This window comes from Nothoprocta perdicaria, unplaced genomic scaffold, assembly GCF_003342845.1.
Source record: "Nothoprocta perdicaria isolate Ctin4 unplaced genomic scaffold, notPer1 scaffold_40, whole genome shotgun sequence".
NCBI lineage: Eukaryota > Metazoa > Chordata > Aves > Tinamiformes > Tinamidae > Nothoprocta > Nothoprocta perdicaria.
In genome coordinates this window covers 3,151,872-3,223,960 of record NW_020455644.1, presented here as the reverse complement: position 1 = coordinate 3,223,960, position 72,089 = coordinate 3,151,872, and the positions used below count along the sequence as shown (strand labels likewise).

Sequence of the window (72,089 nt, the reverse complement as noted above, 5' to 3'; positions counted from 1 at the left end):
CGGGGCGTTTGCCAACGGGACGGGGCTCTTAGAGCTCTGTGCTCCTAAATTCCGAGTGTTGTTCAGCTTTGGGTCTTCATCCAGCGTTAAGGACGCGTTTTTGTGCTGGCAGCAGTAGCGCCTTGTTCCTCCTTGGTGCTTTTTCATCGTTACGTTTCATACCGTTTTGCAAGATCAGTGTCATTATTCCCTTAAATAGAGAGGCAAACAAATAAATACTGCTAATAACGTATTTTGATTCTTCCCCATCTGCCTGAGGGTGAGGGTAAATTGACTGAAGCTCCTCTTGTAGTTAAGCAGTTGCCGTTGCTGTTTGTGTGTCAAGATTGTTTTCCTGGTTTTTCAAACATCTCTGGGGTCTCAGTGCTTCCTGTGATGGGCTATTTTCAGTCTCTGTTGCGAAAAAGAATGTTTTCAAAGCAATAACTGTTGTCCTCAGGCAATTTTTAAATGGGACACAAGAGAGTGTAAAGCTCTAATCAACGATATGCTGCAGATATTTGGTACTACGTGATGTTGTGTGTGGAGTTTGAAGGGGCTCCTCACCTGGTCTTACCTGGTTCTTTAGCATCCTGAGGAACAAAGTGCAGCTACGAAGAGCTGCATCATGAGCCTGGGGAAGGGAGCCAAGGGCCCCTGGCCATGCACAGAACTGTCTCTGTAGACCTAAAGATCTTGAAAATTACCCTTGTTTGCTGCTGTTGTTAGTTTTCTTGTTTTATTTTTGGTTTTAGTCCCATAATGCTGAGGATGGAGGAACCTTTACAGTGTGAGATAGAATTGCTAGGAATTTGATCCGCACAGTAGAGAGATTGCTCTCAAAGGTAGTAGAGCATTGGTCTGTTTCCCCTTTGACCGATTTATTGCTTGTCAGTAACACAAAGTAGTCCAGCCGGTTTTGCTAGTAAGCCATTTGGTGCCACCAGGACCACAAAGTAGTTGTCTTCAGAGCAGATTTGCTTTGAGTGCATTCCAGAGGTGTTTTTTAGTAGCCTGCACTGTGGGGTCTCTGTGGGGAGTAACTCTGTGTGCCAGGTCTTACAAGGAAGTTTTAATATTTCTTGTTTGACTTCCGTCCTACGTAGGTGTTCTTCACTTGCTGGAGCACGAGGAGGAGTATGTTTTCACGCTGCCGAGTGCCTATGCTCGCTCCATCCTCACCATCCCCTGGGTGGAGCTCGGAGGCAAGGTCAGCATCAACTGCGCCAGGAGCGGCTACTCGGCCACGGTCACCTTCCACACCAAGCCCTTCTACGGAGGAAAGGTCCACAGGTAGGGGGATTCCTGCCCGCTTCCTGCTGGCCGCCCCCTGGATTTTCATTAGGGAGATTCACCTGGACACCTGTTTAATTCTTCTATTAGACTACTCTCTTGGCAGAAATCTGGATTTCTTTTCCTGTAGGTGTCTGAAGTGACACCCAACGCTTCCACTTTAGAGCACAATTTACTGCAGTTATTGTTTAACTTAATGAGATACATTTCTCTCGTTGAGCTAGGGTGAATGCGTTCGTGCAGGCTTTCTCGCTTACAGAAATTGCTGTGAACTATTTAAATGACTTCCCCTTTTTATGGCTCATATGCTAGTGCACAGTGCAGGGTCGGAAGAGAGTGTGTGTAGGAAAGGCAATAGTCCAGCTGCACCAGTGGCTGCTTCTGTGGGAGCTTTGTGGATGAACTGGTGGTCAAGTGGAGCTAAGAAGCATAAGTGCTGCTACTCCTAGTATTAGCCCAGTACTGGGCACTATTTTGCACTGAAATTCCAGATAAAAATATTATTTACATGCCTCTCTAGAATAATGTGAAGAGGAGCAGTGTAAGACAGTTTCCTGACTTTATTAATGCTCAAATTGATGACTCCCAGTTACAGGCATTCCCAGACCTACATACATACCCTTGTTCTGCTGGGAGTTATAGCAGTTTCCGTGACATGGGTTCACTTACCTCTTGAAATGGTGTTTTGTAAGGTTATATCTGCTTTGCTGCAGTAGATCTAATTATTCTATATGCAAGTCAACCATATTAATGGTACTTGTGTTCAGGAAAATATATCATCATAAACAGTTTTGACAGAGATTTTCCTGAAAGACACAGATTAGTAGTTGGCACCCATCAAAGAGAGTGCAAATTTGCTGTCTTTAAGTTGCAATATGTTGTTAAAATACACATGCATGCACATCCACAAACATAAGCAGAGCTTTCTTACGTGAATCATTCTTTTTAGCGGTGCTAAAATCTGCTTGAAATATGATTTTGTAGATGTAGAAAGCTACTTGTAGGCTTAGTTGCAATAGCCTTTCTCAATGCTGTTAATAAATGGTACCAATTATTTTTTTTTCTTCCTCTTCTCTTAGGGTGACAGCTGAGGTGAAGCATAATCCCACTAACACCATCGTGTGCAAGGCCCAGGGAGAATGGAATGGCACGCTGGAATTCACTTACAGCAACGGAGAAACCAAAGTGATTGACACTACCAAGCTACCTGTTATCAGGAAAAAAATTAGACCAATAGCCAAACAAGGCCCGCTGGAATCAAGGTGAGCACAGAGGCGTTGCAGTATTTTCTTCTGAACTTCAGGTGAGAACAGAATAGTGAAGCAAAGTGCAGTTAAAAAGGGCACGGTTCAAAAAAGCCTTTCTTGTAGTGTGTTGATGCAGGCATAAGTAGCTGAAGCTGCATGTGTTGGTTCTTCCGTACATCAATTAGGTTATAATGATGTATGTTTTAATTTTGTGGAGGAGAGATGTGTATATTAATTTTAATAAGCATTTGAAAAAGCTAACGCAGTGTTCTGCCTACTCTTTTGAGTGGTCCTTTGTGAGACCATTGTGGCCACTCTTGGCCACCTTTATGTATCCTTTACATGCTTAGGGCTCACATCCAGGATAAGCTCTTCCATCACTTTTTCTATCGATAAGAGGTGAGAGTCCCTGGCCTGGAGTTTCCCGAGTTCTCCTTGGTCTTTGTGAACCCTGGAATGGCATCACCCTTCTTCCAGCCCTCAGGAACCTTTCCTTATCCCCAGTCATCTTTTGAAGATGACTGAGCGGGGCTTAGCAGTGATGTCTACCAGCTCTGTCTGCACTCGTGGGTGCAGCCCATCAGGGCCCATGGGTCTGCAGATGTCAAATCGGTCTAAATGATCTCTAATCTGGTCTTCCTCCACCAAGGAGGAAAGTCTGCGTTTGTCCAGGTTTTCCTCCCAGCTCTTCCTGGTCTGGGATTCCTGAGGACTGGTCTTAGCAGTAAAGACCAGGGCAAAGACGACGTTGAGTCTGCCTTCTGTGTCGTTCATTCTCCACCAGGCCCCTTGCCCTATTCTGTAGCAGGGCCACGTTCTCCCTAGGCTTCCTTTTGTCTCTGATGAATTTAAAGAAACCCTTCTTGCTCTTCTTGACATCCCTTGCCAGGTTCAACTCTAAATGGATCTTGGCCTTCCTCATCCCATTCCTGCATACTTGGGTAGTGTCTCTATGTTCCTGCCAGGTATTCCTGCTATATTCCTACTTCTGCCTTCTGTATACTTCCTTCTTCTGTTTGAGTTTTGCCTGAAGTTTCTTGTTCATTTTCACATGTTTCCTGTCCTCTTTTCCTAATTTCTTGCTCAGTGGGATGTACCGTTCTTGAGTCTGGAAGACGCTTGAATATTATCCAGTTCTCCTTCTAGAGCCCTATCCCATGGGGTTCCTCTGAGCAGGTCCCTGAAGTGGCCCAAGTTTGCTCTCCTGAAGCCCAGGATTGTGATTCCGCATCCTCCTTGCAGGATCCACCATCTCATGGTCACTGCAGCGAAGGCTGCGCCTAACCTTTCCATCTCCAAGAGGCCCTTCCTTGTCTGCTGGTATGTGGTCCAGCAACAGCCTCTCTCCATCGGCTGTTCTATCAGCTGGGCCACATCCTGAGGGCTCTGCAGGAACCTCCAGGTCTGTTTGTGCCTGGTCGTGCCCCCTTTCCCAGTCATCCTGGGGTGGTAGAAGTCTCCAAGCTTCTCTGTCCTGCGTGTGTCCATGTGCAGGCACTTTGGGCCCTCCAGAGGGGCGCTGGGGCCAGGAGAGGTGTCCCCTTAGCCTTGTCTCGTAGGCTCTGAATCAGCTCTGTGCCATTGCTGGAGATGCCCCCACTTGAGCCCTGTTTCGCTGACTGCAGGGGCTCCTCTAACGCTCTGCGTCCCGGGACCTGCCTAGCTTGAAGTCCTCCTCAACGGGGCCGTCCTCCTCAACGGGGCCGTCCTCCTCAACGGGGCCGTCCTCCTCAACGGGGCCGTCCTCCTCAACGGGGCCGTCCTCCTCAACGGGGCCGTCCTCCTCAACGGGGCCGTCCTCCTCAAKGGGGCCGTCCTCCTCAACGGGGCCGTCCTCCTCAACGGGGCCGTCCTCCTCAATGGGGCCGGCAGCCTGTGGGCACAGACACACGTGCCCCATCCAGTGAGGTGGATCCCATCTCTCCCAATCAGGCAAATCCAAAAGCACGAGCTCCATCTGCTAATCTAGAAATATGTTTTCTTAACAGATGTGTCTTGAATCATCGTGCAGGGTCAGATGTTGTTTTGCACTCTAAATTTTCTACTTATTACTTATTTCTACTTACTTATATACTCTCCACTTCCATTTGCTACTTGTTTATCACAAACTCATTTTCCCCCTAGTTTCGTGTTAGTAAGCAAGTTATAAATACCCAGTGTTTCTGCAGGATATGCAGTTTATCAGCTTATAAACAGAAACTCATTTAAATGTCCCTGCAAAGATGTTCAAGGCAAGCTCAGCTTCTCGTGAGGGTTTTTCTGGGCAGAGTTGTCACTAGGATAGTATGGTATGAAAAAGCATTGCCTCTGAGTAGGGCCAGTTATGTGGAGAAAGAAAACTGGTTATAAACTGGTAATTAGTGCTAAGTGGGAACATACAGCGTGGATCCAAAGGGCTTAGGATCTCAGGCTTAGGTCAGTGCATCCCCTGCCCAGCTGGTAAAGCTGGTGGGGACCGTGGTGCCCAGGGTTAATGCACCCTGGCCTCTGCCTAACGTTGCCCTGTAATGTGGAAGTGACCCGCTCATGTAGCGTGGGAATGGGAAAATGGGAACGGGATGATGGAAACCAAATGGACCTGTTCCCGCTAAACAGGTTGTGAAAACTTGGGGACATCAGAGAGAGGTGCTGGGAAAGTTAGCTTGGGAGCAGAATACTGGGAGCGGAGCAAGTGTGAAAATCGGGTGAAAATGCCCCTCGCTGGGGCATCTGCTGCAGCCACGGGGTTTGTTACCCTCCTGAGACTCACTTGCGCCCTCCTTGGTGTCTCAGGCGCCTCTGGCAGCACGTGACCAATTCCCTGAAGGAAGGCAACATCGATGCAGCCACGGAGCACAAGCACCGCCTGGAAGAGCGGCAGCGAGCCGAGGAGAGGCAACGCGCCGCGCTCCCGGCGCCCTGGAAGCCAAAGTATTTCACCAAAGAGGTACTCGTGTTATCCTCCTGGGAGCCAGCAGCACCCTGTGCCCGCCGGGCAAACGGGTTGGCTTCTGATTTTTGCTGGGGCTCCTGTTATTCCAGATCCCGGGGTTTTTCCTTCATTTTGTCTTGCTAGATTTCTGCTCTAGGGAAGGAGCAATGGGCTGCTCCTTGTGTGTTTTTGCAAACTTTTACACCTCCCTCTACACCTGCCTGATTTAACCTGAATTTTTAATGAATTGGTCTAGTGAGAGACACCTAAAGTTACATTTTTTTTACCTGGAAGTACACACCTTGATTTGTAAGTGCTCTCTACTCGCATCTCCTGCTAATCTTGATCTCGGCAGATTAAAGAGAATGTAATCTAGGGATATTTACCCAGTATACATGTAGAGATATTAAAAAGCTTTGGATTTCATCCACTTCAAGTGAAATTGATTTCACTTTAGTTAAGCTTTGCTCTCTCTAAGAGAGAAGAAGGAGAAATAAGTCTTAACTAGGGAGTTGCTGTGTGACCATATTGTGAAGTGACCCCTTTCATGTAGCTGTTTAAAACAGCAGTTCTCAGCCTTGCTTTTCTCTCCCTCTTCTTATTTTCCCTCCTGCCAAAATCAGTTATAAATGCATTAAGCACTGAATTTTCAGATGACAGCTACATGTTTTTCTTGTGTGTGTGTGTATGTATATGAATGTGCATATATCTTGTTTGTAAACTCTCCCTGATTTTCTTGCAGGGCGACGGCTGGCTGTACTTGAATCCTCTCTGGAAGACCCATTGATAAGAGAGAGCTGTTGTCTCGCAGCGTTTACCTTAAAGGCATTAAAATGGCACAGTATATAACTTTCAGAAGTCGCTGGATAGGTCCTGTTGCCAGAAGATAGAAATGGGAGGCTATACACTGCGAATGATGCATCTCAAAGTAACCACGAGCTCAAGTTTGTTCAGGAGCCATTTTGTGTGTATGTACAGACACACACACACACACACACACTCTTACATATATACACACGTATGTACACCCAGTGTGTATGTGTGTTTGCGTGTGTGCTATTTACACTATATGTAAGCAAAGTATAAACACTGACAGTGGTTTAAAGACCTTATTCTCTAAGTTTGAGGGCAAAAAACTCTCACTGGAATCGGGTAGGGTTCCCCGAGTCGCGTGCTTGCAGGATCAGGCCCTATGTTAGTATTTCAGAGTACTTTTTTATTAGTCCTGGTTAAGGTTTTCTATTTTCCACTTTTGCCAAACATGTTTTGCACTCGGACGCGACGCGTCGCTTCCTGCAGCCCTCCGGCCTCGCGGGGCCCGGAGCGGCTCCGTGGCCGGCGCCGCGCGCGGGACCCCGCGCTCCCCGGAGCCCCTCCTGCGCGGGACGTTCCTGTCCCACATCCCGGGTTTTTGGAGGCAAACGTCACCATTTCAGCTGCAATCGACCGCGCTGAGATGAGGCGGCTGTTACTGAAGCGAAGGGAAGGGCTGTGATCCGGCTTGGAAAGCGAGTGAGCCAGCGGCCCCGGAGCGGCGTCCTGCTCTGCGAGCCCAGCCGGGGACGCGCGGGAGTCGCGCTCTGCAACTCTCACTTGTTACAGCTCGGTTGTGGTTTTAGTTGGTGTTTGTTAAAAGGTGATTTTTTGGGGGGTGGGGGAAAAAAAGTGACAAAAAGAAACAAATCCAAGACGTGCTGACTTCTGCTCAGCGCCTCTTTTTACAGTGCCCCTTTTCAAATAACCACTCTGTTTCTAACATGCAGGAGCATGGATGCCTACCTTTCTGTAGTTCTGATTAATTTTGTGCCTTTCGCCTGCTTTCTTAACACAGGAGCTTACGCTTTGTAGCTGTTACTCGGATATACTTAGGCCGAAGCACTGCGTATGTCTGTTCTGGTGTCTTGCATCTTACAGTAGTGGGTTTTTGTTAGGTGTTAAAGCCCCCGGGCAGGCGGCTGGGAGGCTCTGTAGAGGTGCCTACCTAAGGAAACATCCCCCTGGTTGGTCACTCGGACGTGACACTCGATAGATCTTTTAAATTTTGACCTCCAGATCCTTATTAAATGAGCTGTGGTCTCCTCTTCCTCCTACATGCTCTTTTGTCTGTTTGTATATACTTTTTTCTTGCACATTGGAAAGATTAGTGTTCTTATTGACTTAAATCCTATTTTTTAAAGAAATGCGGACTGTCTGAGCTTGGTTTTCTAACTGACACTTCTTTTTTTTTTTAAGAAAAAGATTATTTTTAGTATAGTTAATGTTTTTCTGTGACAGCATAGAAATGATGCTCTTGCGGGAGGCACTGAACCACTCCCAAGCATCACCAGGAAATCTCATCCCCATTGCCTGCAAGAACTAGTTTGTAGCAGATCCCTTCTTGTAGAGCTGAGCCTGGTGAGCAGCTCGATCTGTTGGCACCAGTCCCTCTGTCTCCACAACGAACAGCAGAAAATGCAGATTCAGACACAAACACAGAGATGCTGTAGCTCCTCTTCTGGGGAGAAATGGGGAAAACGTCCTGCTTGTAACGTGCTGGAGATTCCTGCCTGCCGGGATGGCTGGCCGTGCGGGCCGAGGGCTTCCGCCGTGTGCTCGGAGCCTGGGAAGAGCCTGGCCCCTTCTGCCCAGAGCAACTTGGGCACGACGGCACAGAAAGGATCCCGTTGGAAAGACGCTATCATCAACAAGAGATTCCAGAACAAGACTCCCACGAAGCGCCACTTCATTCTTCCGTTGGTTATGGATTCCGTATGTTTTACAAGACTGAAAATGAAGTATTCATGAGCCTTACTCTGTAAGTTGTTCCAGTAGCTGTCTCGGACTTGCCAGTATGAATAATTTCCTTTTCAAGTAGCCAAAGCATTGTAATGTAAAAACCTACCTGTACCTTAGGTCTTTTTTTTTGTGTGTGCACACCTGTAGAGAGCCTCTGCAACTTCTTTTGTCTTTCTTTCTCTCTTTCTTCCTTTCTTCTTTTCTTCCTTCAAGTGGAAATGGGCAGAACACCAATCGAGCCCCTCTCGTTGACCCCCTGCCTCGCTCCCCGTCCTGCTCTGTGAGTGCAGCCTGGCCCCGCTCGTCAATAAAACACTGGTTCCCTTTCGCCGTGGCTGCCCTTCCTCTTTCCGCGGGTGCACGGCCGCTCTCCGTGTGTGCCCACGGCGGGACGGCGACGTGTGTGAGCCGCTTCCGGGGCTCTCCTGGAAGCGGCTCCCCAATGGAATCCTCTCGCTCCCCCTGTGGTTGTTGCCACATTCCGTATAGGTCAGGGTGAATTTGATCTGGCCGACAGCACATGGGGCAAATAGGGCTAGGTGGCCCGCGCCGTGCGTGGCCGGGGAGCCTCTGCTTTATTGTGACAGCCACAGAGCAAACTGGGCGCCCGCGTTCGCTTGGTGCTGAAGGAAACAGCTCCTGTAAAGCTCGTGTTTGCAGAGGTTCGTGCTTGGAGTTGGCGTTCAAGGTGCTGCCGAGCTGTTGCTGCAGCTGTTGGGGGCACAACAGGCGCCGCGGAGACCTCGCTGGTCCTGACCTGTGATTTCCAGGTTCCAGTGAACGCAGCTCTGGTTTGGTCTCAATGTTGGCAACTGCCTGCCTGGCTGCAGGTGTCGCGCCAGAGCGGCCCGTGGCGCTGCACAGGGCCCAGGAGGCCGCTCCCCCGCAGCGTCCCGTGCCTGGCTCCGGGCCTGGGGCACGTCTCGGCGGGCTGTGGCGCTCGCGGGCGCTCACCGCGCAGCTCAGCTCAGCTGAGCTCAGCTCAGCTCTGTGCACGGGGGAGGCCGGTGCCCGCCAGCGCCGCGGGCCCTGCCCGCCGGAGTCACTGCTCAGGCCAGGGCGCCGGGGCAGCGGGGCGCTGTGCTCCGGCGGCAGGGAGGACTAGAGCTCAACCAGCCCCGTGTCCCGGCTCTCGGCCCGGGTGCAGGCCAGCTCAGAAATAGCGCTCTCAACCTGGGCTTTAAAGGGAATTTGCCCCCTGGCCGCTGCGGCGGCGCGAGGGCTCCCCGCATGGCGCCAACGCGATGCCAAACGAGGGCACCCCGGGCCGGGTAAATCACACACAGCTCTAGCAGCAGCAGAGCAGTTTCCTGTTTTATTGATAACAAGACTGATATGTAGCGAGGGCTGCGTCACAAAGCTCTGTTCAAGAGTAAATACAGCACGATCTTCCCTTTGTTTTCCCCCCGCCCGCATTCTGGCCCTGCCTCCCCCACTGAGACGCTTTGCCCCGGGCTCAGCCCGGGCCGTGTGCTCTGCTTCCCCGGCGAGGGTTGCGCAGCACAAGGGGCGCCAATCCCGGATCCAGGCACGTGTGGGGCGGCAACTTCGCCCACAGCCCAGTGTGGGCTGGCTTGAGGAAGGGCCGTCCTCTGCAGTGCTGTGTGGGGCCGGGCCCTGCAGTGGGGCAGCCGGGCCTTGCAGCGGCGGCTCCGTCGCCCTCGGGTGCAGCGGAACAATCGGCTACGGCCGCAGCGCAGGGCCTGGAACGCGGGCAGACCGGGCAGGAACCTGCTCCGGGCACCTCTGCTCCGGCCAGGGCTGCTGCTGCTTCCTTTTCCCGTTCTAGGGGCCGACTGGACTGGAAAGCAACTTCTCCTCTCTCCACAACAGCTTCCACGTTCCTCTGGGATAGCGCATTTCAGAGGGCTCAGGCAAGGCGCAGGCAACCACAGCTGACTTCGGAAGTCCTTCTCTCAGCATTAGCTCGGCCTTAGAGCAAGTCCTTTTAAAAGAGCAGTTCAGTGAGGTAAGAGTCCCCTGTCCTGGCGCTGTTGCGAAGAACTCGTCAGCCAAGATGTAGGGAACCGATTCCCAGTGGTGCTGCGGGGGAGCAGGTGCTCCACGTGCCAGCGAAACACGGGCTGGAGCTGCTGCAGCCCCGGCCGGGGCAGAGGAAGAGCAGGAACCGCCGGCACCGGACACCTCAGCGCACGCGGAGCCTCCGTCACCTTCCACGGGAAGGACGGGGGGCCCGGCCGTGGCTCCGCGCAGCCGGCCCGGGCAGGGCCCGTGGAGCAGGAGCAGGGAGGCCGAATGACTCGCGTGAGCGACGGGCTCCTTGGGACCGTTCCCAGGCTGGCGGAGACAGAAGCAACGCGACACCCGTAACACAAAACTTGAATTAACTTTATTTTCCCCTACAGTCAACAACCGGTCCGCATTGAGCTTGAAAGCAACAACGTAAAACGGAATCTCCCGGTGGCGAGGGGCCAGAAATCCAGAGACGTTACCCTTGGGAAAAGGCTGCAGCTGGAGCGTTGGTCTGGATGAACCATTGGAGTCAAAAAAAAAAAAAAAAAAGAAAAAAAAAGAAAAAAAATCTACATCTTGGGAAAGAAGCAGTGACATCTCACAGAACATTGTAAATTTACATTTTCTTTGTGAAAGGTACATACTATTCTGCATTTTACATCAAATCACTGATGTAAGTTGTGTTCCTATAAAAAAAAGTTACAGCCTGTGCCAGGAAAACAAACTGCAAAACCCCTTTCTTCTGTTTTATTAAAAGAAGATTTTTCAAGTCTGTATATTTTTTTCCTATAGCTGGAAAATGAACACGTTCAGTCTCCATTTATATTTTAGTGCATTTAATCTGATGTTTTCACCATAAAAAAAAATATATATCAAAGACAGACAAAGCAAATAGCGCTGTGGCTGGAATTTCTTCAGTTGATTTAAGCATTCTTAAAGAAAAAAGGTAGAGAAGCAGATTTTCAGGAAAGTGTTTCTGCTCAGAGGAGAGGGAAGGGGCGAGGAGGTCCTCCTGCAAACCCTCCGCCTCTGACAGCCCCAGAAGGGGCTTTGCTGTCTTTAAACGCGGCTCTGGTGGCTGTTTCGGCAGCGCGGGGGTGCAGCTGGGCGCTGCCGCTCCCCCGGGATGCAGCAGCCGTGCCCGGTTCCGCCCTGGCATCCATCCATCCGCTGCTGCCATCCCGCAGGAGCCGCCGCGGCCGCAGCAGGTCCAGCTCTCCCGAGAGCTGCAGCTCTGCGCCTTTGCACGCCGAATCAACACCAGCCTGCAGCAAAACCCTTGCGTGAAGAAACCATTAAAAACAGTCATGGGAGCAAAGTACTTATTTTAAAAGTTTAATTTGAGAGATCTCTAGTTCCTCTTAATTGTTGAAAACAAGTCATTTTAAATGTCACCATTCCAGTTTACATATTGCTATTCAGCTAAACAGTATCTTCCAGCAAAGATTGACAAGTATGCATGTGCCAAGGACCAAATTACAGGGTTCTTTGGTGCAGTCAGTCCAAATTCTCAACCGATCTGAAGGATAATATGTACCAATAAAAATAAAAAACAAAAACCAAACTGCTGCTAGATTTGGACAGCAGCTCTGTCTTGCTTCACATTACAAATCTAAAACAGCTGTTCTCAATAAGCCAATATTTTTAATCAGACATTGCCTGAAAGTTTTGTACAATAATCTGGACCAATGATGGTTCTGTACCCTCATGTTGCTGTGAAACATGACTTGAGCTAAAGGCAAAGACTGGTTATCTCAAGGACAACTGCTTCGTATTAGCAATCAGAACAGTGTAATTAAACTGTCTTCCTGTTCGGTCTCTTGCCTTTCTTTAAAATTAGTTTATTCTTAATGTAGCCACGCTTCCTTTTGGAGGTCTAAAAAGAAAAACAGAATACAATGTATTAGTTAGCGATTTAGCCTTGACCCCGTTTTAATAACGTGCATTTCAAAGTCTGAGCTTTAGCTGGATTTAAGGAGCCTAGAGGGGGAGTCCTCACCTAGGGCCTCTCTCTTTAATGAACAGGTTTAGTTTGGGGGCTGTGGGTTGAAACCCACCCTTGGCTCTTGGAGCAGCCCCACGCAGCCCGTTTCGGGAGCCCGTGCTGGGGCCGCGTTCCCAGCCCGCCCCCAGGAACCGCAGCGTGCGCCGAGCCCAGCCCGGGCACAGCTGTGCCGGGAGGAGAGGCTTCCCGCGCTTTTACCCCCCTGCTGCTGAGCAGGGCCGGGGTATCTGCCCAGACCGCTTTGCCATTCCTCAAGCAAGGAAGGGGAGCGGATCCCAGCTCAGCCTTCCGTGCCCTGCCGCGAGGGCAGCAGCCCCGGCTGTTCCCTCCGCCCGGGCCCTGCGGAGGGTCGGTCCCGTTTTCCCGGTGCCTTCTCTCCGGCCCGGCCCTTCCGGCGGGAGCGAGGGCGCCGCTCCCCAGCGGCTCCCGCTGCGGTTGGACAGACACGGGGCCCCGCGCCGCTGCCAAATAACCAACGTTTTATACAGGCGGAGACGGGCGCGGGGGTATTCCACACCTCTGCGGCTTGGCAGGCTCACCCTGGAAAGGGAAGGGTGGCAGCGGCCGGGCCGGGCGACGGCGTGCAGCTCCTGCAGAGCCTGTGCACTGCAGAGGCCCCAGCTTCGACACGGGACCCACACTTAGCTGCTCTCTGAAGGGCAAGCAGGGCTTGTACATAGGGAGAGGGGTGACGGACCCAAACGGGCATTAACTCCTACCCTGTCTTCGGGCAGGGAGCTCGACACAGGCACCAAGTGCAGCCACTGCATTACCATTATCCATTATCATTAATAAAGATAAACCTTGCTTGTTACACTACTGATTGTAGGTATGTTGGCCACAGTCACGTTTACAATTTTTAAAAAAATTAAGCCTAGTTCCACTGGCAACTCCCAAATCCTTTACACCATGAACCTGATCAAGTCACATAAACCTGCGTCTTTACCCTGAGCAGTCCCCGCTAACATTCCTTTCTCTTACTTCTATGGAGCAATATAAATTAAATACGATTTAATACCAGCTCAGTTTATTAAGCATTTACTGCTGACACTGTTCCCTATTATTTTGTACTGTATATTTGTATGTACATGTTACAGAAGACAGGGCTGCTACGCTGCTGCCCCTCTGCCTTAGGGGGCACAAGCAGCACCCCCAGCTACATGTCCAAGGTGTGACGGTGACTTCAGACAGTAAGCAGCCAGACACCCGGTTCCGTCAACAAAAGGTTCATATTTAATTTATTTCATACAAAATTGCCATTATTAAACTTCTAGGCATCACTACTTTCAGACAGTCAGAAAGCAACTTCCACATGATTTTACTCGTGAGCCATAGTTACTGAAACATGAAGTGATGGGCTTCAGAGATTATACTTCCAGGTACATGAAGACTCAAGAATTGGAACAGCCAGTGACACACTCTTAGTTCCAGCTAGCATTCTCCCTAGTAATAATGATAATCATAATAAAAAAATCTAGCCTTTTGTCTTCACATGCTTGTTAAGTTAAGCAGACAGTAAATTAACGATTATTACCAGCAGGCAGGTCTGATATTGGACACTAACATGGACAGTATCCGTAACACTCTGGCTATTGGAAATACATAGTTCACCAGCTATGTGAATCACTATTAAAAATCAACCGCCACCTCTAGACCCCGTGCAGTTACTTCATTGGGAACCCACCTTCTTTGACAAATACTTCTGTTTCGGTACAATGTTGGTTACTCTGGGTTTGTGATCCAGTGTCTCTCTGTTGTCTAGTTGCTTCACCTTGTATATTCTAACGAGCCAGTGCTCTGAGGTAAAAGCTTCCTCCAAATGTTTAAATTTAATGTCCTTGTTGCCGATCTCAGCATTGCGCGTGCGGTCGAATCCTGGGGGTGTCCGAAAATCCAGCTGGGAAAGGAAGGTGGCAAAGGGTCAGCCTGGGAGCAGAGCGGCACGCGGACCACAGCAAGGGCTGCAGAGGCTGCTGCCGAGGCCACGGCCCCTGTTTGGTGCTAGAGAAGAGGCAGCGGGCGCCGGGGCTCTCCAGGGGGCCCAGCCAGCAGCCCCACGGCGGCCTGAACCTGCCTGCTCACCAGTGGGGCTGGCCCGGTGGCAGTGTGGGGCAGAGCAGCTGCCCTCGTGCCCTCCACGAGGGCTTGCGCTGAAGCACGCCGCACTTCCACTGCATCCCTAAGGTTGGAGGGACCTCCAGGGACCATCTAGTCCAACCCGCCTGCTCCAGCAGGGACACCCAGAGCGTTTCCATTTGCGTGCTGATACTACAGAAAACAAGCACAAGCTCCCACACAGCTTAGGTGTTTGTAACACGTGAGCAAGTGGCACCACGCAGTGAAACTGTGGGGCTTGCCTGAGGCCACGTGAAGGGCATGAAAAGCCAAGAGCAAGTCTGGGCTGGCAGCACCAGGGCTTTTATCTGCAGGAGATCAGGAGACCACGCTTGTCTCTTACCTCTCATTCTGTTAATATAAGCACTCAATAATTAGGAGATGGAAAACGCATCAAAATAGCACTTGTTTTCTGATATTTCAGCCAAGATTCAGTAGAGTTTTTAGCACTAACCTGCATCTCTCCAAAGCGGTAATAGGACATTTTGTACATGAGGCAGTTGAGGAGAGTTGGGGAACCTGCCTTGTCTACCCGGAACTCTCCCTGCGGGGTGAAGTAGTCACTTTCCTTTGGAAAAGCAAAGGAAGCAAAATGTCAATGGAAAGCCATTTCCCATTCCTTCCTCCACAAAACCCTCCACCCTTTATAAAGCATCTAAACTGACTTCTATAATCTAAAAGTAGATTCAACCTAGCCTGGGGATAATAAAATAAAAAACCAAGCTGTCTCATTAAAGGCAAAGCAAAACCACGTGCTCATAACCCGAACCCACTGGAACAATCTTCCTAAATCATTTTATTTTCCTGGTGTAAGTTTTGCCTTTTTTTTTTTTTTTTTGGTAAACAGTTACTGCAAAACTAATCTAAATAGGCATAAAAAACGTTAGCTTGGCATCTACCACAGTTATTCTTTAAAAAGGTGAGAAGCACTGTGTGGTGAATATACCAGGGTTATAATGTTTCTATAAAATTCAAGAGTGCACAGTGTCTAATGAAAAATTTCCTCCTTCATCTTCTGGCACAAGGTGAAACAAAATCACTCACAGGGGCTACTCCCTTAAGCCTGTGCTCAGTATCTAGAAGTTTTGGGAAGCCTCGAGCAAATATTACTACAGATTTCTGCAATCTCTGAAATATTTGAATAGCTTAAATGCTACTTAACTCAATATTCACACTTCAGCTTGCCTCCTACTTATTGCAGGGCCTGAAGAGCTCCAAAATGCAGCGATTTAAGCATTCTGAACATGCTTATTTTTATTTAAAAAAAGGAGGAGGGTGCAGGGTGAGACACACGAGCATTGCGGAAGATAAGGGTATCTTCTGTACTTTTAGTATCATGCAAAAAAGTGAAAAGTTTTGGCGGTTACTGACCTTTCAAAACCATAAATATTGAAAGAAACTGGGCTACAGGTCTCTGCACTCCTACTGTTCTAGGAAAACAACCCATAACACGTTTTTCAAATAAAACTGCAGTAGGTAGTACACATTTCCCTCCACTGTGATGAGTACCACCAAAAACGCAACCACGTAAGCAAAAGTTAAAATAAAATAAGATAAAATACGGAGGCAAACACAAGAAGAAATGCAGTCAGCCAGAGCCACTCCAGTGCCGGTGCCCACTCACCCGAATGTCTTTGGGATGCTCCCCCTCTGCTATTCTCACCATCCACAGGAACTTGTTGATGTCGTCGCCGGAGTAGCCAATGACCCCGCCAAAGATGATGAGCACGTAGTCCACGTCCAGGCTCCTCATGATCTCGTACGCCGCCGACTCGTTCGAGGACATGGCCTTTCCCACCTGTTTCGGAGCAAGAACACTGTCTCGCATCGGCAGCCTGCAGGGCTCAAGTCCAAAAGCACACCCTTGAGCAAGCAAAGCCCATACTTGAATTCCGGATAAGGAAAGCCCACGGTAGCTATTTAGAAAGGCAAAACCCCAACCTAAGCAGAAATATTTTCTCCTTTTTAAGACAGGCAATATTTGCTGAAGTGAGGTTTGGAGTGTAACACGTAGCCTTATGCTCAGCTTTTTGTGGCACCCAAGGTCTTCAGTGTGCCACATGAAGTACCTAATCGAGGGTTCAGACCCAGGCTAATGTTAAGGAACTATCTGAAATGTTAGTCATTGATTTTTTTCCTCCCCTGAGCTCGGTCCTTCACTAAGGAAGCGGCCATGTGCATTTCTCAGTAGCATGCAGGCATCCTCAGTGTTGAATTCGGGGCAAGTTCATGCAGAGAAAATGCCAGAACTGCATCATTTAATTAAAAATGGTCTCACACACATCCCCCCAAACAACCTTCTTGTGGTTTTGTTGCATCCTTGTACCCAAAACTACCTTGTATCCAAAACCTCTTTCATCCTGCCTATTTTCCTGAACAGGAGGAGGAATTCTGGCATCAGCTCAGTAATTTTGTTTCCTGTTGAGGCTCCTGCACTTAAATAACAACAACATATCTCTGTAGCAAAAGGGTGCAGTTACATTCATACTAGTTCTGTTAAGTCAGGAACTTAATTAGGAAATGCTAGACCTAAATTGCAGTCTGTCAGAAAAAGACTTCAATTTCTTGGCCATTATCCACAAAAAAAATGGGAAGGTCCTTAATGGGAAGCTACTCACTGGATTTCCATTTCGTTGCAGAAGGAAGTCACCTGGCAAGCATCTCAGGAGTGTGCCTCCTGTTCAAGCACTTTCTCTAAAATACATCTATTGCCTAGGCCTCTTCTTTACGGGATATTTGTTTAGAAATGGAAACCAGTTGGGCCAGCAGCGGTGCTGGAGACTTTCCTTATTAAGGCACCATTGCTGGTGACCGCTGCAAAGCAGGAGGCTGCTGTGCTCACGAGCTGCAGCTGCCTGCTCCCCATCCTCTTGGTTAAGCCCACGTTCCTCTCCTGCAGAGACCTGCTGGTTCGCATCACAGTAAGGTAAAGGGGAGCACACAGAGGGAGACTCAGACCTGGCAGATCTCTACAACCTCCCAACACTCACAGGGCAAGAACCACAACAGCAGAACGTCGCCTTCGACTCAGGCTCATGCTAGCACCAGGGGGCCATTTCCCAACCCTTCTTTGTGACTGGTGCTTCCTTCCTACCCTTACCATTTATTAATCCACTTAATTAAACCCTTAACATATATTAATCATGTACATATGACAGTTTTCCCCTAGAACACAGGTTTTCACAGGACTCTGTGCTCAAAGATTGGCTCCAATAACTGGTTGATTTTGAACAGGCAAACATTTTGGTGTGTCCGTTTCATGGGAAATGATCACCCTTACCAGTGCTATGTGGCTGTTGTTCCAAGTGTTGTTATCAACCAAGGTTGTCCGGTTTGCCATCCCCGCTATCTGGTAGCCATAGTCCCACCAGGACATGACCCTGGCATGTTCATCTGTGTTTTGTCTCAGCCAGTAATAGGCTTCTCTGAAGTCATCTAGAATATTCCGGGTACTGAAAAACAGAGGTTATTTTATTCTTATTAACACTAATATTGGCCAAAAGTTAGCTGCACCACGCTAAACCTGGGTTCTCCAGCAAGACCTTCCAGGACATTGAGCTCCTTTACAGAAATGAAGTCCCCAATCTGCACTTAAGGGTTTGAGCCCAGAAGACAAATGACTTTTGAAGATACAACTAAATTCACTCCTAGCTGAATAAATATTCATAAACAAGTTTTCCCAATTGACTCTTACATATTTACAAAATACATTATCATCTTTACCTACTTTGCATAGCATTAATTTTATGTATTTATATAAAATAATTTTTTTAGAGCTTTTGTTGTTTGCCTGTTTTTTTCTAAGAGTAGAGCGCTAGAAGTTTTTCATTCAAGTGACAATCATGCCTGAATATAGCTAAAATTAATTAAAAGAAGGCCAAGCAAAAACTCACCGATACCTTTAAGGAATTGTTTTCAAGCCTGCAGACCTTACTTACCCATCGTGGTTGTAAGAAGCAAGGACAACACTGGGGCTGGAGTAGGCATTGCTAGTCACCCAGGTACAGTGGACAGCAAACATCATGAGCAGCATCAGCATCAGCATCGTAACAATGCTCTTGATATTGGGACCTAGTCCCTCTTCTGTTTTCTCCTGTTCAGATACATGTTTTCTCACTTTGCCTGCCTAAACAAACACAAACATATCTGTTAGGGCAACCTTTATCTGAATAATTCTCAATCCTTGACAATGGAATTGTCTTTTTCTTCACCACACACATCCCATAAATGCTACGGGATAGGAAAAAAAGTTAGACCAAGGTGTAGCATAAACTAGTTGTGCATAAGAGCACTGTGGCAATCCAGCAACTTGTGAAGATGGCTTCTCCACAGAAAGCCTCCTTCAGAAGACGGTGACGGCAGTTATACGAGGGCTGAGGCACGACACCGACTCAGTGTGAGGAGATCCTCTTAAAACATATTGTGGAAGAGAAGAGATACAGAGAGCTACTGTCAGGAAAAGGGGCAAGTCTGAGTCTAATGTATTACCCAGCTCTAATTCAGCTTCAGGAAAGAGAGTATTTAAGTTTATGTACAGACAATCTTTCCGTAAGATATACAATCTTTTAATTTCACTCTGTCTCAGAAGAAACATCATAGACCAAAAAAGGAACATCATTCAGTGACACAGAACTGCTGTAACTGGTTAAGAAGGGCAAGCACCTGAATGCCATCTCTGGAAACCTTGGTCAGCACCGTGGACTTGCAGGTTAAAGGCCTAGCACTACGCAGCAAGAAGGAACCCTTTCCATACTGACACTGATACTTATATATAAACACATACACATCAGTGTTAGTGTGTGTGTAGTATGAATGTATGTGCATAATTTTGTTTTTTAAACACCTGTCAAACCAGTGGAGGCAGAAGCCAACTTTTGCTCTTTCCCCTCACCTTATCATAGAGGTTTCCTGGATTTCTTTTGTCATCTTCATCACTGCTGTCTTCTACTGGCGGGTTTTCCCTCTTCATATCGTCACCCAGATAGTGCTCAAAGACATTGGAGAAAGCAATTGCAGAGAGCATACAGACCACGGGAGTCAGCGTGAGCATCAGGCGAACCATCACGCCGGCAAAGTAAACAGCGCTGATCGCATACAGAGCCACTGCAGAGAAACAAACCTGCTGGTGACATGCAGAAAACAATATTCCAGAGGCATATTTGCATGCTCACCATAAAGCTCATTTTGGAAGCGAGTTGAGCATGTCTTTAAACAAAGATTTCATTAATGTCTTTTTTTTCATATTGTTGTTTTTTAATTTACAGAGATACTCTGCATTAATGTGTATCCCTTGTAAGCATCAGAGCTCTCCTGAAACCCATCTTGTTCATAGAATCATAAAACTGTAGAATCACTGAATCCCTAAGATTGGAAGAGACCTCTAGAGATTATCTAGTCCAATCCCCCTGGACACGCAGGGTCACCCAGAGCACGTGGCACAGGCTGCATCCGAGGGGATTGTGAAGATCTCCAGGGAAGGAGACTCCACAGTCTCTCCGGGCAGCCTGTTCCAGGGCTGTCACTCTCACTGTGAAGAAATTTTTCCTTCAGTTCCTTTGGAACTTTTGGTGCTTCAGCTTGTGGCCATTTCCTCTAGTTCTGTCAGCGGCCACCACTGACAAGAGGCTGCCCCATCCTCCTCACTGCCTCCCTTGAGGTGTTTGAACACCCTGATCAGGTCCCTCTCAGCGACTGCTACACCTCCGTTTTGATATTCATCAATAATCTGTCAGAAAAGACATTAGTAAAATTTAATGCCACACACTAATAATAATATGTAGTTTCTTCTGATTAAAATGACTAAAAGCCCTAGTCCAAACAAGTTACTGAAACTGAAAAAAGCAAAAAGAGTTAGAATTTCATATAAATACCCAAGAAAAATTTCAGTCAGTGATACCTGTGACAAATTGGGGGCTTGTCTACATTATAATTCCACACAGAAAAATAATGCAATTTTTGCTAGCCCCAACCTGGAGTAAGTTTTCCTGGACCAAAAGGAATGGCTCTCCCTTCTCACTCATGGGTCTCTCTCTGCTGACTTTAATGGATAATGCAGCAACAGGAGGCCATAAGATCCCTAACTCAAGCTGGAGAGTTTACTGGCCCTGGTCTTTGCAAGTCACAGAGAAAAATATACCCCAAGGTCAGAGGATTTAACACAGTAAATGTTTTCACAGCCCATGGAGTTATCCTATAGAGCAGCCACTGGGTAATCCTATGGGGCTATCCCCCCCCATGCTCATGGATCCCATTCCCCAGAAAGACATGGCCATCATTCCAGCAATCTCTGCGACCTGGACAAGTATAAGCTAGCTGAAATCACTGCTTGGTGCAGGCAGCTCAAAAAAGGTCCTTATACATCACTTTTAAACCTTAATTTTTGTTTTAACACAAACCATATCCTAGCTTTGAGCAACGACAACAAAATAAAACCGAGCTGAAGACAAGATTTTGCAAAACAATTAAAAATATTTTCTCTTACCAAAGACTCTTTCATCATTGATGTTTTTGATACAGAACCACAGCCCTGCTGGGAAAGTACACACGAGAATATGCAGATCAAAAAAGAAGGAAACCCATGTTGTAGGCTGATGCTCAGACACAGAGGCAATGATCGGGATGTGAATTTTCGCATACCTTTTTTAAAAAAAATTCAGTTCAAATTATTTTGAAAAGATGAAATTATTAAAACCTGCAAACATTAGGAATTCTGAAATGCATTTAAAAGGAAGCAGTTTAAAGTGTTAATGCTTTATTCAGCATTTGAAATGAAACATTTATACCAAAAATGTCCCACATGCTATTGTATTTAGAAAGTACTGTGTGTATAAAGTTATTTTAAAAACATCAATATAAAGACTTATTTTCATCCTAGCTAAAAGAATAAAAGTTACCGATTTTTTGTTCTATAATGGCTAACAACCAAGCCAATTCTACCCACATGAAAATAAGCAACTGTGGAAGCTATGACTACATTTTGGAGTCCCAGCAATCATGAGAGTAAGTCTCCTTGAGCTTTCAACACTCCATCTGAAAAGCTCTCCTTTACACAAGGAGATTTTCATTTTCTTCGTACATAAAAGTTAAGGCACAAACTCCCAGGCCAGTTGCTGTTGCACCCAATTTCTTTCCGATACTGAAAATAAAAGCAGGCCTTGTCTACACTTGGAAATACACGTGAGCTGAACGCCACGTCGAACACTCAGTGCGGACAAGGACAACAACATGTGCTCCATTAAAAGCAGCTACACACAGAGAGCTCATCGGGGCGACACCAGGCCAAAGGGTGAGGTATTGAACACATATATTGAATGTATTGAACATCTGTCCTTTTCTCCACTGAGATCTACGTCTTGTTGCAAACTGCCTTCATAGGTTTTATGGCAATATGATTTTCTAATGTAGACAAGCCCTCAAAAGTTTCATGCTCCGCACATATAGAGACACCGCTTGAATTCTAGGCAACGAAGAACATGTGTATGTTCTTCTAATAAATGTGAGGTTTCTGTTGCTGACATCTATTCTGCCACATTTAATCACCAAGCGGGACTTCTGAGTATGAGAAAGATATACTGGAATGTGAAAGTTCTCCTTATCCTTTGTTTTAAACCTAAAAACCATTAACTGAATTCACCTGAAAAACTATTTTTATTCAGTTTTTCCATTACTTATGTGGTTAAAGAACCAAACACTGGATTTTTAAAGGTTAACTTAAAAAAACACACACACAAACGCAACAAAAACCCACCCACAGCCACACACACGAATGACCCAGAGCTGTTCAGAGCAGACATCTGTATTCACAAACAGATGCAGAAACATAATAAACAGGCAACACACAAGAACATATGTGCAGCATCTTAGTGCTTTTGTAAGATGTTGCACAATGGAAACAACTGAACTGAAGGCTCCAAGTCAGTTTTAAGGCTGTAAAGTATTGATGCAACTTGTGATTATTTTATGCTAAGAAGCATTACTGTTTCACACAGAAGAATATACCATCACACCTCAAGACTTCCAAGGAAGACATTTAAAAGACACTGACAAAGGTAAAATGGCTGCAAAAATGCTGAAACTCTTGCTACCAATGCTCTTTTCAGATAACCAGTTGAACCCCTCTACATTCTCCCTGCTGGAAACACAAAAGTACTTGAGAATGAGGAAAGCAAAGGAACAAATTATCAGTTTTCAGTAGAACACTCTAGATAGTTAATGCTTATATCATCCTTTATCCCTACTTACCCAGTGTCCCACAAGGAATAAAATCTGCCACTCCAAGGAGCAATATAACCTGAAACGGACAAAAAGAAAAACCTTTTTTTTTTCCTGCTTGGGCATTTAAATGCATTATTCTTTGATTCTGGGTTTTATTCTTTAAATTTCATTCTTTCATTATTCTGGGTTCGTGTTTTATGATGAGACACCGTTTTCTCCCTTCAGTCCTTAGGTGCAAACTTTGCTCCCAAACTGCTGCTTGCCCAAGAAGGAGCTGCCAACAGATGGGGAGCAGCAAGTTATCGGCTTCTTAGAGAAGAAGCTGGAGGAATCCAAAACATGAGACCAGACAGGGTTAATTGGTGGATGCTGACAGAGGTGGCTGATGTGACAGCTCTCCACATTCTCCTCTTGAACTGGGAAGGCCCTGGTGCCTAGAAGGTGGCTCATGCTGCACCTTTATGAAGGGCAAGAGAATATCCCTGGGGCTACAGGCCAGTAGCTTGGGGCCCTGGGAGCACAACCTCCTCAAATCGATTTCTGAGCACATCAAGAATGAGAAGAGAATTGGGGATAGTCGGCAGCATATTTAATTAGAAAAAATAAGATGGCTTTTTCTTGATGGGGGAAGGAAGTATGGTATTAGATCACCAAGAAAATATGCCATAGAGCCAAAAGGCAGCACCGGGGCATCTGGGCACTGCAACTGAGCAAGGACGACCTTATTTTTGTAAGCTGAGCCTCAAAGACTGCAGGCTGTAAAGCAAAACTGATCCCTGTGTATCAATGCTATCCATAGCATTATCCACACTTAGCTTCATAATGCTTATCTTCATAATAGACTGACTATAGTTATGCTCTTCATTGCAGTCTAATGATCATAATGTGGGTCATGGACAAGCATGAAATACTGCAATGATGCTATAGAGCCATCTATGCAAAATATATTTGCATGCACCCCCATTTATTGTCAGTAATGACAGAATTATTCCCACGTACACACACACTTAAAAACATTCATTACCTCTCATTCTTTAATTCTAGATGTATTCTATCTTAACACAAAATTAATTGGTGCTCTTCAGACAATTTAAAAGCCTTAATTCCTCTAGCATGCATAAAACTTCAGCCGAGTTTTGAAGTGTCTTGCATTCAGCTAGCTTAAGTTTGCATAAAAATGGGAGGCCAGTATTGCTTTCAGTCATGCTGAAGCCCATTCCTTTTGGGGAACCAGTCTGAGCATTCATTGTCCTTCTGTTTCATCAGAGAAATTATGGGAACACTGTTAACATTCCCTTGACAGGAAATGACAGATTTTCCTAGGAAAGAATCCTGCGCTGCACCAACAGGAAGCGCCACGAGTTCAGACACACAGAAAGAATAAACAACGGCAGAGCTTTGCTGTGGGGTTGCTAACACCTAGTTGAGCCCAGGCAAAACGCTGATCCCCTGGGTTAGCTGCTTTGTGGAAAAATTAGTTTCCCAGGGGAGGTTATTTACCTGTGTATGTCAAATAGATGACACTCAGGAAGACAATCCCAGCAGCCAGCGAGACGCCCAAGAAGAAGAGGGTCTGAAACTCTTGCTTGGTTAATCTGTCTCTCAGGTACTGCAGAAAGGCATACGCCTGCAACAGTGCAAAAACACCTAAAGAAAGAGGGAAGTTACTGTTCACGTGCTAAAAAAAAAAAAAAAATCACTGTTTTTTGTAGCAAGTGACATATTTAGCTGTATTTGAATTAGAGAAAACAAATACGTATGCTTGTGTCCAAAAAGGAGCAAGAAAAAACATTCATTCAGAAAATGAAAAGGATCATTGTTCAACTAATAATTTTTAAAGATTGTTCTGGTTCATTTTAATGATATGCCAATTAGTGCCCTGAATTCACCTTGATAGATGACTTTTCATAAGAGTGAGGAGTCTAACAAACTGAGCTATAAGCACAAACAGTATACGGGCTTAGTTAAATCAGATTTAGGATGAAGGTCACCACTGACAGGAGACCAAGATTGCTGAATGTTTAACAACTACTGGAACTTAATCTTCTTTAAAACAAAAGAAAAATCGAACAAGATTAAAATCAGTAATTTAAAAGTCTTTGTGGAATAGCAATTTAAGTCATTTGTATCTAATTATCTTTGAAGACCAACTCCAAAACAAATGGCTCAGTAAAAACTGTTTATCAATAACAAATGTTTCACTTGTGCAATGCTTGAAGGCATCATTATATTGCAAAACAGTAGAGATGATGAACTTGTAAAATAAGTGCTTGTCAGATTGACAAACGGCTCCAGTGCCAGAGAAGTATTTATCTCCATTAGATCACACACAGGATAACATGTCAATTGGGAAGAAAATTTCCCCACCGATACCAAACAGCACTTGTCTTTTTCCTCCACTTCAACATTTTATTTGGTATCAAAGGAAACTGAGCTTGGGGTTTTCTTGTGCTAAAGAGATTGTTTGGAAACATAGATATTTGGATTTCTTACCTGCAGCTGCCATGTGTTCACTTGTTCTAATGGGCTGAAATCCCACAAAAGGTATCTGCATTGACAATATCAGACCCACAATGTAGAAAGTGCTATATGCTATAAAAAAGGGGTAGGAGAAAGAAAAAAGTGGGGAGAAAATGAGATTGCAAATTTCAAAAAGCCTTGACTTTGTATTAGAGTCTATCATCCTTCCCCAAACTGCAGCGGCACATACAGAACCGTATAATTTTAAATATTTTCGGTGTGCTGATTACTTTTCTTTATCTTAGACTAGTGCAACAATATTGCACCCAATTTCAGAGAAAGGAGTAAGTTTTCACTGTTCCTATCTACACTGTTTTTTTTCTGCTCTGCTGAAGGATTTAAATCACCTTCCCAGGACACTCTAGCTTGGAAATCATTTCCTTTTGCTCTTCTGCTTTCTTGCTTAGGTGTGAGGCAGGGAGAAGGAGAGCAGCAGTCTCAGACCCTGCTCTAGACATCTGCTATAGCCTCAGGGAAGCAAGACACGTAAGGGCATCCATTACCTACTTGGGAAATCTGCTTCCCGCATTTTTTAGGCTCCTATAAATGTCAGAGCTCAGCTTAACGAGTGGATTCCTAGTTCCCAGCTAGGCTCCCTGTGCAGAGATGCGGGGCTGGCGCTGGCTGCCAGCAGCCCTGCTCTCACAGGAGCTGCCTGGTGTCCCTTGGGGATTACGCTGGTGGGGTGCTTCATGCTTGGCCACACGCCACTGAAAATGACCGATGGTGGCTGCCACCTTGGCTGGCACAGCCTTTTCACTTGCCACTTGCCCCCTTGGCTGGCGCAGCCTTTTCAGCCTTGGGATTTCAGAAATTGGCCTCCCTGGAGATCTATTCCCTCTGATGTCGCTGGAATATGTTTTTGTTATGTTGAATTCCATTTTCGAGGAATTCACTGCAGCATAAATCACTCACTGTACCGTGATGGTGTTCCAACACTGCCATCCTGTGGCACTCCAATGACTGGCATTAATTGCTCCCCTTCACATTTGTGAAACACAGATCACTGTAAAGCACTGCTGTAAGGCTCGTCCTAAAACTGCTATTTTCTATTCGATAATTACTTATCTCCCCTGCTTTTTTATGTATCCCTTATTTTCCATCTCTTTCAAATGGCCACCACACACACCTGCCTAGGATTGAAAAAACCTGCCAATTTTCCCACGAGTTTAAGACTCATGGTGATGCAGCATCACAAACTTCCTCTGTTCCTTCACCTCCTACTGCTTGCCCAGTCTTTGCAGAAACACCAACGTCCTCATGTTCCTTGCAGTCCACACTGATAACGTTAATTAGGTCAGGCACAACTGACCTACTGAGTAAAGTCATTCTAAGCGTGGTTGATAATTTCAGCTGCTGCAAAACCATGAGAACAACTCACTGGGCAGCTTATCTAAAGTGCATCAGCAAATACCCCAGCACACGCTGCCAAGTGATGTATTGTGGCCACCAGAAATGAGCACTGATCATCTGAAGCTTTCCAACGGGGCAGAAGCTGAAGAACACAACACTAAAATGATGAGACCCACCACAGAGGGGAAGAAACGCGTTACTGAAGTGAAGTTTTAAATTCTGGAAGATCCATAAGTGCTTCTGTTAGCGAATACTTTGAAAAGGGCAAAGAACTTAAATATTGCACAGAAAAAAAAAAATTACAAGTTGATGGAGGTGAAAAATTGCTTCGAGGTAATAGAAAATATTATCAGTTCCTGCATCTGAATATGCAGGTTATTTTGCCTATGCAAATGCTCCTAATGCAGCACAATTGTAAGCTAGCTGATCTAACTGTCAAGACGTAGAAAAAACACCAATAAAACCACCACCAAAACCTCAAAACAAACTATTTCATGCATTCAAATGCACTAGCATGGTCACCATCAGCACCAAGCAGGTCAGATATGACCCGGTTAACATATTCATCTCCCTGAAAGTCACAAAATACCTTAAAACTGACAAATATTTAACCCATCAAATAATTCTAAACTGTACTACTCATTAGATTATGTGCTCCATATCTTCTCTTTGGTACATGACTCTGCATGAAAAATATTTCCCAAGACAACATCTCTGAATTTGGAAAATCTTCATGCTGCCAAATATCTTCTTTTCTACATAGCTATATTAGATAAATTGTTCTTCAATTCCAAAGGAACAGATTATGCTACTTTACAATAAAATTAAGGCACCCACCTCAATTTTAAAACAAAGCCCCCCAACAACTTAGGAAACCTGCTATGGGTGCTGTTTTTACTAGCTACTGCCACTTGTTAATAGGTTACAAGCACTTTTCATTACACATTGGTCATTCAGAAAATGTGGAAACTTCTGCATTCACTTAGCAAATGCAATATCTTTATTCTCCCTTTTGCAAACTCTTTCCCTTATCCGAACGGCCTCGGGAAGCACAATTTCATTTCTTCCCAGAAATGCTGGAGCCTTCTTACCTATTTTACAATCCTGCTAAACAAACATTTCCCATACTGAGGCAAGATGTGTAAGGCCAAAGCAGCTTACATGAAGCCGGCAGCGCAATGAAACACATTTTCATTCTAACAACTTTAAACTGCAGCTCCCTCGCAGATGAGGGACGGTGACATCTCAAGAAACTGTGGCTGTTCCCAAAACAAGCATGTTCAAAACCTTTACTTTTATTGAACTTGCAGCATGATGTTCCCCCAGAGAAGTTCCAAGCCTAGTTCATTAGGCTGAAAGCTGGAAAGCAAGAATACTTAGTCTTTTTTGTTTCTAGTTATCATGTCCCTTTTGGATTTTGTAATGGATTTCAGTTTCTTTTGCTTCTCATGCTTCATTCACAGAAATTGGAAAATGAAAATGTTCAATACCGTAATTTGAAATGCAAAACGAGATGAATTACTCCCCCCTTTCGTGATGAAGAACCTAACAAATTTAATAATTAAAAATCAGACAGTCAGCACTTTTTTCTTTTTTTTTTTTAAGTGTTCCACATTCTGAAGTATAGCCCCCTCCAAATTAAAAAATAGAGGGAGATAAAAACAAAAGACTCTCATAATGACCTTGAACAAACATCACAGCATATAATTGCTTAATATATGTATAAAAGTAGTAGTTTCTATGGCTGGCAATGGAAAAAGGCTTACAAAAACTAAAAGGGCAAAACATTTACAAATATGAAATATTGTGAAATTTTACACTTCAGCTGATACTATTTCTACCTATCGTAAAATAGTCAAAAATGTACCAACTGATAAATATTTGAATGCTAAAATTTCTTGTTATTTCATACACCCACCTCACAGCCAACTGCTTTAACTTGTAAAATCTACATAAACTGTTGACAGCGTATTTGAATGTCAGGCAAATCAAAACTACTCTTCTACGATCACTGCTCACACAAGCCTGTAACTGGAAGACTGATACACTATCCCCAAAAATCTTAAGGATTCATGTGCATTGGACAGACTCTTAAGCTGCTTTTAGTCCTGCTTATATAAACATTATACTAGCATTTAAAATTTCCTATGCCTTTCTCACATATGTCACAATATGCTGTAGAGCTTGTGTAATTTTTGCTGCACATCTTTTTAAAAATAGCAGTTATTTCACATACCAGGAAGAGGCAGGAAAAAGAAATATTTTTATATAATCATTCTACAAAGATACTAAAATGCTTCTACAAATATCAAATCATCTAGTTATTTCCTTTTTACCCCAGTGCACTCGAAAGGTGAGGAAATGAATTAGCAACGATACCCCTGAGGTTTCAGAAATGTGAACAACTCCCCATTCCCGCGTTGCAGGCAATAATCAATTACCATCTGCAGGCAGGCTAATAAAAATGCAACCCGACACGGAATTACTTCATTCTCACCTAATGCAAGACATAGGTATAATTAGTTTCATACATCACGATTTAGCATTTGACAAGGGCTGCTCGGGGAAGAGCACATTTCGAGGAGCTCCACTTACCAATGTACACCCTCCTGCTGTATCTCTGCATCAGCAACAGAACAAACACATGCAGCGGAATAAGGTTGATGATGAAAACATAACCACCCCATGCAGACACCTATGAGAAATGGAACAGGATATCAGAGCATTTTCATGGGATCTAAAAATATCTGCGAACGCACAGATTTATACATAGTGATAGTCTAACAAGGAAACATAAACCCCATCTAGATAAGCAATGAGAAATTCTGGTAATATCACCAGTAATATCATCTTTCTCAGCATTTATTAGCAAAAAAAAAAAAAAAAAAAAAAAAGGGGGTGGGGGGAAGGAAGAAAAGAGAAAACCTAATATATATGATGTTGTCAAAACACTGAATTCTTTGAATCAGGCCAGTGGATTTCCAGGACTATTTCTAACACCCTCCTTTCCTCCCAAGCTAAGCTGGTCACGCTGGCACACAAGAACGTGTTGCCGAGGGCTTTTCCCCTGGCGGGGGCTGCAGCAGCTGGACTCCCATCTGTGATCCGAACCGCTCCAACCATGGACACGTTTAGCACTACGCTCCGGCATGGAGAGGCAGCAGCACCTCCAGGCACAGAAATGGAGCCCGATATCCTTCCCGGAGCAGGGCAGCCAGGTGAGGCTGCAGGGCACAGGAGGAAGGAGCTGCGGGGGGACAGGGACGCAGGGGGGTGGCTTGGGCTGCACTTGTGCCATGGACATTGGGAACCCGCAGTTCTAGCAGCACTTGAAGTGCTGCCACGAGGGGCTGGGCATGGAAATGCCACAATGCTATCAAGGCATGGCTCATTGTGAGCTCGGACAAAGAATTAATGAGCTACCATTATAACATTATCCGAATTTCTGATGCATTTAGAAGGGCCAGTGTTGACAAGGCGGTCTATATTTTAACACATATTCACTTGTCAAATGTAAGTCTAGACTTCTCCCATATGTGCCATGCCTACCCTGCTTCTGCATTTTTAGAATGCACTAGCAAACGTGTTTATTTTAATCATACTTAAGGCTTAGATTCATGCACATATTTTTAAAACCCCTAGCATTCAAAATGAAGCCCAAATGACTTCATGCTCTTTAAAACAAGTCTGAAAAATAAGGACAAAGCAATGCACTGGGTTTTGGTGCTAATACTATGAAAAGTCCAGTGCTTAAAAAGCCAGAGCAAGCTGAAACAACATGGAACAAGCAGAGAAGATTATTACTATATTTTATAGAAAATCGTTTTAGATTATCATGATTCTAATGCCAAATCACTAGAATGAAGTGGCATGGTATACACAAGCATTTTTATTTATCAACACAAAATGCTGCATAAAGATAAATTACACTGAATAGAATGAGAACCAAAGTGTAATTAGGACACCGTCATATTTAAGGAGAAGTTTGAATGATGCAGGTAGCTGACCTGCATTTTAATTAACCACTATTCTCTAGCTACCCAAAGATTAAACCAGATTTACGCACTCAGAATTGAGGATTCATTTCTAAACCTTTCAAACACAGTGGAGGTTTCCTCAAAGATGGGGAAGACAGCAGTGGAAACATGCTACTACTCCTATGAGGACTGCCTCAGTGAAAGGCTCTGTGTTTATTTTCACCTGTTCTCATAAAAAGTTATCCCAAGCCGAATTGACAAAATTAAATAAATGCTAAAAATACAAAAAAAAAAAAAAAAAAAAAAAACAACCTCTTTTCCTTGTGGATGCAATGTTATGAGTCAAATTAAAACCGCAGCAGTGAGTCAATCATATTTGAGGTAGGTTTTGGTATCAACGAAGATTTTGGTCAGTCCATGCAATACACATTTCTCTTTCGAAGAGCTGTTTGCCCAGTTTTCACAGTGAGGAATGATTCTTACCACCCCAGAACTGAGAGGTATTTAATTCTCAACTGGTCATGCAAAGATGCATTGATTCCATCAGAGGAAAACAAATGAGTGCTACATAATGGAGAGTATAATTATGTTCTGTGCTACAGCTTCCCATGTACTAACATCTACCACAAAAGGAAGTATATTACCCAGCAAATCCCCACCCAGGTCACAAGTAGGTACACACTTGCTGAAGAATAAACTTCTATTATCCAATCACTAAGCTGTGGAGAAATGTTCACGTTTAACTAGTTGAAAATAAACTGAAAATAAACAATACTAAATTGCATTCAAGAACTTAATGCTGCTGCTGATTTTGTCACTTCTGCCACCATGCAAACTCCAGGTGGCATCTCTTTCCTCCCAGACAATTCCTCAGACCTAGATACTAAGTCAGGCTAAAACGTGAGAATTTGCTCTCCAATGACTTTTCAGTAGTAAATTTTTACAAGTATCTTATTTGCTATCTGTGTATTTATGGACACCCCTTTCAGAGGATGCTATCAAGTCTGCCTACCATATAAGATACAAACTCATATATATAGCATATATATAAGCATGTATGTGCTCAAAACCTTGTCTAATTTTTGTACTGCCCAGAAATGTGTATTGCATGTACAGGAGCTCTTCACTGTACAGTGCCGCACGAAGAGCAATGCTACGGTGAAGTGGCTGCTAATTTAACAACTTCGCAGTCGGAAAGGAGGAGAATGAAGGAATTAAATGTAGGCTTAATAGGAGATAGCTGCTATCTTCCGTGACTGGCACAAAGTGCTAATATTTGCTGTTAGAAGAAAAACAAAAAGACAACCAGACATTGAACATAAAAGATAATCTAGGCAGCATCCAGGCAATCTCTGAATTAGCCTTGTATTTTAAATTAACACATTCAAAATGACTCCTAAGTTCTTTTCTTGCAGGTCAACTTTCCTAGCTGTAGTAAAGGTAAATTTGATATCCTGATCTTAATACCAAGACATTACCCTGACTCTTGCTCCATTAGCCATGTTGGGGCTAAAAACTGTATTTTTCCACAAAAAAAAAGGTCATGAATTAGGAGAAATAAAGGTCTTTGTTTCAATCTGAAGTCTAAGGCTTCAGAAGATAGGGGAGGTGAAAAAACAACAACAAAATAACCTCAGTCTTCTCATTTCTACTGCTTGCAGCATCTCCCCAGTTTTGTTACTAGGTTTTGTATCCGTTAGCTTTCTCTGCTAAAGCCTCCATTTTAACAGATCAAAAAAGGAAACGGGTCTTTATGATAACTTAATGACTTCCTGCACAGCGTATGTCATTAATTCATTACGTAGTTCTGATTTATTCTGTTGCTTAACTATACCCAAGGTAGTAGCTTTCAGTTATAAAAATATAGCTGTGTATATAAAAATATTATTATCCTGTTTTAGTAATAATATACAGTCAAGAATATTAATCAAAATGCCACCTAAATTTACCCAGACCAAACAAATTCTATTTAATAACTTTCTGTTCAGAATGGAAGATAAATTTTCAAGTATAGTTATTATATTTAAACAGTGATGTTTTTAAACAGTTGCTGTTATGTATACTTGAATTTAAATACTTTATATTTTGAAGTCTTTACACTTTCTTACTCATATTTAAGTAACTAATAATAAAACGAACAAATTTGCATTATTGCCTTGAAAGATTAATATCTCATTCTGCTGTGCTTTAGCAAAGTATGAACTAGGTTGGTCTTGCTCATATAGCTTAGCTCTAATATATAAAAATATATTAAAAAAAAAATATATATATAAAGCTTACCATGTAAAAGTAGGATAGACAGCAGCAGATTGTCCAGAAAACTGACCCAGTTTTCACCGACTTGACCTTTAAAAAGAATCAGGTATTTATGAATGACAAACGAATATGGGGCAGCACTGCACTATTTCACTCCAAGACAGAAGAGCTAAATTCTATTAAAGTATATTTACAGCTGTCAAAAGAACTGCTTAAGTACTTATCAAATTCTACTCGTATGCTTCTGATGTTCATAAAACCAAACGGTAAGAGCAATTCAGTTGACATATGACGTGTCGCTTAGCCTCATCTCTAGTTAATGGGCAGGCAGGATGCAATGTAACTGTCTGCTTCATCATGGGAGGCAGCAAAGCAGCTGCAACACCTCAGTGCTATTTTGTCCAAGGTACTACATCACATTATAATTTTCAGTGTGGACTGTACACGGTTTCCTTGGACTAGCATCAGTTCCAACTCTGCTATTATAGAGGTAAGAGCTCCTCTATAATTACAAAAATTCACTTAAGCTTAATGACAGCATCCATATATAACTAAAGGTTTGGTGGGATCCATAAACTGAGCCCAAAATAATTTTGCCCAAAACTAACAATGGCAACTGTGTGGGAAAACAGGAATGAGAAACTGACTCGAAATGAATCTGTAAAGCTACCTATGAAATACATCCAATCCACACATAATTCCACAAAACTTTATGCAAACATGATTGTACTATGCAGTCTAGTTAATTGACTTCATAAGAATAGATAAGTACTATCAAATAACAACATCATTTGACTCTATTATTGTTATCACACCTGGCAAGAATCTGGAAGTGCAGTTAAGATTAAAGTCAAGGCTGAATCAAACAAATAAACAAAACTCAAAAATCCTAATAAGAGCACTTTATTTCAAAGCCTGCACTTTGGTAACATTCTACTCAAACATGAAAATCCTGAATTCCCTTCTCCTCTAAGCCTGTCAGTAATATCACAAGTTTGAAATATTCTCAAACAGGAAAGCTTCAGAGTATACATCTGCTTATGAAAAACTGCACTCTTCAAAAAATCATGGGGAAAGCTGCATTGACCATGTGTGCGTGTATATATTTATGAGTGTGTGTGTATGCACATGGGACAAGATCATGCTGTGTCTGTACTGAATTAACTATCTGCCTATGCTACTTGTGATATTTCCATATTAGAAGTAACAGTACAGGAAAAAAAATCTGCCTTATCTATATCTCTTCAGATCTCAAAGCTCCTTCTCAACCATAAAGATTCTATGATATGGAACTGCCTTATAACAGTCAAGTGAAGCTAGCAAGCAGACTAATTAAAATACATTAGACTTTTTTTTTTTTTTTCCTCCTTAAGGCATGCAAACTGTATGAATATCCTGCTCTGTGGACAGCTTTGGTTATTTAGTCTGGATGCTTCAAAGCTTAGACCCTCCATATATTCAATAGCTCCCCCAGTAGGTAATTCAAGGCACTTTATGTTCAGAGCGTGTTCTTTCTGCCAGCTAAAAAGGAACAGCAAAGTTTGATACTCGGATAACACGAATATCTCCAAACTTGAAAACAAAGACAACAGCCCACTAGAGTTCTAAATTTATAGATCCCTTATTATTAGAGGATACCGCATAGCTGAATAATAGTTTTACATAACAAACTAAAGAGCATTATTATGAAGTGCTTTGAATCATGTTAAATTCTCAGTACTTGCCTGATCCCGAGCCAAGGGGAAGAGAGATGAGAGGGAGGAAGAAAATGAAGAAAATGTAAGGATGCAATTTGGATCCTAAGAAAAATCAGTCATTTGGTTCGAAAAGGAACCAAACCCCCCCCTCAAAGCAGAGGATTTAGCAAATACTTACCCATAAATAGTATGTGAACTGCAGTGCAAAAATAGCTATGCCTTCATTGTCAAACGATCCTGCCACCGATCGAGATATGTAACCTGGAACTATGGCGATAAAACAGGCAGCTAAAAGCCCTGCTCCCTGGTTCCACAGTTCTCTGGTGAGCAGGAAGGTAGAAATAGCTGTAAGGCCGCTAAAAACTGGTGCTAGGAACACACATACGTCTCTTATATGGACCGTGACGTTAAGCATATTTAAAATCCAATGTATAAGGCCTGCTGTCACCATCAGTCCTGGGTACACCTGAAAGGAGAAGAGAGACATCAAATTAGAGCAGAGAGAGGATTATTTCCACATAATTTACAGTGAGATATAGTAATTTCCTAAGATGACTGCAACAGTGAGCAGATAAAGTTACTGAAGGTATTTTAGTATATTGCTTTAAATATGTTTTGACAACTACCTGGAACATCAGAAGTTTTTAAAGTTGCAAACATTTGGATAACAATTCTTTTCCTAAAAGAATAAGCTGCACAAAAATAATATCCTGTCTTGCCTGACATTTGCCATATGAGATGAATTTGTGGTTAGGGTACATAATCAGAAGTTTGAAAGAGAATTCCAAGGCAGCTCTATGCAGCTCTTCTATTTCTCCTTGCCCTTAGAGGAAGAAAATGTGTATTAATGAGTATTATTTATGCTAAAGAGCTGACGACTGGAGAGCTGAGTGTATATGCCTGTCTGTGCAGGATGTTTATAGACATCTTTGGATCTGAAGTATTAAAATAAAGTCTTATAAAATTAAACTAAGGTGTGCTCCAGGAAAGCAAAAGGCTTCCACAAATATTCTGAATCTATCAAATGAAAAATTGGAGAATTTTAAAACACTTTCAATAGTAATTTTACGCTCCTATATTGTTCAATATCAGAAAAAAATAGTAGTAGAAAAAATATGGACTTTAGATGTCTTTTTTTTTTGCTCTGGAATAAAAACAGCTTTTGCATTAAATTAAATTGACACAAATAATGGGATTTTCCTCTGCACAGATCCTTGACAGCTGATTTTCAAGATAAACTACAAAAACTTATTATGCCATAAGCTTTTCAAAATAAGGTATGTAATCACAACATTCCTTTTATTTTCTAAGGCTTTTACTTAAGATAAGACAGGTATGGAAAATGTTACATAAAAAGGGTCTCATGGGTTCCTCTAAGACATTGAAACAAACGGTTATTTAATTGTTAGAAAATGATTTGTAAATGCATTTTAATCGTATTTCCTATAATTAATATAAGTTTTAATGCACTTTCAATATCAAATCACTTAATGTTACTAAGACTATTCTACTAATTAAAATTATTTTCTGATTTGATAATGTTGTATCTTACACATTCCCTGTTGTATAACACACACCAGTCTCTCCCACTGGTTTATTTTCAAATTATTTTTCCCTACACAGAATATATTAGGAGATTTCAACTTGTATGCAAAATGAAAGAAAAAAAAAAAAAAAAAAGAGGGACCATTTGAAAAACAGCTGCCTAAATCTCTTAAGGCATCATTGTGTATTGATATTTTCTCCACAAAACAAAACTGGAATTACAGGAGTCACAACATCTCTGTTTATTACTACTATAAGCTCATATGCAAGAAGGTATCATCCAGTTTCATGCTTCTTGTTCACAGTTGGATGAGGACTGAAACATGTTGACTTAGTTCTGTAGCTAGAAATTAAAAAACATTGCTATTCCCTCTGCAGCAATTGAGAATAAAAAGTTTATTCCATTAAGATTCTCCTTTTACCCATGTCAAAGTTGTATTTGAACATCAATGAAATTACTGCAAAGTCATCTTTAAGTAATTACAATACTTACAGTTCCACCTACTATTCTTCCCAGTGGATACCATGCTCTTTCATCAAACCAATTTAAAAATTCATAAAATCCATGGGATGCAAGATGATGTGTTGATCTATAGTTAAACCTAGAGAGAGAGAGAGAGAGAGAGAGAGAGAGAGAGAGAGAGAGAGAGAGAGAGAGAGAGAGAGAGAGAGAGAAAAAGGCAGTTAAAAATATGCAGAACCATCTAAATTCCAGGCATACCCCAATGCTTTTGTTTTCCAAGATCTGGAAAGTAATTAAACAACATCATCTCATTTGGTATATAAACACAATGGTGATGAACATCCCATTCGTTTTCTAATTCCCTTTTCAAACTAGTTTTCAAATGTAATCTGTTAGTCAATTATTTATTACATCCAGAACACCACACAAGCAGAATTAGGAATATGGAAGAATTAGTGCAAGACTCCCATTCTGAAAGGGGATATGTGCTCATCTTCTATTGCTCTGCTCCACAAAACAGTGAAAGATGAAATAATGCAACAAAAGGAAAGGGAATCAGTCTATTTGTTCACACAGGCCTTGCTGTATTCCCTTTTTTTTTTCTAATAAAAACCAGAACCTACACAGCAGTTTCCTCTCCTAAGCCAGTAAAGGCTCCCCGCAGCACAACGCTCCATGGAGGCCTTGCCCTCCCGCGCACACCTTCACTTCAGTCTTCCACCCGCCCGATTTCCCCCTAAAAGGCACGTATGGATTGCCCACCAAGCCATTACTCTTTCCCTTTCCTGGCAAATAATTGATTTTCCTTACTTTAAACGGCAAAATCTACCTCACACCAAGTCTCCTCACTCTTTAAATCAGGTATCAGAGTGCTGTGAGAAAAACTGTAGCGTACATTACCCCAAATTGCAACTGGTTTTTTATGACCATTCAAAAGTCCGACCAACAAAGCTACAGGTATTGATGCTATATACATTTGAAAAAAATATAATTAAAAACAGGTTTTAAAAAAGCCTGAGTAAACACCAGTTCTAACACAAACAACACTCATAAAACAAACTCCTATCAGATACTCCAATAGAAATGTAGTTAATGAGAAATTCATTAGTGAAAACATTAGTTAAGGATTATATTAAGTACCAAATCCCATGACTAAATGAAATACCGAAACAGCAGATTAGATAAGGAAACCCAACATCAAAGACTTCTACATAGTTAGCATACAAGGCTTAGCATATGAGGCTAAGAGTCTGTGTAATTTTTTATTTTGTCGATTTCTGAAAGTAGCTACTTATATGTAATCAGCAGTAATAAGCATCGCTTCTAATATAAATTTAAAAGCTACACTAAATTCTTTTATACATTCCCCAAATATAACTACTTTACCTTAAGCTAATTTCAGCAGAATAAAGCTCATGTTGCTCAAGACTATGGTAAGATCCATCAGGTTCCTTGTTCTTGTAGAACAAGACTAACACCTGCAGAACCATCTACACAGTGGTCACAGGCAGGTTTCCTTGTCTACACCATGAAAATAAAAACAAAAAGAACTGAAATTCAGGCCCAGATGCTGGTGGGCCATCACAGCACCAGACAAGGGATATTCAAAAAAACCCCACATATATATAGATACCACACAATATTTTCAGAAATGCTCTCCTTTACAGACAATAATCAGTTACATAGGATGCATTAACTGATAAAACTGAGCTTTCAGAAGCAATTAGTCATGTTTATATATGGAAATTCACACAAACATCCGTCGTTGTGACCTAGAAATCCTTGTATCAAACAGCGATGTGACATTTGTTTCTAATAAGCCTGCAAATATTCCCATTTGACTGGATTTCCAAATATTAATTAATTCTCCAGTTCTGAGCTGTCAGCTACAATCATCTGTGAAATGCTGTACCTGTAAAATTAGCCTCTTATCTTGGTGGAGCAAGGTTTATTGCTAACGTGGGGAGTGCCCAGCCTGCAGCACTGTGTGAGGAAAAAGCAGGAGTTGTGGTACCACGAGAAACACGTAATCCAGGCAGCTGTGGCCATGCCTTAAAATGCACTGAAATCCCAGTCAATGGTGTTATCCCTTAACAGTAAAAAAGGAAACAAGATAACGTATTTACTAACAGCGATTAGTTTCAAATTTTTAAATCTTGACTCAAATTCACAGAGCCCTCCAAAGGATGGCTCATGTTTGCTTTTATAGCATTAAGAGATTAGTTAAACAAATGAAGTGGGCAAGAAGAGTACATATTGACATTCCCCTCGTGTTTCCAACCAGCAAAGCTTCATAACTGACTTCAGAGGGATGTGAACAACTGTTTCCTGCTTTGGCAGCAGCACATGGAGTCTTTAATAAAATGACTTTACAAGAATGAATTATCACTTAAAATTGAAATTCAAAACAGCATTTTTACTTTTAACATTTAAGATGGCAAAATTTAATCTTCCCTTCTAATATGCTTTTGGGTAGATCTAAAAGTATAAACCGCCCATTTTAAGAAGGGATTCTTTTTTTTTTTTTTTGCTGCAAATTAAAAGCCTGCAGAGGCAGCTGAGCATGACTTTACAGCAGAAAACATTAGAAATACTATAGGTAAATTACTTTTTCATTGTGGCAAGAGCCGTAAGTGAGAACGAGACAGCCTTCTGACCAAAGGAACCTTAAGAAGAATGCTGTAGCTTAACTGCAAACGCTGTAGCTTAACTGTAAATGCTGTAGCTTCACTACAGCCTCGCATTTCGGCTTGGAGAGCAAGGGCGCGTTGCGCTTTCCCCTCAGGAAAAGGAGAGGAGCGACACCTGCAGTCCCGGAGCGCCGGCGTGCCAGGCGCTGGGGACACCTATGCTCAAACAACCCGGCCAACATCTCGCTCCGATCCCGCTTACGCACCCCCCGGCACTCGGTTCCCAGCCCTTCCAGATGTTTCCCTGTGGCCAGACAGGGTAGAGCTGCTAACAGCAGGATCCTGCACACAACTGTTACACACGCGACGCTTCTCTCTCTTGGCACTTTCACACTGTGTCAGTCGTATCGTTTTTCCAGTAGTAGCGTTACAGAACTTGGCACAGGATCAGAGTCTGAGCAAGACCTTAGCTTGAACTGTCTCTTTCCCTGGGCTGAGGTGTAAGGGAATCTTCAAACCAACCTCAGCTGAGGTATGTTTGAGAACTACAAGTCCTGACCACCAAGTCACAGGCTAGTCCTGTACTTGGAGCCCTTCTGGGGATGCTCCAACGATTGCAACCAAGACGCCCTGCATATGACCCCATTCATCTTGTGGAACTATGAGGGACACCAACCTACTATCTGCTCATGCTTAGGCTTGAGTTTTTTACCCTGTGCACCGCTTGTTTTGAGGACAAAACGCTGCAAGATGATTCCTTAACTCTGTTCACTATGACCCCTTGCTACATTCCAGATTTATCGAACTCTGCAACACTTCACGGCAACAATTACTGCTATATTTATAAGGAGGCATCTTTGGCTTTGCATTCCCAAGTTTAGCACTTTCTTGACAAAAGTGCTATTTCATATTAACATTTTAAGTAAAATTCTCCGTACTAAAACAGTAAGAATACATGGAGGGCGGAAAAGAGCACAAATATAGACACACAGTTACTTCACCTAGATCTTAACAACATTTAAAGCAAATTACGCTAATGGTTATGGAATTCATTGGATTCTTCTCTTGAAACAAGGTGCAAGATCAGAGAGTGGCTTCTCACGTGAAGATGCTGACTACTTAAAATCCTCTCAGTTTCAAGCGAAAATTGCCTGTTCATCTAGCCTTCCTATTTGGGCATTTTATACCTAGCTCTATAAGTATATATAATCTCCTTACTAGCAGAGTATGTTGAAATTTCCCTAAGCCTGCATTTATGAAGGCTTCCACGGACTAAAAACCTTCAGCTACAGATGCACAAAACTTTCACATCTGCAGACTCAGAAAAATGACATGATATAAACCAACACTGAACATTACAAGCTATCTGAGCCATTTTAGGGGTTAGTTTTTAATGCAAGTGTAGATTACAGAATCAATTATGCAATACAGCATCTAATTAGAGATGGCAACTCTAGATTCTTGAAAAAGATAGACACAGATCGACTCCAGGTCCAACATACTGTTTGCATCCAAGGGAAAAATGTATTCAATGCAACACTTATACGGAAAACTTGGAGGGCTCAATGACTTCCACTGAACCACAGAATGTAAACACAGTATTTCGAATCAAATTTTAAAACACCTGCTTGCTTTTATATCATACCAGCATATCAGCCTGAAAAGCTTATTCTAAAGTCTGTATCCATGAATTGGCAACGACCACGACACAGGTTTTGCATGCATTTTTAAAACGGAAGCACAGTACCTCATAAATCATGTAATGAGGTACTGTGGCATTACTTCTCATCATGAAGATGCTTACCCGCGTTTAGTTTATGGATACATAATTACTCTTTGTATTCTAAGATAAGCCTCAATACATGAGAGAGGATGAAAGTGCTCAAGAGACCCTTGTCCTGAGAGAGCCAATTGATCTTTAAGCTTTTTTTTTTCCCTTGCAAGTAGAGCCATTTGAAAGGAGAAACACATATCTTGCAATCTAACTGCCACCTAGCAATGCCACCGTGCTTGATAACAGACTTGGAAGCAATATCATTATTCTGTGTTCCTTTGGGTTCAAAACTCATCATGATTGTGCTTTCAATTCTAAAATAAGAAAATCTGAAAACAAAATTAAATGTGGTGAAGCCCCTTTTGTTATTAAACAGATTGGTGGGACCTGAAGCAGGAAGAGAGCCATATTTTTCAGATAAAACATTCAACCATACTCGGTGGAAATCCTGAAGAAAATCAGAAGGGTTTCCACTTTCCCAACACATCTACACCGTGCTTAGAAAGGATTAAGCACTTGCACTGTCACTTCTTGGCATGGTGCTGCGACTTCCTGAAATAAGATCCAAGTGCTGAAATGAGGAGCTGCCTATTTCCAGTAGGTTAATGACACAAAATTCCACAGGGCACATATAGGCATCGCAACCTCTAGAGAGCACGGGCTGTTGCCAGTGCTTTGCTAGGCAGCTGTAAGCTTTTTAAAGCATTCCACAAGCACAGCTTGTCCTCCTCACAGGGCACACCAAACCTGGAGGCAGGATACGCTTCACGCCATCACTGTGGTGCTGCCTGCCTGCAGCTTCAGATACCTCCACTGATGCCTATAAATCCTTTGAAGACGTTCTTGTCTGTCCTGCCTGTGAACTATCTCATCTCTCAGGGAAAACTATAAACAAAACGTTCAGTTTTATCCATCATGCTTAGCAAGCGAAGTCTAGCATTCCTAACATTTAACAACATACTACACCTAATAGGAAAGTGATGGTGCATTTTTTTTCTTGGACAGCCAGCTTTACCAGACTTCAATGGTCAGATGCAAACAGATTCATTCAAGATTTCCAGAGGGAATAACCAAATATTTCTTTTCCACTAGAAATATACTTCATTGCAGATACTACATTACAACCGACGTCAACACTGGTGGCCACATCTGTTCCACATCTTCTGACAGTAACAACTTCTTGAGAGGCAACATTTCCTGCCTGGTGTAGTACTAAATAGCATAAACTCAAAGGTACTGTGCTGGGAGATTTTTGTTTTTGTTTTCCTCTTCTCCCCTCCTCTGAATGGTGTAGGGTCACTCAGTTGAGCACTAACTTTGCAACTTTGAAGGCTTCGCACTTAAACCAAGCACACGTTCAAGCATGTTATTACAGATGATGCACACTCATGCTGTCCTTGTCCTTAACAGGATGAAGGCAACTTACATTCAAGAACTTCAAAGTTAAAGGCTGGTAAATGAAGACTCGGCCAGCAAAGCACAATGCTTAAACAGCTGGTTAAATTATAAATTCTGAGCACCAAGATAGCCTTCCTTGAGAAATGTGAGCCTAGAACTCAGTGAGCTGGATACGAGAGCCTCATGAGCAGTGACTAGGAACAGAACAGGCAGCTCCCAAGTCTCTCCTTATGGTCTTCCACCACAGAATGAAGCAACCTATAACCGCTACACAACTATGGACTCTTCTATTAAGTAGATCCCACACTTGCCGCATGCATTCCTCTAGCAAGATCCAATACACTATCAGAAAATACTGATTTTGTAATAAGCCTGAAATGTAGAGTAAAATAAAGGATACCTCTTATTCATTGTAGTTACCTCAATTACTTTTTAAACTGTTTGGGAGTATGTGTTACAGCCAACACATCTACTTCATAAACAAAGTTACTTATGCACCAGAGCGCAGTGGCAAGCAGGTAAGTGCCATCTGCACTGAAATATCATTGTAAAGCAGAAAGCTCACAGCCACCTCCAGCTACACTGAAATATGGTTATAAAGCAGAAAGTTCACAGCCATCTCCCATCACGTGAAAGCCTGATCGAAGATCACTTGGCAGCCCCTCCTACTGTGTAAAACACGGGACATGGCAGAAAGGAATAAGCAGGCCCTGCTAGTTGTGAGCGGCCTGAATTCCCTTCTACTACCACAGAAAGAGGAGGCCCAGCCACAAGAGATACTGACCCATTCTGCAAAATCCATTTCCTCATCCCATTTTTCATGACATTGCATGCCCAGCGAGCATTTCTGTCAACACAGTCCTCTCGTGTTAGCTCACAAAAACAAAGCAATATTTAAAATGCTCTGCTTGCACATCAGCCATCTGAATCAGTTTAGCAAGTTAAAATACAGTAACATTTCACCCAATATTCTATTCCTTAAATATTTTCTTTTTAGTAAATCCTTTAAAACATGTTTTTCTTCCTCTTGCAAACAGCTCTGGCAAACTCCAGCCTCTGTGTGCATGCTTCCTTACAATGGCCCTTTCTGGTTGTAGCTAATGTTAAATTGAGAAGCTGGACCTCTCACAGCGCACCGGTTCAGCACCATCTGTTGCAATATTGACTTATTGACTTTTTTTCCTACAATAGATGCTGCAAAAATAAAAATTAATGTTTTGCAGTAGATAATACAAAGCACCAGCAGAGTGGAATCAGGTAGCCTACCTAACTTGAACAGTATCCATCGAGTGATTGTGGTTAAAGACCTAAGTTCAAGCATGTCTGCTCAGAAATTCTGTTTAATCCATTCGTAATCTGATATCAATTGATGTAAATACTGCATTTGTCAGATTACAGCAGGGACCCAGGCAATTTTCAGCTGTGGTTATGCACATACCTAGACAGATGTGCATTTAGCTGTCTCCACATGAAACAAGCCATTACTCCCAGGCTTAGGAGAAGCCTAAGAAGTGTATCTAATTAGGCCCTAATTAAACAAAGTTGAAAGGAAAAGGCATGAATGCAGCTCAAACTGCAAAACGATAAGAAGAAGGAGAGATAAACACACAGCTTGATGATGCTGGCACTGATTTACACATGCTCCCAAACTCAGCTGCTGTAGTTATCCTTCAGCTGAGCTTTGCTGGCTTAGGCACAGGCCTGTCCTCCTTTTATCTGCTTCAGTGCAAAGATGAGCTAAATTAGCTTGACTTGCAGAGAACGGTGTACCAGCCCAACACCATTCAAACTATTCCACCTGGTTTTGCACTGAAGCAGATAAGGAGTACTTGCATGATCTGCTAGTGCAGCCCAGAAGAAGGCAGCAACAGTTCCAGATGTTTCCAAAGTGACTGTATATTCCGCACATCGAAGGAATCAGCACAGCAATAGGTGCTTATCAATAAAGTAAGCAAAGACCAAGAAAGGAGAGGACAGAAGAAAGTGGTCTTCACCCTCCCCTACAACACACAGATAAGAGTTTACCTTTTAAACTATACTTTGCATTCTTTTAGTGGCTGACTTGTTCCCAGAAATGAGTATGGTAAGCAGAAGTTAAAAGCAGTTCTCCATTATATGCATTTCATATCTTCTAAGTCTAAATCAAAAGAAATGCAAATTTTCACCAAATTTAATTCAGCTTGTTAAGAACTGTACTTAATGGTTACATTTCTTCCAAGACTAAGTAGAAGCATCATAGAGATGCAATAAGAAAACATTACTTGCTCTTTTATTAGGTATTCTCATGAAAACACTACAGATCAAGTGTGCTGCAGTGATTGGTGTTCAGTATTTAAGAGAACCACTACTTAATATTAAGCTTCTGCTGTGCAGAAAGTGAGATTAAAATTGCATGTTTATTATGTCTCTACAGGATGGGTTTTCAGAATTGCTTAGTGTTACCATATTATCTATTTTAAACTACTTCACTGTGCTCTCCTGTCCTGTTAGTTATTTATTAAGAAGTTATTTTTGAATCATGTTGGGATGGTGCTGGGTGAGACGGCTGAGTGAGGTGGGTTCAATATCACACGTAGAAATACTCGCAGACTACCCATGGCATCGCCTCGTGTATCACGAGTCCCAAAGCATGTCCTTTCCATGATACATCATGCTTGGACTTGATCTTGAAGGTCTTTTCCAACCATAACCATTCCATGATTATTCCCTGGCCAGCTGGCTACACCAGTGTACTTTCATATAGCCTTCTATCTCTGCTAATGCACAGGAGAAGGGCTGTGCTTAATGTCCAGAGCCATGTCATTAAAGAACACGCGCTGCTTCAGGGTGCCATGCTCTCCTCTTCTGGCCCACTGGCGGCCAGCCTGACGAACGCCTGGTAGCCTGTGAAAGGCAACGGGAAAGGGGGAGATACTCCATCAATGGGTGCACTGTGGCTCAGGGAGGGAAGAAGAGGAAGTAGTTTACAAGCGGATATGAGAGCTGTTGGGAAGGGCCCAGAAGAGGTTGACCAAGGATAGTTTTTGGCCTGTTTTATCCTAAATCTTCTCTTCCCCTGCTCTCAGAAATGAATTAGATGGGCCTGTTCCAGGACCTTCCAACCCTGTCAAGTCTCACACCAAATGCCCAGCTAAATTAGAAGACTAGAGTACTTGAGTTAGCCTTTCTGATTCAGAAAAGGGACTTGGCTCTAGAACCCTGACATCCCATATAATCATTAAACAACGACAGAGCTATTTCTGGCAGAACATTTAAATAGTTACAGCACAGAGGAGCAGCTTTGGCAGGAGCCATTGCTGTGTTTACTTCTGAATAACCAACAGCCTGTTGGTCACAGACCTAATGGGGACTCGAAAACAAATGAGGGTACAAGATGTGCCAATACAACAGCTCCCTGCCACTGCAGAAGGACAGAGTTCCCTCCTTGCCTCACTCTGCTGTACACCCTGACACTGAGCAGCTTTTTCAGTTGCTTCAACTTGCTAAGATCGCAGAAATCTATCCGGGAAAGAGTCCAACAGCTGATGGGAATTTCAGGAGAGCTGCCCCACCAGATCACAGGCAGACTGGGTCATTTTGTACTGGTGCAGACAAGCCTGGTAGTACATCCAAAAAAATTGTAAGGATTCAGAGACAGGTTTTACTCAAAACACTCTTAACTTCCAGAATAGATTTCTAGGAAACTTTGGAATCATTCTCCACAGGCTTTCCCACATTTTCTGCTGTGCAAGTGCTACCCACAGGTACTCCAGCACAGCGTAACAGGTAAGAGATAAACACAATACTGCTTAATATCCTAGGTAAAAGCACCACTCAACTACCACTTAAACTACCTTGGCTGCTGCTGCTTCTCAAAGGTATCCCGGGAGAAGACAGCAGATAGCACTGCACAGAATCCACGATGGCAAAGCAAAACCATGCGGATTTCTGCAACCCCTACATCCCTACCTTCCCTGGGCTCCAGCCAGGGGGGCAGGGCTGGAACAAGGGAAAAGGCGCTCTAAAGCAAAAACTGGAATACCAAATTCAAGGAGGAAACTGTTACAAGCACGATGCACTTAACAGAGAACACATCATTCAGGCTTTGAGCTGGTGAAGATGAGCTGGGCTGATGAGCTGGTGAAGAAATAGCTAGTTGCAAAATTAAAGAAAACAAACCCCAAACCCCCAACTTTGGTTCCTCAAGGTGTTTAGCCAAAGGAAAAAAAACACAGTTGTGGTTATCAGCAATAAAATATGACTGACCCAAGACATCACAAATTAAGACATTGTTGCAAATGTTTAATGTAGTCTCTTCAGTGTCAAAATCCATCTTCTATTTGGCAAATAAAAGATTAAAGCCATTACAGAGCAAAATGAACCGACAGACATGTGCAGCAGTTTTTCATTTGACATTAGATAAATCATTCCAGTCATCTGTATAAGACAGAGTCATCAAAGGAAGGAGCATTACACAAGTTTTTGGAAAGTTTGGGGAAAAAAAAAATTAGCTTTAGTGATTCTTGTTCTACAAGACAGCCTACCACCCATTTACTTGTTTTCAACAAGTTGTGTTTTCAACATCAATATAATGCAAAAGCTCCAAATTTCTTTTATTGACTTTCTGATTTTGAAAAGTTTGCAACATTCCCTGTTACCAATAAAAAGAAAAACATTTTAAAAGTCATTAATACCCAATGCTAAATTTAAAATATATAAACCATGCAGAGAAAAGTTTCTTTTTCAAAGATTAAAAAAAAAAAAAAAAAAAAGAACAAAATGCAGGACAAGTAGTCTTGTTTTGTTGTTTTGCTTCTGCATCAAGAAAATACATTGCTTATTTTCAAATCCTTTGGGCACAGCACACAAGTAAGGTCTTGTATGGACCAACACATGATCTTCCTTCCTCGTCAGCTGCATCTTCAGAGAGGTACTTTCACAGAATCACTTTCCACACCTAAGTTTCCTTAAACACCTATCAAGAGGATGAGAATTAAATAAAATCATCTTTGTGTGCCACATCTTTGTGTGCCACCACTAAGCCATGCTCCTTGGAACTTAAAACTAAGCTGGCTACCATTTAGGGTACAATAACTGGAGAAAAAAAAAAAAAAAAAAAAAAAAAAAAAAAAAAAAAAAAAAAAAAAAAAGCTTTGGGGGAGAAGGAGAGGAAGCAGAGGAGGCTGCCCAAGCATGTCAGCTCTAACAGTTTTAAATTACACAGTAACATTGTATATATTTCCTTTCTGCCAAATCCACTTGCTACTCAACTCTCAGGGTAGCCGCTGCCTCTGAACAAACAAGAGGTAAGTAATCTTCTTTAAATAAATGTGCAGAATACTGTGTAAACCATAGATAACAGATTGCATTACGAACAAACCCCAAAATGAACACATCAAATTCACAGCCTCAACTGCAATAAAATTTTCCAAGATTTTTTGTTTTAGGTGATGAAAGTTTTGAAAATGTGCTTTGCAACTGTATCCCCACAGACTACCAACACGTATCTTACTAATGTGCCAAAATCTCCATGGAAGAACACCAAAACGGGTTACCCAGAGAGACTGCAAATATTCCTTCCTCCCTAGGAATATTCAAGAGCTGTCCAGACATAAATTCTGGCTAAGCCACTCTAGGTAGCCCTGCTTGGGCAAGGAGCTGGTGCTTGAGGGGAATTAGGCCCTTCCAAACCCAACCATCCTGCGATTATCAGCCCAGCAGAACCCCATGAGCTCCACAAGAATCTCATTTAACCCATGTAAATCAGTTGCTTGTAGAAAGAAACATGGTCAGTGTTATAATAGCCAGCAATAATTCCTACTACAGTCCATATACACAGTTGTTGCATTAGACAAGCTACTTAAAAAGTAGCATACATTTTATATAATATTTCATGCTCTTTAAACTGCTCAATGTACAAAAGCTCAGCTACTCCTTGTTTAAAATAGACTGTTATTCTTTCTAAAGCACAGGGATATGGCATCACTTAACAGCAAGAACAAGTGTAAGAGCACTTAATTCTCCTTATGTCACAAGAGCTTTCACCCAGGTAAAGTACCAGTAAGCTGAGAAACACGAAGTCGACCTATTTGGCTTATATCTGTGTTTCAACTTCTTTTCTCAAACTGCTTGAACTTCTGTAAGGTGCATCACAGTTATTAGGATCAATTCTGTGGCACCTCTAAAATCCAGACCCAGTGGCTACCTACATTATAACGCAGCAATTCGGTTTTCAGCAATGACCAGAGAAAGGTCAGGAGCTGAGCTCTGCTCTGCTGTAGAGCCAGAAACCAAATCTGTCTTCTGGGTATATTATGGATTTGCTGCAAATGTAAAGCCCAGACTATAGCAGTGGTCCCACTCCTTACTCGCCCTAACTTCACTTTCTTCTATAGCTATGAACAACTATGAAATATAAGCAAGTTGGTAGGACTGTTAGAAAAAGCTTTGCTAAAGGATTTTTTTAAAAGAGTGTGCACTGCTGTGGGGTGCAGGCTCCACAGGATATAAAAGCAGCAGCTTTAATGGCTCTGTTAAGTAGCAAGAAGCCCTCAGGTTTGGCTGGAAAGGTCAGTACAAACATACCTCTGAGAACTGCAAGAAATGAATTTTCAAAAACTAAGAAGCAAAGGAAGCTTTCAGCAGCACGTGCTCAGGCAGACATTAAAGGAAAAATAATCCACCTGAATCGGAACAGAGTTGTCTGGAACAGCCAAGGCATCTCCCTAAACCTAACTCCCTCAGCCGAGTGTTAAACTATCAGCACTAATGCAATAAGTTGCATTTTCATGATGGGTTTACTGTTCACAATTTATACTTAAAAACAAAACAAAGTGAGTAAGATTAGAAACATGGACTATTAGCATTACAGTTTGCCAAGAACAGAGACAATAACAGAAGACTATGACACAAAAGCAAAAGGGAACCTTTATAAACCAGCTTGGCTCTTTGTAATCAAATCTCTGTTTAAAAACTGAGCATATTTAACTGCTCAGGTAGTAGGATATTAAAAAAAAAAAATCCTACCACTTTCACCATAGCATTCATTCAGGAGCACTTGACAAGCTAGGGCACTGTCTAAGACTATAAAACAAAACAGAGTATTAAAAACTAAACTGGTCAGTCCAACCCCAATTAGCCTTCACAAAACATTCCCATACGTTTTTCTTTTCAAGTCTAGTTACACTATCCACTAATTAATAAGCTGGGCAACATTTTGCAAGTGCTTTGCTTCATCTCTTATCTTTTCCCCCCAGAAGAAAGCTGCAAAAAAATATATTCTTATTCAAACATATCCTCCACATTATAGGAACACTGTCTTTCTCAGACTATCACTCACCTCCCCATGACTGCACTCACATGAAGTCTGATGAAGTTTTCAACCCAGTTACAAGTTGTGCAAGTGAGGAAAGAAATGCTGCCTACTGACAGAGGGAGGGAGGGAGGGAGGGAGGGAGGAAGGAAGGAAGGAAGGAAGACATATTCTAGAAATGCAGCAGTGATTTTACATCAATTATTTCCATAAGTTTGCAAGGGGAATTCCATCTTTTGCTGGCCTCTGTCTAGTCTGACCAAATCTGAAGTCTCCCTGCTAATGCAAAATCTTCTCCCTGCTATGCTGTCAACTTTCTGTCCAATGCAGTTCTTCCACACTGTCCTTTCATGAAGTGCCTAATATTTATTTATGCATTTTCCTGGAAAGTCGCAGTAAATCCAGCACAGTTGGTTTCACAGCTTCTCCATGCTGAGAAGACCTTACCGACTCTCTACAAAAACTTTACTCAACTTCAAAATAGCACTCTTCAAGTGGCTAAGCATGGAAAGGCTGTTCAAATCCCTAGACATGCAGGGATTATGGTCTAGAAAGCAGCAAGTAGCCAACTGTGGATTGCGCTGAGACTGTCTCAGGATGTATCATATTCCAACTGATGTGATCAAAAAAGGCTGCCTAATCTCTCTCATTATAAGGAGCCTTAGGGAGGGGAAGATACCCACCAGGCTATTCTTTGAGCACATAAATATCCCTAAACTTGCCTTTTATGCATGTGCGCACACACACACACAGGCTTTGCTAATTCCATCCGGAGCCTATGTTGTAACTTGGGAAGAGGGCTAAGAAAGCTTACTAGAATAAAATGGCAGAAAGGAGTTGGAGGCATCAGGCAACTTGAGATCCTACTCAAATTATTATTATTACTGGAGTAGAGGCATTTTCATCATTCAGATGCAATATACCTCTATCATAAATTAATAAAAAGGATTCACAAATTATTATAATCCAATCATTCATTATCAGTAAGAGCATAATCTTTTCAAAGATTATTTTCTCTTTTCAATTTTCCAGATTGAAAACTATTTCACTTTTCTTATAATGAAAAAGCTTGTTAATGAATGTTACATAGCTAGTTAATAGAGCATCATGATATTTGCCAACATTTCAAGATCGATCTGAAGTGATTATATTCAAATTGTATTGGAACCAAATGCTTTCCCAAGATCTGAAAGTTGTCAAATATTGTAAACAAAAGGAAGAGTTGCTAAAATGGGTGGGAAATATTTCTTAGAGATCCACATTGATAAAGTCACCTCCAACCAGATTATGTGCTGGACAGAGCTCCACAAAGAGCAGTTCAGAGATGACAATGGCTGCCATCACTCGAGATTAATACATTTATTAAGCAGTCTGCTGTCAGTCTGTGCAGCAGAGTCACTAGCAGTTAGGCAATGGCCACATGAACTGCCTGGGTGGGCCACTGCAGACCGCAGCCTGTGGACTGAGCAGTCTTAATTAAAATCCAGCAAAACAAAACAAACAAACAAAACCACCACAACACTCTGTCTACACATATCTCCACCTTAACACTCACTCTGATTTCACCCTCTAAAAATCAGTTACACTCTACATTCACTAAACTGCAATATGCAACCTGATAGTGGGCAGGCTTGAGGAGCTGAAACACTACAGTATTCTGACAACTTTCCTCATTGAATCAGCTCACCATGAGTTCTTAGAGCCAGCACAAAGGGAAAAAAGCAGGACTGCATAGCTGCTCACACAGAACTCCTCCTCCAAAATGCAATCATTAGATCTGCTAACTACACCTTAGTCTTTCCCAGGGAAATCTATTCATTTGCACAGTCTCCAGTATTATTTCCATACCCTTCTTATGTTCACCCTGGAGTCACACTTGCTATCTAAATGATTTTTTTCCCCACATTTTAGTTATAGGCATTATAGTGGAAGCATTCATTGATATAAAAAGTTCACAAGAGCTAAAGAATACACCTAGCAAATGTAACTTGAATCAAGCAAAACCTGTCCTGCTGGCAGTACTCAAATAGACAGGTTCATCTACTAAGGACAAGAAGGATTTTATCTCCAAAACACAAGCAAATGTGTTCACTTTGTCCAGCTTATGTTCACTTTGACCACTTCATTAGAATCCACTAATTGCAGGTGAGGGTAGCCACAGAAAGCAGGTTGCTTTCACATCTACAAACCATTGCCCCCCTTAGCAAGGTAACGCAGCCTCAGCAAGGCAGGATAAATAGGGGCCATCCTAATGACAGCTGAAAAGCAGGTGGCTTGAAGAGATCAATAATATTACTTTGGAAAAAGCATGGATCCTTCTTAATCAAGAGCTGTGTCCTGACGATGCCCACGAGGCTGCTGTCAGGCTATTCGGTATGAGGAGCTGCAGAAAAGCAGGACCCCACATTCCTGCTGGTACCAAGTGTCCCATGTAGCTGATGAGACTGCACCGCTGCTGCCTGTCACACAAGCAGAACAGGACAGAAGGCCCCATGCTCAGACACACACCAGTTTCCACCCTTCAGCTTGAGATGCTCGCAATTTTTCTGTTAAAATTCTCTCCAAAAGCCAAAGACTTTGAGCTACTGTTGCAAGATATGATTAATGACCAGATACACTTGTCACACATGGGACTTAAAACCAGTGCAAACAAAATGAATATTACTACTTCAATTGGACTTGCTGAAAATACGATTGATATGACTCAGGCTGTTAATTTTTTACTTAATATCAGTACCAAGATGCGGCAGGGTGCAACTGTCTCGTTATGTGCACATGTAGGACAGGAGCGGCCAAACTAAAGAGCACAACAGCATACAGGAGCTGTGCACTAGACCCAAATGGCGAGGCTAGCAGCACATCAGTCCCCGTACAAGCATTCCACAATTCTGACCACCTTGGTTCACAGCCACACTGGCATTTCAGGCAACATTTGAAAGAAGGAATGACCGATCTTCACAGAGTTAAATGCTGCTACACACTCACGGGAAGCCTCTGGTGCACGCTTGCACGCACACAGCACAGCAAAGATGGTGCCTTTGGTCCAAACAGCCAGCTACCTATTTAACCAAGTATCAACACGGAAGCAGCCTGTGTCTCAGTACAGCAGCGGCACCACTGTCTGAGCTTCAAGCCCTCGGCTGGCAAGAGGACTAGATGCTGAAGGGTTGTTGACAGCCGAGCACAGCTTACAGTCAACACTGACCGTACCAATACACCCGACCCCAGAGCTGCCAAAAATCACACATGTTCTTCAAAGTCTTTGGGGCTCAGCTCAAATACAGTAAGTAATGAAGACACAGGCTATAAATCTAGATAAAGTGGCAAAGGAAAGGGTATTAAACACTGAAGAAAGAGCAAAACTAGTCTGAGTAAGCAGGATACAAGCTTACAAGGTAACAGGAGAACAACAAAACACCATCTCTTCTCACACAGGCACTGTAATAGAGCCACAGTGGCTTTTGCCCTCCACTCTCCTGTACTATTTAATACATTCTGGCCATTTCTGATAAAAATGCCAAACAGAAAAAAGGGTCAGAGATTATCTTTGCAAGCCTCCAAAATCAAAACTAAACCCAGCCATCAACAGAACCTAATATGAAAGGGATATATATTTAAAAAAGCAGCAAGGTAGCAAGATTCAAAGAATTCCAAGTGAACCACTCTCTCCCCACACGTCCTTTGTTTCTTACATCCATATCAGAAAACTGGACTCTTAAGTAAAGGAAAAAGCTGTTTATGCCCTAGAGGCAACAATATTTTTCCCTTCAGAAGGGTAAAGCTCCCCATTCTCTCGGATATAATGCAGCTCCCCCTCTTGATTACAGATGAATGAGCCAGGAGAGGTGGCATATCAACAGATGCACCTGGAGGCAATGCAAGTTTGACTGAAAAGGCCAAGGAAGTGCAGAGAGCGAGTTCTGCCATCAAAGACTGCAGCTACTGGCCTGAACGCAACATAGTGTCCAGTTTACCTACATAAGCTGATACGGAAGTGGTAGGGTTTGTGTTTGTTTTTAACCTATAGCACAGCCTCTAATCTCTCTTCATAAGCTCTTTTCTCCATTAGAGACAGTCTTGTAAGATGCTTACAATTACAAAATACTCCTATCTAACTCCCGGACAGCATTTAGAAGCAGTAACTTTCTTACTCCGCTCACCAAGGTTTTTGCTGCAATAGAAAATGCGTTTTCCTACATTTCTTTAGTTTCTACCATTTCAGGCTCTCTTTCTGACCAATTAACTTAAGTGCACTCGCCTTCACCATTGCTGGCATGTTGCAACATGACACTGGCACGATTCTTGACACTTCAACTGCTTCTCATGGAGATGTGCAGTAAAACTAGTGATTTTAGTCAACTTCATCCAGTCTCTATTTAGCAAAGCTACATCCATCAGTGCAGGCAGCACTGCCTTCTCTTTGCAGGCTCAGGAAGATGACTCCACATTAACTTACAGGTTGCTCAAAAGCAGAGGATTACCTTTACAACCATAATTAAGGCTATGTACTGAACTCTAATAGCACCTTTCTAAAGGTCTTTCATGATTTAGTGACAAAAGTAGCCTAACTGAGAATTGTGAAATTTCCACGGATCTGCGAAGAATGAGCCTGAATATAAAAATCAGTAAAAGCTGAATGAAAACACAAGCGATATACTTAAGAAAAAAAAGTTGGTTTGTGTGATAAAAGGAAAAGTCTTTTGTTGAAATCTAGCTCAGAATAACCTTAGAAAGTACCATGCAGATAAAATCCCAAGGTCATATTCATATTAGAGATGTCTTTAACCGCGCTCCCCATTGTTCACTTCAGTAGTTAAAAGTTTGCATTCCTCCCATTTATTTGTGCTTGTGGAAAAGCACTGGAGCTATGGGTAATTACTTGAAGTTTTGAAGATAATTTTGCTTTTCCATCACAGTGCGAGTATTACTTCATAGTGTTTAAATACAAAGCAATCCCTTGTTCTCTATCCACTCTTCTGTGCCATGATTTGTGAATGGATTACATGGAAGGAGGAAGGGGGAAAAAAAAAAAAGAGGAAGTTGTACTTTGGAAAGCGACTATCAAAGCAACGCGCACGCTTCGCAGAAATGCAGCTACAGGAACAATTCTAGGTTTAACGCAAGTTTAACAGTGTATTTCATATGCACAATTTTCGTGCGATTAGCACTAGGGCCCAAAACGTGCCATTTCAGACTTAAAAATATAACTATTTATTCTAACGTTACCTTCCATTTCTCCAAAAGCTCCTAAATTCTTAAGGGCGGGGGAAATATTACAAAACAAAAGGGAAGCGAGGCCCTTGGCAGGACGGGCGCGGGGCAGCCCCGCGGCGCTCGGTGGCCCCAGCGCGGCGCGAGGGAGGCGGCCCCGCAGGACCTGTCATCGCCGCCGCTCGCCGCGGGGCTGCCCCGCGCCCTTTCCGGCCCCTTGGCATGAAACGGGAGAAACGGTCGCGCGGGAACCCACCCCCCCSCCCCGCCAGGACCGATTATAACAATGATAATAATAATAATAAGGGGTAACAGTGCTGATGGGCGCCACGCGCGCGGCCGGCCGTTGGGACCAACGTGCACCCCCGCCATGGCCGTTTCGGGGCTCGGGCCCCGCGGCGGGCGCGCTCCCCAGCGCCCCTGCGCGGCGGCGGCGGCGCCTCCTTCCCTCCCTCTGCCTCCCTCCCTCCTTCCCGGCGGCGCAAGTTTGGGAAGTGCCGGGGCGGGAGCCGCCGCCGCGTCCCTCACCAGGGGTCGAACTCGTGGATGATGCTCTCGAAGCGGATGACGGCGAAGAGGCGCGAGCTGAAGCCGGCCAGCCAGGCCAGGAAGAGCACGGTGAAGGAGAGCAGCGACTGCCAGCCCGCCGGCTGCGACAGGCCCCCCGACAGGCCGCCCGCGCCCGACGGGGGGCCCGCGGCCGCCGCGCCGCCGCCCGCGCCGGCCCCGGCGCGGCTGTTGAGCGTCGCCGCGGAGTTGGCGGCCGCCGCCGGCTTGTGCTTGTGCTCGGCGGCCGAGTGCTCCGCCATGTTGTGCGCGGGGCTCCCTCGCAGCCGCTCCGCCTGGCGCGTGCGGCGGGCAGGCGGGCGGGGGAGGGGAGGGCAGGGGCGGCGCCGCGGGGCGGGGGCGGCGCCGCGGGGCGGGGCCCCCGATGCCTCCGCTCCCTCCCTTCCCTCACGGCCGCGCCGCCGCCGCCGCCGCCATGTCCGCGCGCCGGGGCGTGACCGTTGGTGGGGCGGGGCTCGGCGTTGCCGCCCTGCCGCGGGGGCGGGGCGGAGAGGGGCACGCAGCCAATGGGCGCGCCGACGGCGGCTCCGCGGCGGCCTGTCACAGAGTGACAGGTACATGGAAGGGGCGGGGCGGGCGAGGACAAGCGGCCAATGGGAGCGGCCGGGCAGGCGAGCGGGAAGGGGCGGGGAGGTGCGCGTAAAGGAGGGCGGGGCCTGATGGCGCGTTCGTCCAATCAGCGCGAGGCGGTGGGTGAGGCCTGCCAATCATGTGAATGCGCTCGGGTGACGTCATTAGGGCGCGCCTCCCTCCGGCGCAGCGCTCGGCGCTGCGGTGCGTGCGGGCTGGCGGGGCGGTGCCACTCCCGGCGTGCTCCGCGCGACGTGCTTCCCCCCCCCCCCCGGCGTGAGGCATGCTGGGAGTTGTAGTCCGCGGCTTGTAGTCCGCGGCTCCTGGTTGACGCTGTGGCGTCGGCAGCAAGCCACGCACTTCGGAAACGTGGCACGGTGCTGAGCGTGTTCAGAGTGAAAACGCACCGTACTGAAACCACTTACACCACTAAGTCCTTTTTCTTTGGCCAGAGGCCTAGACACGCCTCTTGGTAGGCAAACCCAGCTTGTCGGAGGACTCGAGATTTGCAGTTCAATTTCACTTTAATCTGTAGGGATTACACTTCTCAAAACGGGCCCTAGCTCCCTAAAATTATTCTAGTTCTTACCATAGTCAGTTTTATTTATTGAAAGTAGAAGACAGTATCTTTCTTCGTAAACAAAGTGTTATCTCTTCTTTACTATAGATGTTGTTTTGGAAGGTCCCGTTCAACAACTCCTTGATAATGTGACTGGTTTTCCTCAATCGTTCGCATAATTTTGCAGCTGTGACCAAATTGCCAAGTTTTAAAACAGTACTATTGTACTGTATGGTGTGTGCATACTTGAAGAAGAAYACCTGGATATAACATTGTTCCTAAACAATCCATTCTTCTATAGTCTTTTACGATAAGGTCTAGAAATTTCCAGTAAACTGTAAGGCTCATTTTTGCCAAAACTGTCTCTTAAAAGGCTATATTTGATTTTTGTTTWCAATGTTTTGTTCACTGCTACTCTTGTTAAAATAGGCTAATAATACATCCAAGAGAAATTAAGTTAGTAATTTGCCCCCTTTCTAGTCTTCACTGTGAGATTTGTCTAATGAGCTGACCAACTGGCATTTCAAGTGAAAGGTTCATCTTTTTTTTTTTCTTTTAATTGGCTGGTGAACAAAGAGCAAGTGACTACAAATTTGCAGCATCAAGTGTTTTTTAAAAAGCATTAACTGCTTTTCCAACTCACTCAATCTCAGTCCACTGTTTAGAAATGACAGTTTGCTTCTCCCTTTCTAACAATTTGGATCCCATCTTCTGGCAACGGCAATTTAGGTTTAATGCTGCAGTAGAGGAGCTGTTTTACRTGCTGCTGATGCATATAGGACACTTGTATTTTTTCCTACCCTTTCCACCCTCTACCACCCCATCCAAGACCATTTTGCTAGCTGTTCAGGAGTCAAATGGGATTGGTGATGTGGGATAACGTGAATATCAGCACTTTGGGTAGTTCAGTTTTATTTGCTCTTCTGTGTGTGGTGATGTTTCCCTTGAACACAAAAGCCACAAAAATACCCACATGAGTGGGTGGTTGAGCAGCTGAATTTGCCTTATAGCCATGGACCAGTTTGCACATGGAGGATCACTTCCCTAGTATGAGCTTGCAAAATAATATCCAGATGCCATAAGAGAAGATAAGAAACTTATTTAACTTTCAAGCATCCTTAACAATGGAATTACTAGGAGGGTAATGCCAAGCGCAGAGTTCATGTTTTGGTTGTAAAGTGTTCAGAATCTTAAAAGTTGTGGCTCTGCAAAGAGTGAGGGAAATGTCAGCTGAGAGCTCACTTCTTAATAAAGCAACCATATATCACATTCAGCCTGCTATTGAAAGGATAGTAAACAAAATTTATGCAGGAGAAACTGGACACGTCTGTGCAATAAAGTATTAATCAGAAGTACAGACTTACGGGTGGGGGAACAATTTATACTTTTTAGCAAGCTTTATTGGCCACAATTCAGCATAATTTACAAGCAGGAGTAGGCACTTCTGTTAAGAAGCTGTAGCTTCAAAGACCTGTTTAGGTTTGAGGTGCATAAAAGTGTCTCTTAAACAGCTCCTTCTAGCTTGTTTGTATTGTAGATGAAGATGTCGTAGGGTTGGTGTTGTGTCTTTGTGGATGGCTTTAGTACCTAATGAAATGATACTTTCTGGACTAAAACCTACTAAAAAATACAAGCACCATGCTGCATAAATTAACATATCTGGTTTAAGTGGCTGTGTCCACTGGSTGATCTTTGCTGAGAGATGTATGGAGGTTTTTAAACAAAAGAAAAAGTAAAACTGGAGATTTTCCAAGACTAATTATGTGTAATAGTGTCTTAAAAATAGGTGTATATTAGACACTATCTAAATAGACAGAATAGCACAAGTTTAAAGTAATTTTAAAAACAGTTTAATTAAGCAGATGCAACCCTTTGTGGAAATAYATAAATCACATAAGCAAGTTGTAAACTGATGTAAGATTATCTATAAACAGCTTTGCACCTGTGTAAACCATAATAAGTTTTTTAATTGGTTTGAATGAAACTGGCCCAACTGTTGCTTTTCGACAAGGCCTTAGTCTAGCTTGTCATTCAGCAGTAACCGTAGAAGCTTGACTTACTGCCCATAGTGTTCTACCATGATTTCCTTCTTCCTTTCCAAGCATTTAAAAATGTACTGCTGTTCCTCTGCTGCTTCTGTTTTAATTCCCCCATAGAGTTTTCCTTTCTTGTGACTTGCAGAGCAGTAAGAGGTCGCTCCAGTTTGCACACATCAGCCTGCTGGGAATCACAAGGGAAGTGGCAGGACTCAGTACTTTTTCCTCTCCCTGCTTGCTCCTGGCATTCGCTTCTGCTGCCAGCTCTTCTTGCATCAACCTTAGCTTCCCTTTTTGGGGGCAAAACCAGGACTTTTTCCTCTGGCAAACTTGTTCTGGCTCCCCAAAGATCTCTTCCTTTTTCACAAGAACTGAGTTAAAGGCATGTAGAGAGCATTTCTTTAAATGAATAAATAAAATATCCTACTTGACACTATAAATATCTATATATAGTTATATATTCTCTTTCTCTCACATGCACACACAGAGAAACCATCTGACATTTAAAACTTGCAGACCTCTGAAGTACCTTTCTTAAAGTGTTGTGTCTTGTCATCCCTAGCGTTTGCAAGTGGCTTAATCAGCACTTGGTTCTTCTTGGCAAGTGCTTCAACCAAGTGTAATTACAAAATGTGCATTGTGATCTCCTTCTGCTAAGGAGGAATGTGCAGCTTTGGGATGCTCCACAAAGGAAAAAGGAAAAATGTGGCCATTTACTTCAAGCATATCACTGCATGGCCGTATCAAACAGCTGAAGGGCGACAGTTAGCACAAAAGTGCCAGATCCCCCAAAGCTGCAGATACTGGGTCTTTGGGACATCAAAACTGCTAGAGACCCAGCTGGCAGACAAGGCCTCAGGAGAATGTATTGAGGTGTATTGCTCTTTCCAATATCCGGGATCTGATGCCGTTTAGCTCCTGTTAAAGAGCATCTTGTCACTATACTGGAATGAGGGAGGAGAGCAAAGCACAGGAAAGAGGCTTTCTGCTGGTAGCTCTACGCCCAGTTGCATGTTACACTGTCAGAACAGATGCCTGGAAACTTAGACTAGAAGGGAGGGAGAAGATCTAGATTTACTTAAATGATCTGGATGGTGTTATTTAAAKCCTATTGATATCCGTATGAGTTTTTTTGTTGGTAGGATTTCCTTCACTCTTTAATTGTATTTTTCTTCCTTGTCTCCCTCACTAGCACATTTCACACATTTCTGATATGAACTGAACGCAGGGGAAGAAGAAGAAACGAGGATATCACTTGCACGCTGCCTGTAAACTATTCCCATGATTCTTCAGAGCTGGACTGTCCTGATTTTATTTTGGCTCATAAATTTTAGCAAGTTGTTTAGCTTGGAAAGTTCTTTACAGTATTAAAAATATTGTCTTCAGTACATTAACCGGTTCATCTGGAAAAAATGTGAAGATCATAGAGTGTAATGTCAGCAAAGAATTCCCCATGCATGAGAAATCCTAAGTGCAGTGTGTTTTTTTACTCCCTCCCCATAATCGGGTTTGTAGTCTAAATGTACCTAGCCTTGAGGAAAGAGCAATTATTTTTCACAGAGTTGTTTTCAGTGCTTTTTTCTTCCTAGGAACTCAGACTAAACATTTCCTCCTCGCGACTTGCTAGAATCCTTGCAGATATTTGTCTAGTTGCTGCAAATCAGATTTGTGAAACAATGTAAGTGGTTTTGTTGGGAACTGTGCCCAAATTCACAGTGCCATAGAAAAGAGGAGTTGATGGGTGCTTTGGCATAGTGTAATTTCAACTGATCCCCACATGTAGGGGGGGGATGTTAGGTCTGAGGTAAGACGTGTAGGTCTGAAGTAAGGGCTCCATCCTCGTTGAGAAGGGAATTGAGCAACTACTGTATTTTACATTGAACTGTTAATTTGAGTATTTTGCCAGCTGCAGTCACATCCAAAAATACAACTGCTCCATAAGTGCAAGAATAGCAGCTACATTGCAGAAAAGTTATTATGGGGCATTTAATGGCTTCAGGTAGGCTGAGGACACTATCCTCTGTAATATGTGATCTGAGGTCTTCAGTTCTTTCCACAGAAATCTCTTACTAAATGACTGTAGCACTTTAATGCCAGATTTAATGCTATCCAGTTGAACTTTCTGGCATATTTTAAACTTTTTTTTTTAGATGGATCTTGAACTGTGAATTTTAATGTTTAAAATCATATCCTGAGGAACCTGATCCAACAATAATTAATCTTTACTGCTGACCCCTCTTTCTGCACATCCCTTCTTTAACTCTTTGTTCCACATTTTCAGTTCTATCGATACTTTATGMCAGTTATTCCTAAGTGCTCCCAGGGTTAAAAGCCGGGTTAGAGTTTCAGKTTATTGAAAGAGAATTCCTAATTTCTAAAAGAAAGCAGCCATGTAAACCTGAGATAAAGATAAGGATACTCTGTTGTGGTAGTATAAGAGACGCTGCTCCAGAAACCCAACTCTGTGCGGAGGAGGAAGCCCCTGCGAAAGCAGCTGAGCCGTTGATGGGGCGGGAGGCCCGCGGGCCCGTGTGGGCCCTCGCTTCCTTCCTTGCAGTGGCAGTCAGCCACCGTAAGGTACCGTGATGTAGCAAGCCAGCTCTTAACTTCTGAAAAGCTCCTCTGATGCCTCCCGGTGAGAAYTGTGTCCCAGAGAACTTGTTCTTGCTGTTGTTTGTTCCCCAGTGAGGGCAGCAGTACCTAAACTGGTGACCTTCTGAATTGTATGGGTGGGAGAGGGAGGAMTCTTCCAGCTCTTCCCTGTACCGAGGCCTGAAGCCTGGCTCCTTGTATACACTGTTATCCTGCTCAGTAGCCTTTCCCGTGTCAGGCTTGCTCTCAGATGTGTCAGACACCCAGACTGTGTCAACTCGGAAGCCTGCCTGCAGTGTCTGCCATTTCACAGGCAGTGTCATGGAGGGTGTATTGTGTTTAGCTGAGAGGTGTGTTCTCCGAGTCCAGGCGTGGAGTTTTGATCATCTATTTTTCACTCTTTCAGGTGTACAGAGTAAAGTTAGTGTGAGCCGTCTCCTGCCTCTTTGGGATGTGCACTGACATCACCCCTGTCAGCAGAGCTCTGTTGATGACTGCCAGGAGCCATTGGTGTGGCAGCAGAGCAGACAGTTCTGACGTTTTTGGTTAGTTTTACCATGATTTAAGGAAAGAAATCCATGTCAATGTGATGGCATTGTGAAAAAAGGAGATTTGTGAATATATGTCCTACTGAGGGATTGAGTCTGAAAGTTCACTTCCCTGAGAGTCAGCTGTTGAGGAGCACTTGGAAAGTGGCTGTGAGACTGTTCTCGGTTGAGGCCTGGGAGCAGGAGCTTCCCTCCCAGCCTCCCCAAAGCTTTGTGCCCTCGGCATGGTCACAAGCGGCTCTGCAGTGAAGGAGCTGGAACTTGATGGGCTCTCAACTCTGTGGAGAACTGCATTCAGAAAGGAGGACGAGAGCTATGGATGAATAAAACAGTCGTGAATGTTAATGTTTCCTTCTCAGACTGTTTTCTGAAATAAAATTCTGGCTACCTGTCTAATCATTGTAGTCTTGTCATATAATAAGGTATCTGTAATGTCTTCAGCAGATACACACCATGGTTTTTACTGTGAGTAGATGGTAAGGTTTGTGTAGACATAAGCTATTTTTACTGAGTTGTTAATTACTAACATTTGAAGTATTAAGCATGGTAATCTTATTTCTGCAATAATTACCCTTCTGGAGAGAGCAGTGGCACCTTTTGGTCTGTGATTTTCTGTGTGCTTTATTAACTCAACCAGTGTTAGATAACAAGGAGGAGACAGTGTTCAAATGCTTTTTAGCAGAGTCAGAGCCTTTTTGTCAGAATGTACTGCATATTTGTCCCTTCACCCAACGGTGGCCTGTAGTACTCCTCTAATCTTAACTGTCAAGTAGTAGTTTAAAGTGGTGTTTTCTGATGTGATAGGAGAAAATTGTTATTAACACAGTCACTACCAGTTCTCATGGACAGAAACTGGGAAAGCTGTGAATACTAAGTATGAACAGTGAGCGTATTTTATTCGATACTGTATTTTAGTTGAGATAGAGAGATGCTTCTGAAGATCAGACAGATCCTCCAGAGTGTTATAAGCACTGGCTGTCAGCATAATACAATTACATTTTCCAGTACTATAGAGACTCCTAAAAATTTTGAAACACAAGGTCAAACTCTGAGTGCTTCTAGCTATGCAATTCTGAATCATACTAATTTATGACGGGAAGAATTTTTCTCTGGATCTGTCACATATTAACGAAGTCTGAGGAACGAGATCCCCATAAGGCTTAAAAAATGAAATTTCAGTATCCTTGCATTCAAACAACCAACATCATACCACCTTGCTTCTTGACAAGGAAGCAGTCCTGCTCACCRCCTTGAACACTGATGCAAGGTAGGGCTGTAAGAAATGCAGATATTAAACTTTCTTTGCCTCCAAAATGAGAGGTGTCTTATATTCATAACTCCTTCTGTCCTTCCTGGTCTGAGGAGTGAAAGTCTAACAATGCAGGTTTTTAATWTGGCAAATAGTCATTCTCGTGCTTCATTTCCAGTTCATTTTGGAAGCAGTACTCTCATCATTTCACTCTCATCACTAACCATCACTTTTTATTAACTGTTGGGAAGCCACCTCTTTTTTATATTAGGAGATTAACTGTAATTAAATTCCATCTCAGTAAAGTGCTGCTATGCAAACCACTTCACCTCTTGTTTAATTGAGTAACAGAAAGTAAAGAGGCTTTATGTTAACAAGGAAAGAATGAATATTTAAATTTGCCCAAACGATATTATGGCTCTTCTGGGCCTCTTCATACAGAGATACTGGTGTTGCCTCCTTTTTTATTCATATATAGCCCTTATTTTCAGGCATTCTCAAGGCTTGAGAAATGCTCTGGAGTTATAAAAAATACACAGGTAGCAGAGCTGTGATGTTGAATGTTCAAAACAAGCTCAACGCTATATGTGTCATGAGCGAATAAACACTGCATACGTATCTAGACAGCTCTGAATGTCTGGGAAAAAAACCTCTTAGGCCTAGGACTGAAAGGGTTTGGAAAAAAGCTGCTCCATTGGAACTGCCCCCTCCTGTCTGCTGGGAAACAGGGTTCACATCTAGATTGAAAGAACCGGTATCCGCTCTAGTGTATTTTACTTTTTAGGTAGAGAGTCTCTTTTCAATGCCTGCCTCTAACACTACTTGTAACAAGGTTTCTGAAAGCTCTGAAGAAGAGTACTGCAGATTGAAAGGTGTCTTGGTTGGATGGGAAATGAACTTTTATCCTAAGTTTCCTGCACTTCAGCTGTGTTGCAAGGGTCCCTATTGTGAAACTTGAAGCAAAGAGGAAGAAATAATAATAATAAAACCCTATAATAAAAGTTGTGTAAGACTTTTTACTTCAGTTCTAGAAAAACATAAAAAATATTTTAAATCCTGAAGTCTTACCCTGTGGTTGTGATGGAAGGAAAAGAAAAACCTTTACTTTGAGGAGCACATGTGAAATCCTAATTAGCAGGAGCATTCTTGGTTCATAGCTACCTGGTTAATCTAAGCAACTGACCTACAGTAATAAGGTATGTATTTCTTGCTGTGAGTTTTCAAATTCTTTTGTAGATAGAGTTGCTTGGGTTCTGAATGCACTGCCTGAGTCCAAAAAAAAAAAAAAAAAAAAACCAAAATAGGGGTAATGAGAGGAGAGGCAACTGTAGATTTTGCTGTTAGGGTTTCCATTTCCATGTAGGTAATAAACTGCCCAGGTGCACATAGGGTGACATATACACTAGACTATTGTTGCTTCTGTCATGTCCTTTGTGTCCTTCAAAGAAGACAGATTTTGTTTGGGTTTAGATACTGCTTAAGCAGTCATCTCCTCCTATAGACATTATTTTAAGCATATTGTTTCAAATCTCCATTGGCCAGGAAAATTACCAGAAGAGCTAAGATTAAAAAAAAAAAGAAAAAAAAAGAAAAAAAGAAAGAAGTGTTGCAGCACTGCCTCCAGAGTTCAGATTGCCTTGAACAATAATAGTTTGGTTGTATGCCTGAGTATAACAAAACAGCCAGACTTGGGACTTTGCTGTAGGAGTGGATGGGATGAGGCTGATCTGTGAGTGATGGGAGCAAGGCTACCTGCAAGCTGAGAATATTTTTATGCAATTCATTTTGTAACATCTATTCTGAAATGTTTTCTTAAAGACTATTTAAATTATTTTAATTTATAATTTAATTTAAATTAAATTCAAAGAATTTAAATTAAAACATTTTAAAAAATGTTGAAATATGTAAGCCTTAAGTCAAGCAGTTAACGTAGCGTTTCCCTGCAAGCGCATGAATAGCCTCACTGAAGCACATAAGACTAATCTTATGCTGRAGTATTTTGGTGGATCAAATCCCCAGAAAATTCAGTGTGTGTAAGAAAATGTATCCAAATATGAGCACTGCTTGCAGGTTTGGTGGAGATGTTTTTATTTCATCTGTGTCCTCCTTATCACACCTTTGCCATCAATGCACTTTTAATAAAATTCTGCTGCTCAGCAAGTCAGATATAAGAACTGTGCCGTAAATGTAACATGGTCCTCCCTTCCTCCCTCCCCCAAAATTGCATTTGATGAGTATATCATCGCTATATACCCATGTTACTATTTTATTAAGAATTATAACATGCTAAACAGTAGTAAGATGCCATTCTTCTCAACTGCCTAAGGCATGGATTTGTTCACTCTTCCATTACTGTTCTGTAAGTACAGGGAAAGTGCAAGACATCACCTGCCTGCCCTCCTACTCTAAGCCAGCATAATACCCGTCATTGTGCTGGTAGAGAGAAACTCTATTATCTCTCTACAAATAGGATTAAGTCACTGTTGTCAGCAGGAGTTATTCATAGTTTGTTTGGGAAGAATCAGCCCACAGAAGTGGATCTCAGATTTTTATTTTTGGTGAGAGGGGTGTATGTGCTGTCAAGAAGATACGTGGGCTGTATCCTGCAGGAAGTGAGAGTGTGAGGAGCTCAAAGTTCCTCCAGGACCACCCAACGTAAAACAGGGAACTCTATATGGTGTCAACCTGTGACCCTCTGTTCCCTTTGGAGAGGGAAGAGGGCAGTAGCTGAGGCTACATTATAGGGTTGCTTGCTGCTCTCTGCTGAAAGGGGTGAGTAGCTGGGGTCATGTACAGCCTTATCTGCTAACATTTCCAAGGAAGGATTTGCAACTGGATGCCCAGGAGCCACCCTTACACTTCTCTCCATGTTGTGTCAATAGTTGAGGCTTCCGATTCCTTCTCTCTTTCCTTTTGGATTCCAGGTGACCTGAACCGCATGGCACAACAACTTAATCCAAGGTGGCTATAGATGGAGTTCAAGGTGACCATGATAATTTTAGTAAGTATCCCAAGGTAGGTGGGAAGAATCCAGGCCACTGAGCCTTGTTTTGGAAATTCTTACTGATGCAGTGARTCATTTATTTCTCTGTCTTAATTAGTAGATTCACAGTTCAATTTGGGCTTTAGTATCAATTGGAAACCCTTTCTTTGYACGTACAACTTGGCTATTTCATTTTGCTGTAGGCATACCGCAAGTTGTGTTGCGTTGGACCAAAGTCTAGTGTGAACAAGCCCCTGTAGTACTTAGAAGCAAAGCTGTAATAAAGTACTTGTGAAATGTTACTTATATCTGAATCATTGATATTATTTGTTGCAATTTTAGAACCACTACTGGACTTGCCAGATTATTCAGCCTCAGAGTCTTCCAGAACAGTGAAGAGTTTTTGTAATATGCTGTGATTATCAAAAAATATTTATGTTTTATTATAAAAARGTTATCGGATGTCTTCATGTAACATTTAAATCATAGAATTTAGAGATAGAAAACACCTGTTAGGTTGTATAGTCCATCTCCTTGCCACTGCAAAATAGTTATCTGCCATACATTTTTCCAATGCTTTATTCAGTCTAGTCTCAGCAAATAATAGGATTTGACCACTTTCCTTGGGAAATTATTCAACATTTTTTTTAAAAGCATCTCATGATATTTTCTTTTATATTTGGCATGCATATTCTATACATACGCTGCTGTCCTTTAAAAATATGTATTTAAAACAACAACAAGAATGGCAACATCTGATCTTTTTCTATGGGAGATGGAGAGAAACTTAAAAAGTATTTTTTTTCTAGCCCARTACTGTAACAAATGTTGAGGTTTCACAGTTATGTTTTCATGTATGCTTTGCTTCAGCAAAGACCCCTCCTAATGAGCAAGAGAGGCTGTACTATTGAACAAAATACTTACGAATCCATCCTCACTAAAAGAACCAAGACTCCCCTGTTACCCTGCCTTTTCATCGCAGCTCTTTCATGTACTGCTAGTTACAATGATAGGTAAACAAAAGAAGAAGCAAAATGGGATTTGCAAATTATATCTCTTTATGTTAATTTCTTTTTTACGTGTCTTTGCTACTGCTCTTAATTCTCACTGCCAACCGCTCCAAATTTTATAGGCATTCCTTCTGAACAAACAATGTTATCTTTGAAACAAGGCTTGCTAAAAGATTAAAGATCAAATAAACAATGTTGAAAAGATACAAAAAAGCTAACATTCACTTCCTTTTTGTTTCCACATTTAATGAAGCTGTTACTGTTCCTGCTCGAGGAAGCAACAGAAATAATTTCTAGTGTTCTAAAATGCATTTTAGCACATCTCCTTGTCCATAACTGCTACTATCTGTCAACTCTTTGGGACAACCTGTGTGATAATAATGACTTGCTGTGTGAGGATATGTAGGGAGATGATCAATAGAAATCTCAGAAACCAGAACAAGTTTRCTTAAATAAAACACCCCCAAACAAGATTTGATAAACGAGTTTGTATCAAAATAAAGGGAATATTCTAATTTAAAATACTTCTCTTAAGACAAATCTTTTACTCATTTTCTTAAAAGTTTTAATCTAATTAAGGACTTCCCCTATTACTGTTCTTAGTATATTCATTCATGGAACACATGTATAAATTCCTTAATGAATTTTGACTTAATAAAGTAAAATAAGATAAATGCTTACATAGCTGTAGAACCCTAACAAAGTGGGTTGAAACTCCGATGACTTTAATCCCTTCATTACACACAGCAAGTTCCTGATGTTTCCCATCTGTGATGACAAAGGCCGTAAAAAACAGGAACAGACTCTCCCCTCTCCCCTTCCAAAGTACTGATGAGACTAATGTCCATGCTAAAATKTGCGTCAGTACTTAGCATTTTTTAAATATTTTGGTTTAGGCATATGCCTGCATTCTCTTCTAATAAAGACTGTAGTTTTATAGGTAGGATGCCTATGTGTTCTTTTTTTTTTTTTAACTTAAAGTTAAAATGTGAGTTAAGGTGGAATGAACCCATAAGAAAGTAGTGCTTCCATCTGCTAAAACTTGCTGCTTTTGTTTGTTAAAGTCAGTCAGCAAAATAAGCAAATGAACAGACTTGTCCAGGAAACCAAAACCAGAAATTTTCAAAATTTGTGTGGCATTCCTGAGAAGAACCTCTTGCATGGACTGAGATTCTTCCAAGAAATCTTCCCACTGAAGTTTCAAATGACTGAAGAAATGTCGTATATTTCACTAGTCAGGAATTTACTGGATAACCAGCACAGCGGGAGCCAAACCATCCCAAGCAAATGTGATTAGATGCTAAAGACATTACTAAATTATCATTAATCAGACTTTACATCCAAATGGCAATTTCCAGAAAGTAAAATCTTATTTCCTTTAAAAATCACTCTCTGTCTCCTTTCTGTTCTCACTTTTTCTTTTTTTTTTCTTTTTTTTTTTTTTTTTTTAATTTTTAAAGCTGATGAATATCTATGGGCATCTCTCACATCCACACTGCCATCTAGCAGTGTGGCTGCAGCTCCTCATGACACACCTCAGCCGGCTGGAAAACGGCTCCCTTGGGTGCCAAACATCACGTAGCCACAGAGAGGCTGGGAGCTCCATGTAGGCTCTGGTGTGAAGCAGTTACTGGCCTTTCCGGTCCTCACTGAGACCCATCCTGATTTGGGATGTCCTTTTTTTTCTGTACCCAAAGAGGTTGGTTAAGTGTCAGCTTTGATTGTTCTACACAAGCCACTCTGCTGGTGTGTAACACGCCGTCAAACCAGYGTAATTTTCATTCTGCTCTAAGTTTCATAGGGTAAAGAATTAGTAGCATGTCAARACCCCTCTGGAGGGAATAAAGAGCTTCCCAACATGTAAGTGGTCTGAGCTGGCTTCAAGCTGAATAAATTACAAAGCAGGATTTACATCACTGTCTTGAGAGTTTATAGTATTTGATTTCTCGCCACAAGAGATTCATAAATGACCAAGTTCTGTCAGAGCAATGGATCTGGACACATCAACCTTAACGGAGAACCTTAGGGCAGACCAATCCTCCAGGCATTTAGTACAGAAGCAATCAAGTGAAGCAACTTCAATTTCTCACAACACTCTCACCCTCTTAGATGACTTATCTGAGACTTATTTTTACAAGTTTCTCCTTTCATAGTGTATTTTATTACCTTTGTCCAAAAAAATAATTTTTTTCAAGCAAGATGTAACAGTATTCCAGTGTGCTGCACTTTGTTCCAGAACGTATGTTATTCAGAACATTTTATAGTGATAGTAACAATATATAATATACAATATACAATATACAATATACAATATACAATATATAATATATAATATATAATATATAATATTTATATCATATATAATATTTAACACTTGTATAATTTTTTATAGTATCCCATGCATTGAGAAGATCTTTGCTTGTGACCATCTAGCTAGGCATTATATCTCCATTTTAGAAGTAAGCCTAGTCAGAAGGTGTTTTATAGCCACCCTTTGGAAAGCAGCCGGAGTTGCTGGTTTTGGAAATCTCCATTGTCGAGCTGCAGCTTCCCGAGGTTCTTGGCACATCTGCCCTTTCTGGTGCCCGCTGCAGTAACCAGTCACTGCTGTGAATGTGTGAGGAGMCCAGGTGAGAGGGGGTGGGTTTGCAGTAGGCTGGTGCTGCCTTAGGTGCTCATCGTGCCCTTCAGTCTCCAGCTATTTCATCCAGATCCCACTGTGTTCTCCATTTGCAGCCCACTGCTCACCTCAGCCAACAACCTCAGGGGCTCTCCCCACTCCACCCTTAATTTCTAATCGCCTTCTATCAATCCCCTTCAAAGTCCTCCTTTTTTGTCTTCTGGTTTAGCTGTGCAGTATTTCTAATCCACCTTTTTTCTCTTATTCTCACGCTCCTGTGCCTGCTTGCAAGCAGCTGAAAAATCTTAACCGCGTAAGCACAATGAATTTACCAGCCAATAGTAATGTTAAAATGAAGCTAAGAGCAATCTTCTATCATATATTTCAATTCCCCAGCCTGCTGCCACAGCTTTTGTATGCAGGTGTTTATAAATACAGCTCTGCTTTCCTTCCCTCCTATCCTTACATTTATTTTACGCACACAAAAACACACATCTGTTTCCATTTCTCCAATCAGCAGTAAGATTTGCCAAATATATATACATTACAGCTCAAGTATAAACACAGTAAAAGCCCTACTGGTTTATCTGTGGATGTGCAGATAAAACATTCAGAATGAAAATGCCATCAGTTTTTATCCCTTTGTGATGAATTTTGTACAAGAGCCTGTCAAGAAAGTATTTCTAGTGCAGGAGAAGTGTGCAGCACGGAAGATTGTCATGTAGGGTTGTATGTATTATTTCATAGTAGAAGACTGATCAGTTTGGGGTGTGATATTTAATATGCATTAAGAGGTACTTGTATTTTTAGTATTTCTGCAGATACTTCTTATATATGAATTTATTATACTTGACAGCATGAGAGTTTTTTTATCGCTGACATTTGATCAGAACTGGGTGGAAAATAAAATAGGATAAAATTGGATAATCCTCTTTTTCATTTTGGGGGAAATTTCTTTTAAAAACTGTCCATCTTTTCCAGTGTTGGTTTACGTAGAGAAGTTCTGATCTGAGATGGGCTCTTGAACAAAGACCTAATTTAAATATAGATAGAAAAGGGCAAAATGTTTCTATATGCAAGGTTTTAGTACATTCTAGCATTATATGCCAGTGCACATTGATGACTATTTACAGAAAAAAAAAACAATAAATGTCTACACCAAACTCCCCATCACCACTACCAATATTATGCAGTCCATTTTGGCACTATCATAATCTCCAAATTGCAGTTATAGTTATAGAACTTTTTTTTCTATTAAAAGATTTTAATCATGGCTTTCATAGTGAATAACTTTTAACTTTTGCAGTGTGATGTRTAGAAGAAAGCTATTTTGAAAGATTTAAGTACATCTGGATGGACTATTTTTTAGGAAGATGGAGACTGAAAGTAAATWGTTTTCATTTTTTACAACAAAGGAACTTATTTTTTGAAGAGACATGCAAAAATGTCTTGTTTGGACACCATTCTCTTCTTTTTATGAAGTAACTTGGGCAGTTCCTGTARGACTTTGTTCAGTGCATTAGAGGTTCTACAAACTTAGTTAAAAGGGGAGAAAAAAGGAATATTCTCGATCCTACTCTTCCTTGCTTCTTTTTCTGCCTTCCCCTACTTCTGCCCTCATGCTCTGGCCTGTKTTTTACCAGCACTGGTGCTTGTGGAGCCACTCATGGGTTGCTTTGGCTCATTAAGTCAACAGAAAACTTGGGGTTTGATGTTTTTTTTTTGCTGAACCAGGCACACTTTGGCAATTTCCTTTGTTAGAAAACATATAGTGATTTAGAAATCAGTAGGATTAGGTATTGTGCTTCAGCCATTAGTAGTTCAAGGTCCCCCAGTGAAACAGATTACTTGTTCCAGTGGAAGATATAATGAGGATATTCYAAAGGGCAGCAGCACATCAGAGGCTCAGAGAGGTGACCAGCAAAGTTCTGTGCCTCTTATCAGCYCACATTAACTGAGAAACTTGGTGGGGTTGATTTGTTTTGTTCTTGTTTTTTCATTTAAACCCAGCTTGGAGGTTATGATTTTATAAACACTGGACAAGTCAAGGTTAAATAGGCTTTCTCTTGGGTTTTAAAACYGGTAGACCTTCTCCTCCTTAATTTCTCTGTTTTTAGCTCCTTGTGATTTCTAGAAGGGAGGGAAGCCTGCATGGAAGTCTTGCTGGATCTGTATGTTGGTGTAATAAATCCCTGAAGGATGGTGATGGTAAATTAGCCAAGTTTACAACAAACTAACTGGTGCATAATTTGGCTCAAATGTTTGCAGTATTATACATCCATGTAATTTTTTCCCCCTGGAAAGAGGATATTAAGCTTCTCTTAAAGCAGAAAGGTTAGTCATACCATTTGTTCCCCTGTGTTTCTAGTATCATACAAGAAATAGGTTGAGTAAAAGCTGTCAGCGATGGATTACCATGTCAACCATAGATTATAGGAACTGAAAAAAGAAATGAGAGGGAGTGTTGTTTTGTGTTGTTTTGTGTTGTTTTGTGTTGTTTTGCCTCAAGCAATTGAACTTGAAATGAAAAAAAAAAGAGAAAGGAAAGGTTCTTTTTTGGATAAGTTATAGGTCACAAGCTCTGCAACTATTGGATTATAAATCTAAACTTTGGTCTTACTGTCTTCCCAAGGTGCTCAGGGTTTCCTAGAATTTCTGGCATAAGACTCACTGGGCAAACAGTTCAACAATTCAGGAGCGAACAGTTTGCAGTGTGAGCAGCATGGA

The 72,089-nt window shown here is 42.6% G+C and overlaps 2 protein-coding genes across 2 annotated transcripts in view; one reads left to right on the top strand and one right to left on the bottom strand.

Annotated features, from left to right (window-relative positions):
* Positions 1 to 6,397, top strand: part of OSBPL10 (oxysterol binding protein like 10) — a 91,653-nt gene extending 85,256 nt beyond the window's left edge. The window contains exons 9-12 of the mRNA XM_026045558.1: positions 1,086 to 1,272; positions 2,352 to 2,534; positions 5,292 to 5,445; positions 6,173 to 6,397. Of these exons, the coding sequence (XP_025901343.1) occupies positions 1,086 to 1,272; positions 2,352 to 2,534; positions 5,292 to 5,445; positions 6,173 to 6,217 (569 nt within the window). The 3' untranslated portion in view covers positions 6,218 to 6,397. The remainder of the gene's footprint in view (positions 1 to 1,085; positions 1,273 to 2,351; positions 2,535 to 5,291; positions 5,446 to 6,172) is intronic.
* Positions 6,398 to 11,501: 5,104 nt separating this feature from the next.
* STT3B (STT3B, catalytic subunit of the oligosaccharyltransferase complex) lies at positions 11,502 to 55,437 on the bottom strand. The gene is made up of 16 exons (XM_026045487.1): positions 55,157 to 55,437; positions 36,355 to 36,463; positions 34,495 to 34,782; positions 32,644 to 32,709; positions 28,982 to 29,081; positions 25,007 to 25,105; positions 24,014 to 24,160; positions 22,541 to 22,589; positions 20,781 to 20,935; positions 19,191 to 19,402; positions 18,238 to 18,425; positions 17,580 to 17,751; positions 15,924 to 16,097; positions 14,754 to 14,867; positions 13,869 to 14,081; positions 11,502 to 12,055 (listed from the first exon to the last, which is right to left on the bottom strand). The coding sequence occupies exons 1-16, from the start codon at positions 55,435 to 55,437 to the stop codon at positions 11,975 to 11,977; spliced, it is 2,448 nt and encodes an 815-aa protein (XP_025901272.1). The 3' UTR covers positions 11,502 to 11,974.
* Positions 55,438 to 72,089: the final 16,652 nt, after the last annotated feature.

Excerpts from the sequence above, each read along its gene's own strand:
- STT3B (XM_026045487.1), bottom strand. The coding sequence starts at position 55,437 with ATGGCGGAGCACTCGGCCGCCGAGCACAAGCACAAGCCGGCGGCGGCC. Across the intron at positions 36,464-55,156 it reads ATCCACGAGTTCGACCCCTG|GTTTAACTATAGATCAACAC; the intron begins GTGAGGGACGCG and ends CTCTCTCTCTAG. Across the intron at positions 17,752-18,237 it reads GCTTCTTACAACCACGATGG|TACCCGGAATATTCTAGATG; the intron begins GTAAGTAAGGTC and ends TCTGTTTTTCAG.